The following is a 71,149-nucleotide window of genomic DNA, read 5'->3' on the forward strand; positions in this document are numbered from 1 at the left end:
GTGGTAGGATAAATTCTGTCGCCATCAAAAACACTAAGGGCCAGATTTTTAAAGGTGTTTATGCAGCTAAATACTTTCACAATTCTGGCCCTTAAGTCCAGTATTTTTAAACATGGGGACCTAAAGGTATACACCTAAAATCCATATCTAGACACATAAATTAGAACTCACTTCCACAATATAGTTAAACATGTGCCCAACTTTAAGCATGTGAGTTGTTCCACGTACTATAATGGGACTACTAACGTGCTAAAAGTTAGGTGCATGCTCCACAGTTGACTCAGGGACTGCAAGAGGATTTTCAGAGGGGCTGCCCACCTCTCAGACTCACCCTCTGACAATCAGGCCACTTTTATTGAGGTCTGTAAATATGGATTTCGATGCCAAAATTTACATACTCCCATTTGAATGTTTTGGCCTACAGAAAGAATTGCCTCTCTCGCTAGAAGAAGACTCCTAACCAATATTATATATGGGCCTCACTCTTTTCACTCAGACAGAGGGATCTGCATTCAGCACAACTCAACAATTAATATAAGGATCTGAGGACAGTGATTGTCCAAACATTTAGTACTGCTGCCAATTAACCTCAGAAAGAAATATAAACATAAGAGTAGCCTGTGCAATAGCTAGGACTAACGTGATCTAAGGGCTATCAGTCCTCCTGCTTCAAGATATAAGTGATCAGGAGGAAATTATGCTATTGACCAGGTAGGGGCATTGTGTGGCATTTTCATTAATGTCAGCGTGGTACTTTGGAGACAGAAAGTACTATACAAGTGCCAAGTATTATTTTATATCTACCTCTCAAGCATCTAGCAATGGGATTTATAAGAACCAGGACCCCTGACTAGATAGACCATTGCTTTATTTGGTATGACAAGAGGCAGGAGAGTAGGCTACAATCCATTCTGACAACCCCGAACAACACTGGGAGACTTGCCCACTCTGTACAAGGACTCCTCCTGACCCCAGATAGTCAGGCGTGCATGGGATGCCTTACGGGCACTTTTCTGTAATGAAGTTCTAACTTAAAACAAATTCCTTGCATCATAGTGAGAGCTCCCCTATGCCCTTTAGTGGCGGTTTGACATATTCATCCAGTTATTTCTTTTTAATTAAAATTTGAAGAGGCTGTGAGAGGTGCCGGATTGATGTCCCTTGGAGTCTCAAATCTTCCATCCTCAGAACGGGTGCAGAGCACCAGCTTTTCCCTTCTTCTGCTCTTTCCTTTTCACATGCCTCAGTTCTGCCAAGGAGAATACTACTCGAAGGATCAAGGGAACTCAGCCTCCATAGCCCATTTAGTCCCTCACCACTCTGTTGTGATTGCCAACAATGGGACCAGCTAGTATCAATGGTGGTTGTAGTTTTTTGGGCTGCTAGGCATTAGGCTGAGAAACTCTGACTCATTTTGTACGGGCTACCAAACATCCATCAAATGGGAGTAATTGGAGGCTCCTCTGTATTATATTGAAACTTTTTCCTCAGTGAATGCAGGTCACTCTTTGCGCTTAATCCCAGCCTGCAACACCAATCTCTTCCCGTATAATCTCCCAGAACAGCTGTGCCGTGATTGCACTGTGGATTATAAAACAGCTCAAAACAGCTGCCGGCTGGAAGGGAGAGCATTTAATAATCACAGGGTATTGGGGGGCTGGGTGGGGTTGGGAGGAGATGAAGGAGAAAGAGCTTTAGAATCAGTTTGTTTTCTTGAAAGATCTAGCTGGTAGATGCAGGAGAGAGCAAGGCAAAGAGTGAGTCCTACAGCTGTGCCATCCACAAAATAAACAACAGCACGTAAAAGACCCACCAGCAAGGTAACTTCTACTCTCCTTTATTTCAGAAGGTTAGCAGCAGAGGCTTTCCAGATGCCAGAAGCTGTCTGACCAGTTACTGGCAGTAAGTGCTTGGCTTTCATAGAAGGAAACTTTTCCGGGTGTGTTTGTCTAAGGAAGTTATTCAGGTTGCCTTCTCTTTCCTAACCAATGTCCTCCTCTCTCTCAGCTCTTCTACATCTTCCTGGCACCACCATTTTCTGCCCCTTCTTCTTCCCTTTGCCCCAGTCCTAAGGTATTTAGAAAATTATGCAGATTCTAAGATGCTGAGACAAATACAGCTGGACAGAATTTTTTTCTCATGGAAAATTTAGATGAAAATAAAAAAAATTGTTTTTGATAAAAATTTTAATAATAATGATTGATTCTAAATCCCTTTTTAGCAAGTGCCAACAGAATAATTTTGACCAAAAAAAATGCTGAAAAATGGAAAACTTGGTTTTCAGTGGAAAATTTTCAGTTTTCAGGTTTTCTGCTTCAGATGAAAACCTGGATATTTTTGAGGAAAGCAAACACTTTCTACAAAGAATCTGTTTTCTTGACAATCTTATCTTCATCAGAAAAAAGTGTTATTGGACATTTTTCCCCTCAGCCCTGGCCACAAACCCTTAACTAATACTGTGCAGGTGGCAATCATCTGCTTCCTGGACACTGGTAAGGTCAAACATGCCTTCAGATTAGAGACTGAATGAGTAACTCTGTAGTTGCGGCAACACCCTTCCCAGGGTCATTAAACAGGGAGGTTGCTGAGTAATTGTCCATGGAGTGGCTCACAGGAGGAAACAGAATCCTGAGCAATAGACTTTGAAGGGAGAGGGAAGGGCATTCTCAGTGGCTGGGTAGTTTCTTACCTTTGCTCAATTCATTCTGCTTGGGCACATTTGTGCCTCTGGCAGTGTTTTGAGGCTATGTCTACACTTCCGGTGGCATACAGAGTACGGACTTTGCAAACCTCCTACCACAGGTATACACAGCAGTGTAGATGGTGATGCACTGCTTAGGTGAGTAAAGACATGCCAGAACCATAGGGTATGTACTCCACACAGTCGCTCTCTGCCCAGGCAGTGCCTCCCATGTCTACACTGTAGTGTCCTGCTGCCTCAATGCAGCCCTTCCCCACCACAGGGAAAAACTCCGGCCCTGGGGAAAGGCTCTGGCAGGTGGGAGGCTCCTTGCTGCTGAAGCCTTTCCCCGCTGCCCCAATCCCACCAGGGTCTTTCATTGCCTTGTGTAGCTACATACTGCAGTGTGGTTGCAGCCTGATTTTCACTGCAGCCTGCATGCTGCCATCAGTGTAGACAAGGCCTTCTGTGTGGTGCAAGGCTAGTCAATCCTACTCCCACGCAAGAGGGAAAGTTGCTCCATCTCAGGCACTGTCCTTTACTGATCAGACTTAATGAGCCTTCTGGTTAACAGCGCAGGGGTTGTGGCCTCCTTGGGCCGTGTCCTTGTAAGTTATCACGAGTGAAGCCGCATTCCATCTCTCAGTATTATTTATTTTTGGTGTTTCCCAAACATTGAAAAGGGGGTGGTCCCTGCTTTGGGGAGCTCGCAGTGTAAAGGCAGACAAACAAGCAGACAGAGGTTAGGGGAAAGAAGGCAATTCATATACTATCACCTCTACCCATGGTGAGCAGCACAGCTGAAATAGGTCTTTAGGAGAATCTTAAATATGGAAAGGTAGGAGCCATGCCAATGAACTCAGCGAGGTTGTACCATGCGTCGGGGGTGCCCCATGGAAGAAGGCACATGAGAATCTGGCAGCTGGACAGATAACATTGAAATACTCTATGGAGTGTTTTGCTGGGAGACCTCAAGAGAAAACCCCAGCTTTCTGGGGGAAAGTGGTGTGGATTATTCAGCGGGGGTGCTCTTTCCTCAGAGTGAGAAGTGGCCCAGTGCCCTGACATACTAAGGTGCTGTTGGAGTTGCTGGCTTTCAAATGAATTGTAACATAGAGGCTTTTATTGTCATTTAAGATCTTCACTACACTTTTTGCAAGAGCAGGGGTGTTGCCATCCCAGTGCCCCACTCAAATTCTGATTTAAGGACTGGTAGCTTCCAGTGTGGGAAGTGCTGCCTAGTAGGGAGTTAGGTTGGGGAGTCAGGGTTCCTAGGTTCTCTTCCTGAGTCTCTGATCCGGCGTGTGACCTTGGTTAATTCATGCAACCTTTCTCTGCCTCAGTTTCCCTTTCTGCAAAATGACTACATGCATGTTTACCTCTCACAATGTTGGGCTAAATTAATTAACCATTATCTGAAAAAAAAAATGCTTTGCAGCCCTCCAATAAAATGTGTCCGGGCATTGCAAATGTGCATTGTCCTGGGGTACAATCATCTTCCTCGCTTCCTGCCCAAAGCTGATGCGTGGTGTTCCTGGGAGCTGTTTAACTGCTGCGGCATGCCACCTACCTCACAGGTGCTTGCATTTCATGGCCCTGATCGTTTCATCAGTTTTGTGCACACAGCTGTCGCTGAAGAGAGAAACTTCACTCACTTTGTCACGGAAGGAGTATTCCCTGAAGTCTATTCTCCAGTCCCTTTGTCCAGTCCAATTTTAAATGGCTGAAGCAACCACTTCCCTCGAGTGACTATTCCACAGTCGAAGGGGTCATGCTGTCAGGAAATGGTTTCTCATTCCTGAGTGAGGGAATAAGACGCCCTGAGGATGACAGAATGTTCTGTTTCTCCTCCCTGCCCTGACACACACACACACTTACACATTTTGGTGGGATACGACATAGGCCCAGCTCCTCAAAGGCATTTAGGTTCTGACTGCCAGTGAAATCAGTGGAAGTGAGGAGCCTACACACCGGTGAGGGTCTGGGCCATTGTGTGCGGGAAGGGAGATGCATGGCTGGTATGTGAGTCCTTCATGTTTGTTTGTTGCAGATGGAACTGCTGAAGATCCTGCCCTGGCATCGTGCTGTCTTGGCAGTTGTCCTGAATCTGCTGGCTCTCAGCCTCTCTACCACAGCCTTGCTTGGCAGCTACTGGTGTGTTGGGACCCAGAAGGTGCCCAAGCCTTTGTGTGGCAAGGGCAAAGCCACCGAATGCATCGGTGTGCACGTGTCCAGTGGCGGAGGTGCTAGCAATTCCTCATCCCAGGATGCAGTGCACTACAGCTGGGAGACCGGGGACGACCGCTTTGCCTTCCGATACTTCCACACTGGCATGTGGCTTTCCTGTGAGGAGAACATGGAAGGGCCAGGTAGCATCTCCATCAAGGCAGCCTCAGCCTCATTCTTATTACAGCAAAATGCCTTTAGTATCAATGATAGGTGCCAGGCTGACAACACTAGGGAAAGGTACCTTCTCCATATCCGCAGAATGGGTATAGCTGGGGCAGTGGCAGTGCCTGCCTTCCACCCAGACCCACAAACCACACCACCATACTTCATCCCTAGGTGAGGGGAATGATGCGGGGGGAGTTGAATGGGCCTTGGAGACAAGATGAGACTGTTAACAAAAAGGCACCTTGGCACTATTTGTGGTAGGCGGTGGTTTTGTAATGTCCACATCTGTCCCAGCATGAACTGGAGTAGCCTCCCTCCCCCAGTTCATGTCACGTTCAGTAGGGGACGGAGCCTATGTGGTGAGAGACAAGGTGATGGCTTTATGCAGGGCTGACCACTGTTATTGTTTTCATTGCAAGTACCATAACCGGAGGTGTTTTTCTTAAAGCCCCAGGCCCTGGAGTCCTGTGAATAAGAGAGAATTTCAACTGTCATTTAAAAAACACCCCCCCACCAAAGTTTCTCTCCCTCAGAGTTGTGGAGAAAAGCTTGCAAACCTGAACCCCAAAGGTGCAAAAGAGGGAGTATGAACAAGAGGCTTATCTTTAGAAGCTCATGGTTTGTGGGGGAGGTGGGGAGGACACAGTCATGCTTTTTGAATGCTTGGCATTGGCAATATGCTTCATGGCATCTTTGTGCCAACCAAATTCTGCCTGTGCTGGGGGGCTGGTGTGGCCCCCAGTGAAATTTAGACTGGTGGTGCTGGTCTAATTTATGGCAACCTTACCCAGGCTGCCTATGGACTGCTCCACAGCCGAGAGCCCTTTAAACATGCCTCCCATCACCCTGACTTGCTCCTGAAGGCTGCTGTGTTATACCTTGCATTTGCTTTTGTTTTGTTGCATAATTTTGTTTTTTCCTTTTTGGTGAGTCTTTGTAAGTGTTATGCAAATAAAATTCTTTTCTGCTTCAAAAAAAAAAAAAAAAAACTCTCCTGTAGCCATCTGGCCCGACCCTGTCACACTATGTTCACAGTAATATTTATTTTTCCTTACTCAGCCAGCCAGTGCAGTAGCTTGACTCATAGTTGTATCATTATCTGCAAACTTTATTTCTTTACTGCTTGTCATTAAAGTCTTAGGTATTTCACAGAAAAAAAAAAATCACCCTGACTTGCTCACCCCACCCCTGCCTCGCTCACCCCACCCCTGCCTCAACTCCTGTGCTGCGGGTTTTGTCAGCCCCAAGTCACACCTGCTCTGCGGGAATTCTCCCCAAGCCAATCTTTATGGCATATCAGGGTCAGAGCTAGCCCCAAAGGCAGCAAACAGCTAGGTTGAAATTAATAATACAGAAATGAAAGGTGTTTTAGCCCATCCCCATTCCTCTGTGCCAGCCAGCATTCCCCCTTCCTCAAAGGCACTCACAATGGAACTTGTCAGTTAAAGAAGGCATTCTGTGCACTATTTCTCCTTCTGTGATCTGCTGGGATCAGCGCTTGAAAACAGAGAGGTCACAAATTAAAAGCAGAACAACAATATTTAAAAAAGCTTCAGTCACTCTCAGGTCTTGCTGAGAGGACTGGTTTGTTCTGGGCATTGTCAGGAATGGTTCAGAACAGGGTGCACTTAGGTGGGAATGCTTAAAGCTGTGATTAATTTCCATGGCAATACCAGGGATGAGTTGGGAATGAGACTCCATCATTCGACTGAGTTCAAGGTGTTTTCAGAGCTTTAACAGGCCTCTTGGCAGTACTGGAATAACAGTGAGGCATGAAGGGAAGGAGATCTGATAGATTTGAATTTTACTAATGCATTTGGTACAATTTTTCATGAAATCAGACTCTCAACATTAATTCAGACTGGCTTGAATATAGCCCCTGTTATGATTGAAGGACCAGAAACAAAGGATTATTATCAGCTGCAAAGTATTGAGTTGGGGGAAGGTGTCTCGTGAGGCCACTGCACAGCTCAGCATTATGGCCAGTGTTGTTAATAACTTCATTAAAGTCTAGATGAGGTAGTGAACAGTGAGTTAATGAAATCTGCAGATGGTACTGTGCTGGAAGGAATCTTGAACACCGAGAGGAAAGATATAATATAAAGGGCTTACAGAGATTAGAATTGTAGGCAGAAAATAACAAGATGAGATTCAGCTGGAGAAAAAAGGCAAGCTAATATATATGGGGAAAATTATCTGTCCAGGGGCGATTCAGTGGGAAAGAGAACTCTGGCAAGCAGTTATGCTAAGAGGTTTTAGGGGTTATAATGGATGTGTGGATTAGACAAAACTTTGCACTGGGATATGGCAGCCAAAGCAATTTTGGATTGTATATGCCTAAGGGTGGGGAAGTGATAGTGATTTTGTATTGAGGGGAGAGTCAGAGTTTCCTTTGGAGAAGGGGTGTCCTGTTCTTAAGAAAAAGTACATCCTTCGTCGGGAAGGAGCTGTGAGCTACTTTCTGCGGGACGAGTGGCAAGTGAAAATTCCATGTCCTAAGTGGGAGCTGACTCTTCTAGTGCCTGTTATATGAGCTCCTTAGCAGAGGCTGGAATCAACCTGCTGAATGCAGCCCAGAGTATAGCTGGCATGAGGGCCCTGGTGGAGTTAAGCCTCCTTCATAGGTGCAGCAGAGACTAGATACAACTCTGGATATTTTTAAAATCTTGGCCAATTAATGAGAACATAATACATTCTACAGACAAGTCAATGCTCATCTTTCTGCCATTGTCAAGAAGCAATGGCTGAGCTTAGTTTGGTGCCTAGGGTATTCTGGCCTGTGTGTGTTGGGTGGATTGGATGGCAGTTGATAACTGGCCTGGAGCAATGTCTCTGACTCACATCAGAAAATTATATATGAAAATTATAATGGAGTTTCTAGTCTCTATATGACAGGTTTCAGAGTAGCAGCCGTGTTAGTCTGTATTCACAAAAAGAAAAGGAGTACTTGTGGCACCTTAGAGACTAACAAATTTATTTGAGCATAAGCTTTCGTGAGCTACAGCTCACTTCATCAGATGCATCTGATGAAGTGAGCTGTAGCTCACGAAAGCTTATGCTCAAATAAATCTGTTAGTCTCTAAGGTGCCACAAGTACTCCTAGGCTATATATGGAAAGTGGATGGGGTAGATTAGAGTTCCATGTCTCCTAGTGAAAAAAGGTAGATGGCCTGTCTATGGAGATTAGGATATATATTGTGGTTTTCTTAGCATAGTTGAAGTGGGACAAGAAGCACCTCTCTGGTTTGTTCATGGAGCGTAAGAGGAAAAGAGGTGGTGTGTTTGGCAAATAACAGGCAGGCAAATGGAGCATGGGCCATGTGATGAGTTTGAGGGTTTGTAGCTGATACTGGAAAATCATGAAATAGAAGAGTGGGACAGAAGTAAGTTTATGATCTCCGAGCTGAAGCTGGGAGGGGTGAAGTTATAAAGTTAAAGCAGCTTGTGGAACTTCTATGACAGCAAAGGAGCGTTTTCTCTCATCATAGCTTTCTTTTAGTGTTTCGAATTTATAGCTATTTACTTATACTCAACTGTACTTAATTTTTTTTGAATGTACACTAGCTTTCTCATAAGAGCCCCATCTGAACTAGACAGACCATTGTCCTTCCGTCCCCACCTTTCTGCACTGGACTCCTAAACCAGATCAAAGCAACCATCTCTTTGGTCAGAAAGACAGCAGACTCTAGGAGACCTTAAGATAGGTAGAGCCTGCAAGCTTGAGAAATCAAAGAGGCAACTAAGGTGGAATTTTTTCCCCTCCATCCTCCCCTACCATCTTTTGAGAATCCATATAATCTGAGCTTGATTGTGTTTGCATTTCAGATGAGAAATGTCGTAGCTTCATTGAGCTTTCACCCCCCGCAGAGAGAGGTAAGAATGAGTCTTTTCTTTTTCTCACTAGCGTTGCCCAATGCACCGTCTAGAGATTGGGGAACTTCTGCAGGTTGAGAGGGTGCTGTAGGCACCTAAAGGGTTGGGTAAAATCCTGGCCTATTGAAGTCAAAGTACTGAAGATTTCACCCCAAATGTCTACCCAAAAAGCTAGAAATCTAAACCTTCCTCACATAATTTCTGGTACTTCCTGCTGTCAGCCCAACTGGAAATGTGGCAAAGACAGCCTCTTTTGCTGTGTTTCAGCATGTCTAATCCTGGTCATAACCTAGAATGCACACAGGCAATCGGTGTACATGATAAATAGTAACAGAGCTGTACCATCGACTCGACATATGATCTTGGGCAAGTCACTTCTGTCAAAAATTTGAAACATGGCCACAATTTTGGGTGCTTTAATTTTTGGGTCCCAACCTGAGACACTCGAGTTCTGAATTTCAGTCATTCTGAGCATCCACTACTCCAGCTGAACAGGAGCAGTGGGTGATCAGAACATCTGTAAATTGGACCCTAAGGGTGAAATCCTACTCTCACTGAAGCCAATGGCAAAACTTCCATTGACTTCAAGGCCACTATTTTGGGGTACCCACTTTTGAAAATGTTGGTCCTACTTTCTCTTTAAAATCGTGATAATAATGCATACCCCACCTTTATAATGCACCTTGAAATCTACGGAAGAGAAACGGAATATGTAAGCAAAGAATTCTTAGTATTAACAACTTTCCCAGATGCATGCAAGAGACCTGCTTTCATTCTTAGTTTGAGTCAGAAATCTCTACTGTAGGTGTCAAAATATAAAACACATAGACAGGGCCTGTGGCCAGATTTCCATGGGCTGCTGTGCAGGGCCGAGTTTGCTGTGGGTTAGGATCTGTGCAAGGGAGGGGAGTTTTGTGTTTTATTGTAGAGGGATTGAGTTCTGGTGGCAGTCAGGGAGACAGTAAGTTGCTGTTTCGTTTTATCCTGTTACATTAATAAATATATACATCTACCCTGGTCTCCTTGGGAATAACAAATCTGTATTTTTACTGATGGCACTTGTTAGTTAAAAACTGACCTGTAGTCACAACGGAAGCTATTTCTACTGGGTAATTTAAATGTTTGTGCTTTGCCTATCCCCAACTATCTTTGCATGGATACATTATTCAAGCACAAGGTCATCTTCCTAGTCTTTCAGTATTAATTAGTTTTAACATGTGTTATCCATGATCCACTACTAGGCTCAATCCTTCCTCACAATAGGATTCCCTATAAAGGAACAGGCAGAAAGCTTGTTGTATTTAAATTACAGTTATTAATTATTCTAACAGGTAGAACTACAGGCTAAGTCAACTCTACAACAGATGGACCAAAACCAGGAGTGGGAATTACTTGTGAACTTACAGAATGGAAAATGATATCCAGAAACAATTATGCAAGAACTTAGTATAACTAGATGCTTCCTGCTCCTTATCAAAACCTGAACTGCAGAATAGGGAGACGAGTCTCCCAGCTCACCTTGGACTTCTCCTGCATTGGGTCTATATGGCTTATTTGGAGACAACCCAGTGATCACTTTTCCTTCACTGGAGTAGTATCAGGGAGGAGCTGGACAACTGGAGTCTTGAGCCCTCCTTAGCTCGAGGCTTACCAGGCAGCTCAGGCTTTCCCCATACAATCACTTTCCACCAGCTCCAGGGAGTTGGCACTCACGTTCTTGGCTCAAAGCCAGACTCCTGATGCATAAGAGCTCAGCTTCTGTGCTCAAAGGCAATCCTGTTCGAGCCTTGTTATTTAGCCAAGGCTGAAAAGAAGCTTCTGGAACTGGCATTCCTGGTCTCCCAGGTGACACTGTGATGTCACCTGTCATCTAAGATTCCAAACTCCATCACAGTCCAAACTAAGGCTTTTGCTAATTGCACAGGGGATGAAACAGGACTCCCAAATGTTTGATTTTCAAATGGTCTTGTACAGATCCTAATTAGTATCCATAATATTTTATATAATTGGAGTAGCTTAGAACATCCTGTAGGAGAGCAGAATAATGTCTATAGAAGTTAGGAGATACACTGTACGCTACACTATTTAATACAATATCCACATCTGTTATTATATAGTACAATATAAAATTAGAGATGGGGTGCCAAATCTTGGCTGCATTCCATCCCCTTTTCACTTCAGGAAAACAACTGGTCCTCCCCATCTGGAAATGGGGGAAGGGGACTCCTTGGGTGGCATAGGGCTGGCATAAGGGCTTTATGTTGCATTCTCCCCCTATAGCTCTTGGCATAGGGTCATGCCAGAGGTGGGTATGTTGGGAGAAGGAGGGAGTGTAGCTGACATTCACCGGCCTCTGGCTAATTTGAGCCATTGGTCAGTCCTAAAGCCACCTTCCCCCTCCCTTGCAGTGAAAGGTACAGCTCAATTTCAGGGCTAGAGTGTCTATTAGTAGTAATGGTGGTTAGAGCAGGGGACTGGGAGACAGTCGATCACAGTACAGAGATGTTACTGGACCCCTGTGTATAAGATCATCTCCTACTTTTCTGAGCTCTACTCAACTGCCCTAGATGTACCTGTGTAGAGGATTCACACAAGACCTATGCATATAATTTAAACCCTAATTTGAAGGCTTAAGTGGTATATACACATCCTTTTGAGGCCATCTGCACAGGGGTGAATGTCATCCCTGCAGAATGGCCACATTCTTTTTAGCCAGTGTTTGGCTATTCACTCCACATTGCTCAGCGGGATGTGGGGAATGTCTGGAGTCTTCCCTCTCTCCCCAGTTTATGGTGGGGATCCTTTGGGGGGTCAGGGTCGGGAGGGCTGTGGCAGGTCATGACCCCATTTTGTGCTGACTCCGAGAGGTCTCTTCTTTCCTCTGGTTTGTGGCAGGAATCCTGTGGCTGTCGTTGGGGTCAGAGATGGTCTACATCAGCTTGCTGCTCATTAGTTTCATCCTGCTGCTGATAGAAATGCTGTACTCTGGGAATCCAGTCTGCGGGCTGAAGCTCAATGCCTTTGCTGCTGTCTCCTCTGTGCTGTCTGGTTGGTGGTCCACTGCAGACATGGGGTCATGAAAGCAATCTGGGGTGGCAGCACAAGTGGCTCAGGGCAGGGAGTGAAACTCATCAAGGAAAGGATTCAAGAAGTCCTTCAGGGAAGAAAGTGCAGCCAAGACCTCACACATTCATTAGCCTCAGAGTGACAATGGGGGGCAGAAGGGGAAAGGGGCCATGGAGAGAATGTGGAAGTGAGAGAGAGAGAGAGAAGGAAATGGGCAGCGTTGAGGAGAATAATGAGGAATTAGAGGAGAGACAATGACACAGGTTGAGCGAACAGGGCCCAAGGGTGGAGATTACTTAGCTGCTGAACCTGCTGAGCGGAAGGATGGATTTGGTTCTAAGCCTTAGTTCCTAGACAGAAGAACAAATCAGTTGGCCCTGGCCTCCACTGTGACAATTGTGCCTTCCTGTCCTCTTGCTTTAGGCCTGCTGGGGATGGTGGCTCACATGATGTACTCACAAGTCTTCCAAGCAACTGTCAATCTGGGGCCAGAGGACTGGAGACCACACTCGTGGGACTATGGCTGGGCTTTCTAGTATGTGAACTGTGAGGCTCTCCACATCCTTATGGCTGTAGGCTTCAGTCACACTCCACCTCTACTTAGCCCCCTTGCCCCTGAAGACAGCTCCAATATGGCTTCCCCAGTGCTGCTTCTCTGTCATCCTTAGGTGTTTGCCTCAATCCTTGTCTCACACGGGTTAATGTAATAGATCTGGGATGGAGGAGAACCAGCTAGGTCACATCTGTCCACTCCCCTGACTCAGTGCAGGATTGCTCCCTGAAACATATATTCCCCAGAGTTTTTTGTCCAGTCCAATTTTAAATGAACCAGGATATGGAGCTTCCACCCCTTACCTTGAGAAACTATCCTACAGTTTAATAGACCTCCCTATTTCAGAAGCTCAGTCATGCCTCTGCTGCTGCTGAGAGTGCTGCTGTGGCTACACAGCTATTTATACTCATGCTAACTCAATGAGAGTTAGTGTGAGTATGTGTACACGAGCAGGGGAAATCACACCCCTCGTTCATAGTGCACACGTAGCCTAAACGCCAACTTCTCCAGCAGCACAGTGCCCCCTGACAGCATACTAGGGCACTGGCTTAGTACTGAGTCAGAGGGGCAAGCATCACCAAATTAAGTTCCCGATGTTCCCTGCTTAGTCCATGTAAATACCAACCAGGCTCAATCCGGCTGAGCTTGTGCAATCTGACGACCACCTAGAGCTGCGGGCTAGGGTAAGTGCCCTGACCTTCACTACCAGCCATTTCTCTAGAATTGGATTCATCCATCCTCTCCATTTCATCATGGTTTGCTCATAAAACTGACACACTCCCGCATTTGAATATAAACAGGGGCAAGCTTAGGGCTCAGCCTCCCATCACATCCCACATGGCCATCTGAACCCATCAATGTGGATGGTTTAGGTGTTATTTTGCATCTTGTCTATAAACTCGTGCCTAGAAACTACAGTGCCTGGCGCTCTGCTGAAATGATTCACCAGAATCCCTCCTTTCCTGTGGTTTCACAATCTGTCTCCATTGCCACCTTCTACGTGGGCCTCCTGTTGCTTGCATCAGTCAGTATAACACTTTTGCTGTAATTATGAATCTGCAGTCCTGACCATAGCCACCTTAATGCTAAATGCAACATACTTCTCCGTATACAGCATCATAACGGCACTACAAAGTTCCATCACCATTTATGCACAGTGCAAGATCCTCCTCATAAATGTAGCGAACATGCATTAAGGAAGCTGGTACTGGTGCATTCAAGATACTGAGCACAGTGTCTACTGCTCACTATTGTCCCTATACAGTCATAAGTCACAGGAACATTGTCTCTTCCACAGGATAACAGGAGCCACCTGTTTAAGAGGGAAAATAGGCATAGTGCCAGAGACCATGTAGTCCCGATAATGGTGTTTTGAGGGTATGGCTCAAAGAAGTGTTGGGAAACTCTGGGACTGAGGGACACAACCAGAACACAAGACTTGATCAGACTACTGATGCATTACATTTGGGATCCTTCTTCTAGCAGTGGCTAATACCTAGTGCTTTGGAGGAACACAGAACTCCAATAAAAGCATCTAGCCAACGGTGCTATCTTGCAGGGCTAGGAGGGAAGCAGGAAGGTTCTTTCCTGACCCAGACAGTGATCAGTTTATAGCTTGAAGCATGAGATTAGATTATCAGAACTACATTATTGGCCATAAAATGATCCAGACCTTATTAAATCTAGTTGCGATGTTTGGCTTTGGAACCTCTGGCTGCATTCTATTCCACTGACTGTCTGGTTACTGTGTAAAGTATTTTTTGCATTGGTTTTAAGTTTACTTGCCGTTAACTTCAAGGGACTTCAAATCAATTCCAGGTCAAAGTATGGGACAGTATAAAAAAGATGGCCTGATCAGTTTTCACTGTGCCCTTCTCAATCTCTTCTCTGAGAAGTCCCTCACTTCTGCCACTCTAAATAATCTTATTTACATATTTCATCTCTGCAAGCCTGGCTGCCCTGATGTGGAGCTTCTTAGTCTCAGCTCTGTCTCAAAATAATGTGATCAAAACTGAATACAAATGATTAACATTGTTCTGTCCATTATGACGTTTTCCAAAATGCCATTTTAACTGCAGTTGCATGCTGGGCAGTATCCTCAGTGATCTATGATGAGTCCTGAGTATTTATTCCTTGGAGTTTCAAACCTAGATACATATAAAAAGTTTTTTTATTCTTAGGGTTTGTTTTCCATGTACGTAATATTGGCTTACTTGAATGTGAAGGGTTATTTTCTTTCTGTAATGATCCTATGAAAAGACCGTATCAAAAACTATTTGAAAACAAGACAAAACAAAGTATCCAACAGGAGCCATAGAGCGTGGTTAATGTAAATGAGGACTGCAAAATGAACAAGATACTCAGGATCTCCCTGGCTGGCCTGTTACTCTAAGGGGTCTGCCTCGGGATCATGCTTTCCAGGTGCAGATTTTCCAGCATCCTCCTGTCATTTTCTCTCGCTGCATCCACTTTTTTCCTTACGGCATTTTCCCCCACCTCTTTCTCTACTGTATGTTATGGATGTAGCAACATTTTACTCCATTTTCTGGGGGAAGGGAAGGGTAACGGAGGCAGGATAAAGCTCAAGGGCTAGAATGGTTTGGGCCTGGGCTACAGCTCTGGTCTATTTAGTTGATGTCCATCTCCAGTGAGTGGCCTCTGCCTGGTGTTCCAGAAGAAGGCCATTAGCTCCTTGCAATGCATCTGGTTCATTTCTTGACTCCATCATGCTTCTCTGACAATGGAAGACTTTATTAAGGTCCTCATTGCATGTGCTGTTCTCCTTCCCCTCTCATAGCATGGCCTGGGCCTCCTTCACCTGCTGCATGGCCTCTGCTGTTACCACTCTCAACACTTACACCAAGACCGTGCTGGAGTTCAAGCGTAACCACATCAAAGGCTACGATGGGAGCGTCAAGGACCAGTCACAGCACCACCAGTGCTTCATGCAGCAGCCGCACCACAGGGAGCAGATGAGCAGCTACTACCAGCAGCGAGACAAGCTCCTCCACTCCGTCTCAGAGGGGGTCGACTTTTACTCCGAGCTGCAGCAGAAGGTGCTGCAGCAGGAACCTGAGCTAGACGAGGTCTTGGGACAGTCCATCGGGGAAGATCACTGTTAGGGAGCGGGGAGCAGGCTGTTTGGGAAGTGGTAGGGAGATTGAGATCTGAACCAAATACTAGTATCATTGTTAACAAGTTCCCTAGGGTTCTGGTTCCTTTCTTTAACGCTTCTGGGGGGCTGGGAGGAGGGGAAGGCATGTGGTCACCGCTATCGATGTCTCTGGGCAGCACTGCAGGGACACTCACAGGGACATTGTGGCTTGTGCTACTAGAGCTGGTCTGCTCTCTTGAGGGCAATGGTACCATGTGAGTCGGGAATGGTAAACGCACGGCCATTTCCACTGGAAACTGTTATGCCACCTGTATCCTGAGGCTCCCGCGCTGCCACAGGGGTGCTATGGGAGCCATTCCAATGCCAACAGTACCACAAAAATGGAAAGGGTACACCCAGGGGGACAGTACCAGCTGTCAGCAATTATAATGGTGAGAGTCTGGAACTTTCCTTTTGATCATGGCATTTTGACCTCCATGTTAATAAACCCCTGAGGCTTTGGGCTATGTATGCCCAGCTCTATTTGCCACATAACTTGAAATGGGTCCCATTTTTCGAAACACCCAGTTGGCTGGAGAATGTCATGTCTGGCCCTTTTGGATTTTACAGTCAAACTCCTTTTGAGTTAAACTGGCTCCAGACCCTCCCCAAGAACAGCCAGAGAAATCGCTTCAAACCAGGAGTTTCCCACTGGAACGGGGATAGAAAGAGGGTCTCATTCCGCACTTGCCTTCCAGTCACCTCTTCCCTCCTCCACCCACCAATCCCCCTTTTAAAGCACCCATCACCTGTGGTATCCATCACTCCCGGCCAAGTCCTGTCTGCTCCCGTCCCCGCTGAGGCGCCCTTCTACACACTGTGCACCCAACCTCCTTCTCTTTGGGGCTCCCGTCTATGCCCCTTGCTCCATTCTTTCCCTCTTCAGGACCCCTGTCCATTTCGTTCCCACACAATCCCCTCAGAGGTGCAATGGTGAGGTCCTGCTCGCTCTTCACTCCCCAAATGCCCTTGAGGGAGCCCCGCCCGTAACAAAAAGCAGTCTCCCTTCCAGGCTAAGGAAAACAACGGTCACACACAAAGGGGATGTTGTACATGACATTTATTTGTTTCACTGCAGTTCACAGTTCCCAACAATATACAGACAGAGTCTTTATTCACAGTGGGAATGCACGGGAGAAATTCACAGTATTGGGGAGCTAGCATCACTGGACATTGACTATCACGCCTAGGAGTTTAAGGAAGCACCTCAGGGGAATTACTCCTTCGGGTAGTGACCCACCAGCCTTTCCCAGCAAGATGGGGTGGCGGGGGAGGAGGAAGCACATCCCTGTTCCTAACTTGCCTACTGGTCCTTACATTCAGCCACTACCAGCCAGCCCGATTTACAAACCAACCAACACATATAAACACCACACCCAGCTAGAAGAGAATAGAGGCCGGGCAGGCACCAGGACCAGAGCCCCTTATTACAGTTGTGCTAATATTTACAAAGCTATTTACACACAAATACCATCAAACATATACAGACTGTTCAAAGGCTCTGGCATTAATAAGGAGAGGCCCAAGGCCCAGCCTCGGGGTTGCAGCTACCCCTGAAGAGACTGCACAGAAGCATTTCACTGGAAAGAGAGCAAGAGAAATAAGCAGTGGGGAGCTGGGCCAAGAGCCCAGGGTACAGAGCCAACCACACCCATAGCTCGTGCCCTTTCAAAAGGAGGTGCCAAACTGTGCCCTCTCCTCAGCACTAAGAAAAGAAGAACTGGAGGAAAACAAAGGGGACATACTAGCTGGAGGAGAGAAAAATGTACCAAGCAGCAGCCAATTGGCCACTTTAGGGCTACAGTTCCTTGGCTCTGCCAAATGTAAAGGGCCAGCCTGAGAGAGGCATGCTGGGAAACCAGTTCCTATAAGAGGGCACCCTGCAGCGGGGAAAGTTAGTAGGGGCCAGACATCACCAAGGAGGCATTGTCCCTATGTCACAGGAGGCTTTACGGACACACTCCAGAATTGGAGCACAGGCCGTCGCACACCCCGAGACACAGAGATTACATTTCACAGAATTAAAATATACTGGGGAAAGATCTGGCTTTTGCACTGCGAGGAAGTTTGGGGGGAAAGTGATAATATAAAGCCCATCTTAATCCTCTCCTGATTCTGGGGCAGCTGGGAGTAGCACAGGTCCCCACTGTTAAGTCAGAGCAGCCTTCTGGCTATTCTAACTTATGCTACCTGGTGATGGCCATAAAGGAACAAAACTGCAGCTTGGGATCAGTTCAGAAAAGGGTCTCCTGGCTCTACCCCCTGCCTCCAGCCCCTCCTCCTATGCAAGAAGCAAGCGGGTTCAGAAAAGCCTTTACACCATCTGAGGAACCACTTCACACTGCTGAGATATTCCTGGGGCCACATATCCAGGCTAAAGTCTGCCAGAGGCACGGCACAAAGTGGTTGCACTTCCCTGTTCCTGAGGATCTGGCCCACTTCAGTTAACAAATTTGCTTTGGGATCCAAATGGTGTGATGTTCTTGTGAATATTGGGCATGTTTCTATGGAGCTCTGGGCCCGCAAACAAAGCAAGGGGAAAGGGCGACCTAGGAATGGGGAGCCGCTCCACCAACTACTTCAACCTGGTTGGGAGGGACAATTGGAGTGGGGACGTGGAACCTTTCTCCTCTGGAGCACACATTCCCAACCTGCCAAGGGCAGAGAGGGCTGGACGGTTCAGGAGACTGGGAACTGGACATGGAAAAGGGGAGTGCCCTGGTGACTGTAAAATAAAGAGGTAGGACAGCTGGTGGAGCCTCCGTGACCAGCCCTGCCACATATGAGCCAGGCAGAGGCTCCACTACAAAAATAAAGAGATTAGAGAAGAATGGCAGGAAATGCTGGATGGATACAAATGGGAGCTTCCTGGAACCAGTTCATAAATTAAACATACAAAAATATACATGTATCTATTCACAGCTCTACTGCTCTGCCTTCTCATTGCCATGTTACCTGGAAGGAAGCATGCAGGCAGGGTGTGGGGGGCAAGGGGTCACACACAGTTGCTCCCAGTGATGGCATCTGGCAATGGCAAACCCGGCCCTGCCATTCCACAGCAAGCGGGGGGTGGGGACAGAGAGAGTGCTCAGTCCCCACTCCCTGGGCACAGCGGACATCCTGAGGAATCGCCGAGCAGCTCCCCGTGCCCCACCCAGACCACACGTCCACCTGGCTATTGAAACCTGATGGGCCAACATGCTAGAACTGGAGAAAGAGAGAAAAGTCATCAGCCAGGCAGAGAAACGGGCTCATGGCCAGGACTCTACTAGCCCCAAGTCCAGGCAGGGGACCCCTGCCTTCCCCATGTTCCCCACTGCCCTTTGTCCCCTCCCCAGCTACCATCCCCTGTCCTTGTCCTGCTCCCAAGACTCCTCCAGTCCAACTGTCACGTCCTAACTTCCAAAGCATCTGCTGGCCCTGACAATCCACTCAATTTACGCTCGAAGGGATAGCATCCTGCAAATGCCAGCGCAGAAAGATCCCGACCCTTGCCCATGAGGGGAGGGGCACTGCCCAGTCTGACCCCTGTGACTTAGCAAAGATTCCCTCTGAGTTGTCTCACCTTGTGAGGAAAATTAATAAACTTCAGCCTAGAGAGGAATCTCCTCACTTCCCCACGGCTGATTTTTGGGGTGGTCTCCATCAGCGGCACCGTTCGGCTCTGAGTGAGCATGGCCCACCGCAGGCTCAGCTTACTGACCAACAGCAGGCCCGGCTGGTTTTCGGAGGTAGGGCTCGTTGTCACGGTGATGTAAAACGCATCTTTTTGGAGATCATTAATTCCAACTGATTGATAAGAAAGGGAGAGAAAATACTGGTGAACACTGAGGAAATTACACCCTTCAGGCAAAAGCTTATAGTCTTCACTCAGCCAAGATTCCCACTGACTTCAGTGGGAATCATGTCTGGGTGAGGGTCTGTTTACACCGCAGTCAGAGATGTGACTGCAGCATATGTAGACATACCTGAGCTAGCTCTGATCTAATTGGCTCCACTAACAACAGCAGTGGTAGCACAGGCTAGCCGCTTGAGTACATACTCAGGGCCCCAAACCGGGCTCTTTAGCTTGTGCTGCCATAGTTGCATTGCTACTGGTGCTGGAGCTAGCTGGATCAGAGCTAGCTCGGGTATGTCTACATGTGCTGCAGTCACACCCCTGACGGCAGTGTAGACAGACCCTGCGTAAGGACTGTGGATCTTTAGTCACATATAAATTTGGATCATTCTGTTCAAAAATCTCGAAGGTGGAAATAAATTGCAATGCAGATCAGAATAGGAAGTTTGCAACTCAACTGGCATTTGAGAGTCTCATGCTGGCAGCTACACGTACTTGCATAAAGTAATACATTCTGAAGAGCCTCTCATTCCCAAATCTTAAGGCACCTTACAAACATTAATCCTCTGTACTCCTATAAGTAGGCATTTTAGAGAGACACGGCGGGTGAGGTAGTATCTTTTATTGTACCAGCTTCTGCTGGTGAGAGAGACAAACTTTCAAGCTTACACGGAGCTCTTCTGCAGGTCAGTCGGCATTTTATTCATTTTACAGACAGGGAAATGGGCACCAAGGCAGGGAGGGTAACAGACTTGTCCAAAGCCCCATAATGAATAGAATAATCTGAACAAAACCCAGGAACTACCATCTCCAATTCCCTGCTCTAACAACAAATTTACACTTACTTTCAAGGCGGCCATTTATTTCAACAGTGCTATGAATATTAAAACCATTATGCCCCAGCAGATTTGTTTGTGGCATATCTAGAATTGGGCCCCAGCTCCTGGCACACTAGATTCAATGCCAGTTCATCTAATCCCGTATCTTGCCTCCTGCCACACCAGCCAGGCCATTATTGGTGCAACTGGTCTGGTATGCTCCCGTGGGTGTCCAGCTGATGCTCTTAGGAGGTAGTTTAAACTCCCATATTCCACTTCCCTGATTGTGTAATTTTGTATGGAGGCAAATCCAGGTTTAACCATCCAAGGAAAAACGAATATTTAAACAAAGTATTTAATTTAAATCACCTCTTCAAACGAATGAGGAGGAAGCAGAGCAGGTTCTACCACATAGCGCGAGGGTGACCAGATGTCCTGATTTTATAGAGACAGTCCCAATTTTGGGGGCTTTTTCTTATATAGGCACCTATTACCTCCCACCACCGTCTCGATTTTTCACACTTGCTGTCTGGTCACCCTGCATAGCGCAGAATAGGTGACTTTCTCAGGCACACTACTGGGGCAGCAAGATGATTGGATCTGATTCCTCTTGAACTGAAGTAAATACCGAAGAACTCCACTGAAATCAATGGATCTACTCCAAAGTAAAACCAATGTGAGACCAGAATCAGGCCCTTAGTGTTTATCATATGTTAAGAGTGATTTGGTGAGTTTTCTACTTGCCAACCTATAGACCTGGTGTTGGGCAAGAGAGGAGGAGTGGGAGTTGAACCTTGGTGGCGGTTTTCACTGATTTTCTGTGGCTGGCCTATACTTGGTGGACACCAAGGTCCTGCTTAATCTGAAGCACAGCAAAACCTCATACCATGTCACAGCCAACTTTTCCTTCAGAACAGGGAAGGGTTTTTAACATCCATTTGGCTTTCTTCAGTTTCCCTTTGAGACAAGACTAAGCAGCACCCCATGCCCTTGTATACTTACTGGCTGAAGCAGTCACTGTGTCTGTTACATTGGTGAGGTCCAAAAGGATGGTAGGAAAGGTAGGGTGCAGGAGGTAGAGGTGGTGTAGCCCTGGACGCTTGTTTCTTGGGCCAGGCTCCTATTGGAAAGAAAGGCAGAAAAGGGATGGCTACATCCACAACAATCCCTGCTTTGGAAGAAGCCTCCATTTGCTGAGAACCCCCATCTTACACTGACTGGCATGAGCTACAGTAATCATCCTTGACTTGCTGCTATGAAAAGCTCGGTTCTTCTCCAGGATGGACTCTCCTGCTCCTGAGAGAACCATTCACACACGAGGTCTCTCCCACAATGCTTTATCTCAGCCAGTCTCCCCTTTGATTGCACAGCTCTTCCACAGCAGCTGTCCCCAAAGCTCTTTCTCAGTATGAAAAGGAGCCCCTGGAGGATGTCTAGAATAACGTGTGAGCCCAAGCAGCTTCTCTATGGACTCATGCTGAGGGAGGAGATAGGCAAAAGAAAGAAACATTCTGAGAACCCATCTCTCCGCCAGCCAGGGAAAGCTGGTGAACTAGCTTAGGGGACTGGGACCACCACTGTGAGGCAAGAGGGCGGCAGGTGAGACTTTTGCAAATGCAACAGAAGCTATAGGAACTGGCACAACCATCCAGTAGGCAGGGACCACTGTAAGCCCAGCTACCAGGAGAACAAGTCACTAGAACAAACAAGAATCCCTTCCTCAGAGAGCAAGTTGTCCTGCCCTGACAGACGGCTCTGTAGAAGCCATAAAGCAGCAGTTATCAATTTTCTTTAGCTAGAACTCCTTTTGTGAGGCACTCCTCCTCCCATCCCTATGTCCCTTCACGCCACACCCTGGCACATTTCTCGTTCCTTTCCCTCACTCTCTCTGTTCTTTTTTCCCCTTTCTTGTCTTCCGTCTATTTTTTGCTTTATATTTTTAAAGTTCTTTTTGCTCTTGTTCTTTTCCTCCCTTGCCACCCTCCATCTGGAAAGCTACATTCTCTTGGGTGTTGCCCTCCATTGGTGGCTTCATAGTGCCAGGCTGCGCCTGCTCTTGCAAGCATGCTGAATAGCAGAAAAGGGAGGCTGGGCTTGGCAGGCTGCTGTCTGAGCTCGTTCATGTGAGCTTTTCATGGGGCTGTCTCCATTAAGAACTGTCACAGGTGCAAGTGACGGCTGTGGTTTTGATCCAAGATCATGCAGCTTTTTTTGACTCAGCTAGTTCTCCCTTCCTCACTGCTCTCCCCTCTCCTGGACCAGTCTAGAGGCCTGCCCACTGAGCTGTGGAATGCTAGTTGAAATGATTATGGAAGCTAAGCCCTGGAGTTCCTGGAAAACACATGTTTAGCTGAACGTTCGCACAACACCACCCCCCCCCCACTTCCATATAAAAGAGTTCTGGGCTTAGGAACACTATATTCTTAGGAGGGGGCACACTGTCCCAGTGACACTTGGGCTAGGAAAGGCTTCTGCAGCATCCTACAGAGCTCTCTCACTGCTTTCTCCCCTAGACATACAGCAAGCACTGCAGCCATTAGCTACAACCACGAGGGGTGAGACTCAACTGCTATTGACAATCACTGCAGAATTTAGACAGAGCCGGCTTGAAGTCCTTGTACACTTATTCTCTCCCTTCACTCAGATACCATGGTGATGGTTGACTTTACCAGACCTGAGACAGGTGGAAGATTTCATTATGTTATTCCTCCTCGTGTAGATGTGGGTGTGCATAATGCCACCTAAAATGCATTTCCTTCCCTTCTGTTCTCCCTCTTGGCCTACATACAATTTATTCTCACCTTGTCTCCCATGACAAAAACTAATACGTGCGGGGTCTTGATTGCGTTCCACATCATTACCAATGACAGAATGGATCTGAACTGCTGAACAGGTACAGGGGAGCTCACATTTATGTGGCGCCTATAAAAATGGCAGCTATTTAAGGAAAAATATTAATAATCTAGTAGTAGATTTAAAAGCAGACTGTGTGTGTGTGTGTGTGTGTGTGTACATGCTCAGTTCAGAATTTAGAACCAAGAGACCACCCCATCTCACCACACATCCCAGATGGAAGGTTTTAAGTTCGGTAACATTGTAACTGAAGAAGAAATAAGAAAAGGGGGAGAGACTGAATACTCCTCAGGCAGAAAGCTTCCAAGTGGGAACAGGGCTCTTGCTTACCAAGTTTTGTAATGCAGGCTGCATTTCGTCAGCCCAGAAGAGAAAAACAGATTTCCTCTCCAAAGTCATCACTGACAGTGCATCAGATTCTTGCATGTGACACGGGAGATCATAGCTCCAAACAGGGAGGCCTGATTTACCATCCACCACCAGCATCTGAAAACAGGGAGGGGGACACAACGTGAGCACCATCAGCCATCGAAATGGGAAGATACAGATGATTATGGCAGAGACTTGGGACCTTACCGCTAGCACATACCCTGCCCGCTCTTCTGTCCCACTACAGTCCTCCCCAAGTGTTCGCTTTCCTAGGATTTACCTTTTTCACATTGTTGTTGCTCTGCGCCTGCACCATGAAGTCCAGGGTTTGGTCAGCATTGAAGTAGCCAGGGGCAGGCTGGCTGTGAATATTGAGAAAGTAACAGTGACCGGAATAGCACGGAATATCGAGCGAGACAGTGCACCTGCTTTTAGGTAATCTTCCCCTGATGGACACTCATCCCACTTCTATTTACACAGGATTTGCCAAACCAGATCAGGCCTTTAATCCACCAGGCATAGTCCTTGACCGGCAGCAACCATTCACGGATACATCAGAGGAGGGAAAAATAACCACAATGCTCCTAAGCAATTCTTCAGTGCCATAAACACAGGGGGAAATTCCTGGCTGAGTCATATGGTAATCAATCAGTTTATCATAATGCAGCCTGACATTTTATTACCCTTTCCTTAGCATGCACAACTACTCATTTGTATTAGCAGTCATAAAATTATCGAGACCTTCTAAAATCCATCAATAGTTTTTGACTGTCTGACCGCCTGCAGCAGTAAGTTTTACAGACTGATTATATGATGTGTGAGGCAGCAGAGGTTATAAATATACCTACCGTTATTTTTATCACATTACTCCTTGTTCCTTTATTGTGGGCCAGTGTGAGAAAGAGTCACTGGCCAGTTTTTACTAAACCCTTCTTAACCTTTAATAGTTCAGCTCAAGTCCCCTCTCACTCTTCTCCTTCTAGGCTATATAATCCTAGATTTGGATCTCTTGCATCATATGTAAACTCCTGAGTTTTCTAACCATCTAGCTTGCCTCTCTGACTTTTTGACTCTGAGTTCTATCTTTCTTAAAGTGGACAGATCTGGACACAATGCTCCAAATAAGAGGAGACAGTTCTTCAATACAATATCCCCACAGTGTGTTCTGTATTTGCTCATCCCCTTTGTAGTGCACCAAGCATGCCACTTCCTTTTTCACTGCCTCTGAACCCGATGGCAGATATCTTTAAACTAGCATCAATGTTTCCCAAGTCGTTTACCTTGGAGAATCCTGTATCTTGGCATAAACAAGAAGTGGAGGCTACTTTGTGCCTGTGAATGTTACCTTACATTTTTTTAAGGTGAATTTCCTCTACCATCAAGATTCCTGATTCCCCTGTGGGTTTGAATTCATCTGGAATTTTCCCCAAACTGAAAACATACTTTAGGTGCTGTCCATCAATCGACATCAACTTCCTCTTCAAAATCAGCGGTGTAACAAACCAATTCTGCCACCACACTAATTACTGGGATAGCCTGCTATTAAACCTTCTCTCCTCTGCAAATCACCCATTTACAACATGATTTTCGATTGCTTAATCAATTGCTAGTCCACCAAACTTTGTCCCTTAGCTTCTGGCTACTCATTCTCCTTTCTGGTCTTAAAGGATCTTATCAAAAGCTGTTTGAAAATCCAATAAAATTATATCGACCAGGACACCTTTATCAATGATTGTATTTTGTTACCTTTTCCCAAAAGGGCAAGATTTCCCCTAACAGAAGCTGTATGGGTTTGACTCTACTGAGTGACACTTATCCAAGTGTTTTACTATTCTATCCTTAGGCCTTGTCTATGCTGGGAGGTTGTGCGGATTCCAGCCCCCAATGTAGCTGCACAGGTACAAAAACCCTGGTGTAAATGGGAAAAGCACTATAAACTGTGGAGCTTGTCCCTGACTGAACCTGGGATGTGTAAGCTGCACATTTGGAAACTGCAACTTAGCCTGTCTCCCCGATGTGTCTGTGCTGGTATGGCTATACTCGCGGCTGTAATTGGAGCCAATCTCCAATGAAGACAAGACTTGAGAATTGCCCTCACTATCCCCATTAGTGAAGTGAGGCTTCCCAGTCTGTTACCCCCAGAATCTTCCTTTGCTCCCCTTTCCAAAATTCTTCAGCCTTCAGGAATAGTTGCTGGGTTTAGACATTGTATGTTTGACACACCATCCCTCCCGCTGTTTCATGTGTGACACTTCCTGGCAGAGTTTGTACTTCATGCTGTGTTGTTTAAGCAGGGTTTTCATTTATTAAATGATATTCTTTTAGCCCTAATAAACTCATCCCCTTCTCTACTGTACTATGAATGCTTTATCCCCCTTTTTACTCTTTGTATCTACCCACTGAGAAAAAACAGCCAATCTGGGCAGTTAGCACAGTAGTCCTGTACAGGCTGCAGAATGATTCCATGATCTAACCATGTTTCCACCTTTATATTTCACTTCCTCTTCACCATTTTCCTGCATAAGTTTTGCAATCTGCCCTTTTCAAGTAATCACTGTGTCCTCGTAGGCGTATTAGGACATCACACCCAATTGTACAGTGATCATTACTGGTTAATGAAGATTCTACACTCACCTTCTCTATAAATTCCTACCTGTTAGTTAACACTAAGTTCACAGTTGTATCCACCTTTGTAGGTACCAAAACAAGTTTTTGGTTTATGCTGTCAACAAATTATTTCTGCCAACTACGCCCAGGTGTATATTCAACCAGTTAATGCTGCGGTTGCTGGGGAAATCATTTGTTGTTATTGTCCCAGGGGATTCTGCAACTTCCTTAAGCTCTTTGAGTGAAATATACCCTTGTGCAAGGGCCAGCACAGAGCATATGCAGTCATCTCGATGTGCTTAAGTGCTGCATAGACCACATGCTGGCTGCCTGCACAGGGATGAATTTCTTCCTTTCAGCATACTAAGATGGATGTCACTCTTTGAATCTAGTATGTTGGCTATTCAGTCCGTCCCTTTAATTCGTTCCTTCCCCCTCCCATTCTCCCCTCCCCACAGCACTAACATACCGACACACACATGACTCCAGCTCCCTGGTATCTCTGCAAGCTTGGGGAATAATTCCAGATGATTCCCACAGGTGTGTGTGTGCCTGGAGGAGAGAAAGAGAAAAAGGAGAGACAGAAAAAACAAAAGTGTAACTAACCTGTGAATGTCCTGCAGCTCCAGGTTCCAGCGGGGCTCCAGGTCCTCTCCTCGCAGCAGAGTCAGGCTGTGTTTTGTGGTGATGAGGAGGTCGCTGCAGTTGGTATCTGAAGCCGTCACCATCTGCAGGAACTCAACGCCCCCGCTGGGAGAGGCAGAAAGCCGACATGAGGCAATTGGGCTTCACAGGTTTTATTTACTTATTGAAATAAAAGCAGACAATGCCAAGCTCTAAACCTTTGAATATGTGAGAGTCTAATCCAGGTTTTTTCCTGTGACTGAATCCCCACTTCACGGCTTCATACAAACTGGGGCCTGCTGCTTTCTCCTTGTTCCCAGCCACACTAAAGGATTTCCCAGGCTCTGCTGGGCATTGAATCACTGTGTGGAGAATAAGGGACACCCAGGAGCTACACGACCCTGGCCCACTCTGCTGTGCACAGACAGCGCTGCTAACTTGGACTCTTAATTATTTAAAAACACACCTTTTTTCCTCTGTGCGGGCATATTCAAATGCACGTGTGGCTGTAAGGGGGGAACAAGGGCTCAGAGGAACAAGAGGTTCTCTTTATAACACATGGCATTCGCCCACTGCAATCACTGGAACAGGGAGGGAATTGGAGTTCTTGATAACACAGGCATTGCCTAGGCGACTCTGATGAACAGAGATATTCAAGTGGAAGGGGCACCCTCAACAGTGCCCAGGCAGAACTACAGCTTAGCCCGAATGGTGAGACCACAACCCACCTGTAAATGTCAATGAGCTCCGATAAGTTGACAGATCTGCGCTTCTCCCACTCCGGCTCCTCCTGCTGCAGCACAGGAGGGAAGCTGTCACGGTTTCTGGCTTGGGCAAAGAGATCCCTCAGGGCAACTGCTTGGACATTACCTAGCAGATACATGACAGGGAGAGCAAAGATTGAGATTCTCACTTGTTGGATGACAGTCCTCAGAGCACAAGAGGCTGGGACCACTTGCAGGTGGAAAGTGATCAAACAAAAGCAGGAGGAGAGTCTCGGCCTCTCCCAGCAGGACATAATGTAGGAAGAGGTGTAGGAGGATCAGTGGCTTTGGGGAGCTCCAAGCCACTCTAGTCCTAGGAGCTGCAAGCAGGTATCACTGTTCCTGTGCCATTTCCTACACTGGTGTGGTGAGCTCCCATCTTCTCCAAATCTGAGCCTCCACCAGTGGAAGGCATGGTAGGAACATCCTGGCAGAGCTCACAGCAATCCCAGCTTTAAAGTGCCTTAGAAAAGAGGTCAAATGGAAGTGGCAGAGGCCCGTGGCCCATCTTACCAAAGCCAAACAGGATATAGATGGCTCCTCGGCTGGTAATGTGGGCTTGTGGGCCGATCAGTTTTCCTTCTCCATTGATGCTGTACTTCACGGGCCCACCCAGAGGGTTTCCAGTCTTACCCGATACCAGGATAAAGCACAGGTCTGGCTGCAAAGGTGAGAGAGATGCAGGGAATTCTGGGAGTTGACTCACACACAGTAGGCAGCCTCTCTTCCCCAGAATGAAAAGCTCTGCCATTCCCTCCCCACACAGCAGCATGTATCAAGTGACAAACCATTTGGAATCTTTTTCCTTCCCGCCCACTTCCTCTGTTTGTTTCCTGTGAGAGCTAGCAATCTTGGTCTAGTTCCTTCTGTTACGATGTCCTTGTCACAACCCCCCCAACATGCTAGGCACCCTTGTCAGCAGCAGAGGTGCCAGTGAATGAATGGACGTTGGAGCCTGAACTCCCTCATCAACCTTAAAGGCAGTACCTTCTAAGTCATTGTGCACGGAGCAGCACAGGGGAAGTTTGCACCATGATTGCCAGGCAGGGACGTCTCTTCTGTAGCTAAACAGAGCACATCACTGGGCTGTTAAATTGTCAGCTTTCACTAGTGCTACAAAAACACTTTAAAAACAAAAGCAGTAACTGCTAAAGGGGGAAGCACAGGAGAAAGAGAGTGATTCTCACGTCTCAGCCGGTGGGCAATGATTAATTACTTCAACAATGACGTTCATTTGTCAGCTGATAAAAGATAGAGACAATGTCATTACTACTTGATCCTGTTCTTCAGAGCAAGAGAAGGAAGCCAGGTTTGTACCTAAGGGGAATCTGCGGTAAGGAAACTACTTGGATGAAGGAATTTGTACCATTCCCCCACTATACTCTCTTTAGACCATGGCCCTGCTCCCCCTCCAAAGATTCAGGCCCATTCAGAGCTCTGGTGGGGATGTATCATACCTGGGTCTCTCCAATGGCCAGAACCACCAGATCTCCAACCTTATCCCCATCCAAATCTGGCAGCATGACGGCTGGTGCAGCCAGGGTCCCGCTTGGCAGGTGGGCTGGGTTCAGTGTCCAGATGGTTTTCCCTATAGGAGGAGAGAACATCTGAGCGCTGCAGCACTTCAAGAAAGCAGAATTCATGAGAATCCCCAGGGAGTCCAACTAAACCTTCCTGAAGGAGGAAGGGGGAGAAGGCACTGTCGCCCAACAGCATGAGTAACAAGCCCAACCTAGAACCGGTGGCTGTGGAATTCACACACAGTGGAAAGTGGAATTCTTCCCTCCCCACTGCTGTGAACTGCTCTTGAGTCTCACCCTGCCAATGCTTTGCTTTATTTGCGTTCTGACATCTCTATCAGGGTCTGATTCTGAAACTGCAACTCTTCTGGGGCTCAACTGCCAGGAACAGATCCTAAATAAGAGAGAGGCTTTGCAGGACACCAGCTGTCCTAACTGGCCAGTGGTAAAGTGTGATTGTTGATGTCACAGCTATGCAGACACTCCCAGGGAACGGAACAGATGGGAACACATAGTTGGAGGGACAGATTTTGGAAATGGAAATCTGTGTCTCAGTTAAATTTCCAACCAGAAAGAGCCCCTGTTGCATCTTTATCTTCTCCACATGGGGGGATAAAGGCATGTAAGCAGAAGTGATTTTAAACACTGTTTGTCAGTGGGGACCCGCGTAGGGGCCCAGTAAAAGAGGATTCGCAATTTTTTTAACCAAATTAAAAAACAAGTTCAAAGTAATTCCAGATGCTCTCCCTGCCCTCTGAGTCCCTCTGCCAATTACTATACTTTTACAATCACATTTTAACATTCTTTTCTCCCGCTTCTGCTGTGGGAAAGCCCCCTCACCCCTCCAAAGTACAGAACAAAGTTAGGGCCAGATCCTGCAAATGCTTATGCACACACGTAACTGTACTCACACCAGCGAGACTACCCTGACCCTGCAAACACTTATGCATGTAAACAGTCTCACCGGATTAATTCATAACAACCGTTTGAAAGTCAAGCTGTGTTGGTTATTTTTCACTGGGCACAGAAGTCATGCAACATTTCTATGTTCCCAACTGCATGAGTAAAACTCTTAGACCCAGGGTTCCACTGCAAATACTCATTCAAGCTCCAAGAATATTCTCCAACATTTGCCTAAAATTCACTGTCCCCATGAACATTTCTGCTAGCAAATTCAGTTGCTAGGATGTCCATTAAGAGTAAACATAAAAAGAGTGTCAACATAATCAAAATGACTAAAAATGCAATATTCACTCAGATCTAGTAAATACTTTTATCCACCTAAATTCTCCTGAAGATGTAACTGGCTACAGCATACTTCCTCACCTCTTTCTCTAGATATAATGTTTAGTGCATCTGTGTTGTTGTGAAACAGCTGCTGCATTCCACTCAAGAGGTGGCTACATTTCAATGGTAGGTGAAATGACTCCTATATCCTTTATCTATATCACAGGGATGTTATAGGGCTACATTAATGAAGTGCAAAAGATTACATTACATATTATTCCTTGTAATTCAATATTTGTTAATGAGTAGATCAGGGGTTCTCAAACTATATGGCACTGTGAACCCCTTCTGACAACAAAAATTACTACACAACCCCAGGAGAGGGGACTGAAGCCCTAGCCCACCCAAGCCCCTCTGCTGCAGGTGGGAGGGTGGGGAGGCAAAACCAAAGCCAGAGCCGCACCGTCCCTGGTGGAGAGGGGGACAAAGCCAAAGCCCAAAGGATTGTGCCCCAGGCAGGGGGTTTATAACCTATGCCCCACTGCCCAAGGCTTGGACTTTGGTCTTAGGCGGTGAGGCTCTTGCTTTGGTTTTAGCCCCAGACCTCAGCAAGTCTAAGTCAGCCCTGGCAACTCCATTAAAATGGGGTCGCGACCCACTTTCGGGTCCTGACCCACAGTTTGAGAACCCCTGGATTAGATCATCTTCTGTATTACTCTGCAGTTTTCTTTTAGCTATGGACTTGTTCCTCTGTTGTTACCATGGTGCTGAATTATTCCAGGTGATCAGTTCATCCACACATTCATGCCTGGAACTACCTGAGGAGGCATGGAGAAGGCTGAGGAATTTGGATGTTCCAGTCACAAGGCAGACAGGCTCAGCTGGGGCGGTGAGAATCAGTCCTTTACACTGCACACTCCGAGTCTCTTCTGGAATGTGGCTGGACCACAGGGTGCTGCCGTTCATACCAGAAAGGGCCATGACAGTTACCGATGGCCTAGAAACACCTGCAGACACACAAGAGGGGCAGTGAGGTCCCTTGCAATCAAAGGAGAGAGAGGAAAAAGGCAGAGTGATCTCAGGGGGACACGCCGTTCAATTATGCTGCTACTCTGTGCTGCCCCCAAGTGGACAAGCTTAAAGTGGTTTCAGAGTAGCAGCCGTATTAGTCTGTATCCGCAAAAAGAACAGGAGGACTTGTGGCACTTTAGAGACTAACAAATTTATTTGAGCATAAGCTTTTGTGGGCTACAGCCCACTTCATCGGATGCATAGAATGGAACATCTAGTAAGAAGATATCTATATACATATACAGAGAACATGAAAAAGTGGAGTAAGAGGCTAATTAATTAAGATGATATTGAATCTATTTCCCTAAAGTTAAGTATCCTCACACCTTCTTGTCAACTGTTTAAATGGGCCATCTTGATTATCACTACACAAGTTTTTTTTCTCCTGCTGATGATAGCTCATCTTAATTAATTAGCCTCTTACTCCACTTTTTCATGTTCTCTGTATGTATATATATCTATCTTCTTACTAGATGTTCCATTCTATGCATCCGATGAAGTGGGCTGTAGCCCACGAAAGCTTATGCTCAAATAAATTCGTTAGTCTCTAAGGTGCCACAAGATTAAAGTGGTAACATTCACAAGAATCCCATGAGTTTGGTTATTTCAGCCCCTTGTTAGCTCACAGGAATAGGACTGGCAGTAACTGTCCATAGAAACACCTGAAGTTACATTTCTGTTCTTGGTTGGCAAAGGAACATAATATTTGCCCTACCCGAGCAACTATTGGTCCATTCAATTCATCACCCTAACTGCTGTCACACCAGACTAGACTATTGTTCTTTTTAATGCTTATTCTTCTGCTGGCCAGTGGTTAATGCTTGGAAGTTGCAACTACCCTTCTATTTTCTATTAGGAACCTGGCTAGTTATGCACAGGGTCCTGTATGTTCTGTGATTCTGTGGCAGCAGAATTTTGCTCCACAATCTAGGTTTTTTATTTTTCAGTAACCCCCCCCCCCCATGTTTCTAGCCTTCATTGTTGTGAAAAACACCTTGAAAGCATGCAATCAGTGTCAAACAGTGTTGTCTGCCTGAGTCTGCAGACAGCACAAAATAATAGCTAAATGGAGTATGAAGTACCCCAATATGTTTTAATCAAATGTTGACTTTAATACCTAATGATGATAAGTTTAATGTCAGCCTAACATCAGACATACTGTTGATCATTTTAGCAGAAACATCCAGCTAATGTGCTTATTAGTCTCCACATCTTCCAAGGTGCTAAGAGCCCCACATGGGTCTTATCCAGATGGCAAAACTTCCAGCTTCTCCCTAACAGCATCTACAGTGCAGTTAATGTGAGGCCAGTACAAAAATCTGCTTCATGCTGAAAACTGAAAATGTGAGAACAGTGTAAAATAAAGAACACGGGGAATACCACACAGGCTGAATGATTCATTTTCATATTTAATTCAGTACAATCACAATTTTTTAATTGAAATGAACCTGCCATTGGATTTTCTATCTGCTGCACCAGAATTCCTTGGACTCCAGGGACCCTGCTGTGGAATTTACATCTCACTTGTAATGGAGTACATGGGGCCTTACTTATGGAGCACTCTGCCATGAGGGAGGGAAAATTTCCTTCCTATCTGTATTTGTATCACACCAATCATTGCAATTAGGCACCAGATATTGCCAATACATTCCAGCATAATGGAGCCTTGCTTCTTGACTGTTTCTCTGGGAGATGCAGGACAATGGCAGCTGGGAAGCTCCAGAAACGGGAAGCTTGGAGCAGTGGGAAACCAGCAGCACTCAGTGACAAGCTAAATTATTTCTAGACTTCTGATGGGTTATCCCATGTGTTCCGATGCAAATGTTAGCAGAGAAATGAAAAGCAGCCTGCTGAGGGGGAGTGGGCTGTTTAACATTAAACAGCCAGGTGCAGTAACATTACTACTGTCAATCAATATATCAGCTGGGACTTTCACAGCAGAAGTGAGCTGTTTTAAGGAGAGGTCTGAAGGAGGACAACGTGGCAGCTCCGCAGATGGTTAGGGGAACTCCTCCCATGAAGGCTCACAGGGAGAAAAATAAGAAAAAAAACACTAGACAACCCAACAAAAGAGCCATCAAGGCTGGCATCCCTGGCGAAGCAAAGTCGGCAGATAACACCTTACCCAATACGCTAGCATTCATCAGGGCTGTGAAGGAGAGCAGGATGTCCGGGAGCCCATCACCATTCACATCGGAGAGCTCCAGTGGGAACAGCACTCCACCTGTGACAGTCAAAGCAAATCAGGAGCTGCTATCAGAATGGCTGCCAAACCCACTCTGTACAATGGGGATGAGGACAAGCCTGAATGAAAAGGGGTCTGAATAACCAGCCATCATGGAATCCACAGGAGACCACCAAAGCAGCGCTGTTCCCCCAGCTGTTATGTCCCTCCCCACACAGCACAGCTCCAGCACCAGCACCAGGCTCAGCCAGAGATCCAGCAGGGGCCTACAGGAGCCAGCAGAGATGAGTTATCTGCACCCACTGCAGTGATCTGGCACCACATCTGACTGGCTTCTCAGAGCTCACAAATGGGAGGAGGAAAGAAGGAAAAGGAATAGCATCACATCAGGGCCTAACAGAATCACGTCACCGATCATTGCTGTCTCAATGGAGATATCAAGAGGGGAAGCACTTTAGAAAATACCACAGATTAGCTAGCTATTCTATGACTGTTTGAGGAGAGACAAAGACCTCAGAACATTTAAATTATTGATTTATAGATTTAACAGGGAGAGAAATATCCAGAGGAAATAACATTAGTTAAGCCAATTTGCAGACTCAAAGGAAAATCCATTCCTCCCCACCCCAGGCGACGCGTCATATCCCCCCACCCAGATTTGCTGCTTGGCTTGTACTGAGCATGCTCATTAACACTGCTGAAGCCAGCTGACCTCACTCTGCCCCCCCACTATTGGCAGGCTCGGGTTGTCTCTGCCTCCCCCCACCGCACGTGAATGGAGGAGCTTGTGGAGTGCAATCTCTGGATAAGGAAGTGATGGGGACCAAAGTGGACTAGCCCATCTATATCTGGGACAAATTCCAAAATGGGTAACGCCATCCAGGCAGAGGGGTGACATGGGAGGAGAGTCAGAAGAACCCTGCTATGTTTTTGGCACTGGAGAAAGTAAGACCTTATTGGACAACAGATTTATCTCCGACTGGCCTGAGACATGTACCATATTTAATAGGGATCAGAGGAAGGCTGGGTGCATCAGCCATATGCCTGTTTATGGCCTCAGAGCACCTGCAGTGGTGAAGAGGATCAAGTTGCTGCTCCTCTGCTCTAAACAAACTCTCCCAGGTGGGTCTTTCCCCCACATCCACCCTGTGAGCTACCCCCTACCCAATCTCACACAGCTGCTGTTCCTGATGGTCTCTCACCTGCTTCCTGGCCAAGGTTGCGGTTCCAGGTGTTATGCAAGTCTCTAGGAGGACAAGGAATGAGAAAGGCGCACACCAGCACCAGAATCATGGAGATAACCATGGTAAGCAAAAAGACTGCTGTGCGCAGGTAAGGCATCAGGGAGGAGGTTGCCTTCTGCTCCAGGCTGCCAGTGGCCTCTGCAGGGTACCCATCTGGGACACTCTCTGACAGCCGCTGCTTTGTCACCTCGACCTCCACTTCTGAGTCTGGGTCCAGCACCTCCTCCAGGGTGCTCTTCCCGTTCTTGACTCCCCCATTCTTCTGCAAGTTGAGCACAAGGTCATCTTCACTCTCATCACTGTCAGCCTGAGTGAGGGGGTCATACTCCCCTAGGTCCGGGCTCTTTTTTCCTGAGGAGAGAAGCAGGGAGAGAGAATCAAGCATGGCTGGTGGAAAGGAAATAAAGAACAAGCTCTCTGCACTTTTGGGTCCCAAAGGGAGGAGAGTGCGAGAGAGAAGACAGGATGTCTGTATTTTGTGTCTACTCAGATGATGGGCATGGTTGGAGGGGATGAGGTGTAAGGGAGAAGGTGGGGTCCATGCACATCCACCAGGCCTCAGAGTGGGGGCTACAGGAAAACGAACAGTTTAGTTCCCCAAGGCAAAAAACAATTCAGGATTTGCTTAATTTCCTCTAATGCTTTCTGGGTCTGTAATGAGAAACAGTTCCATGGAGCTATCATACTATATCTTTAGGCTTGGAAAGATTAGAATCTCATTTGTATACGTTGATAAGCGCTGATTTCATCGTACACACACAAACCCATGAAAAAATATTTCCATCGATAACAGCTGAAATTTACAGAGAGGCACAGTAAGAAAAATGCTACTTGTGAGCTTATTAGAGTTTGGATTTAAAGATATTTATCTTGTGTATTTTGACATGTGACGTTGACAATTTGTGTTTGAGCGGTTATAAAACTTTAACTTTTTCAATCTTAACATCTAGTGTCATTAAACAATTATTGGTGGACCCCCACTAATGTCGGATCCCCCCCCATAATTTTCCACACCTGTGAAAATGTAAATTGATAAGAATAAAAAAATGCTTAAAAATAAACATCGATAATATCTGTCAAAAAATTTTTTTAAAAAATTGAATTCTGCCAACCCTACATATCTTCATGCTTAATGCTCTGCATACCTAAGTCCCAGACTCTCCTCAGCAATCTCCTAATTCAAAGCTCTAATCATGAAAGAGCCCCTCCTCACTTGGTAGCCTTTATAGTGTATCCATGGCAGGGTCCTCTCTCTATATCTCATTTTTCATCTGTTCCTCCTCCTTGATCCACTCAGTGATGTCACAATCTAAACTTCTGTCACATCATAGCTGCTTCCACAGGAACGAGCTATGATGCCAGATGCTAAACTGTGCCTCCAGGTGTTTAAAGGAACACTTTGCAAGACATAAATAATATATACATGGTAATTGCAAAAACGTGTATTGTATTCACCCTCCGATACTGTGATGAATGGGAACGATCCAAAGAAGAGAAATCAGAAAGTTTTAGGTTCTCATGGTAAAGTTAATTCAACCATACTGCTCAGAAGTAATTTTTCCTATTTCTGTTTTTCTCTTTAAATGCACAGCTTAGTACGTAACTGTCATGTTGTTAAAAGTATATAATATGCAGTCTGTGCTACACAGCAGAGTTGACATTGCAGCAGCCATCCTTAAATTCTTCAGTTTGGAAAGATTCTATCAGTGTTAGCAGCCAAACCAGTAATATCTCTCCAACCAGTAGAAATGTTGGAAGTGCACCCAGTCTACCATAAAAGAACCTTCGCTTTTTCCTTTATGTCTGAAATTGTAACTTTAATGTAAACTATAGGATTTTTTTTAATGTAAAAGCCAATCAAATAACACTGTTAAGTCACAGTAAATCCTTAACTGCCTCACTCTAAATAGAAGCAGCCTTAGCTAAGGCAACATTATAGTGACATGGAAGCGCTGTTATAGTTAAAGCTGTGTCACAACTTCTGTTTAAAGGTTGATCTTTCTAAGTCTCTAAAATCTACATGTTTAATCAGATTCCTTTGAAATTTTGTGTGCCTCAGGACAGTGCAGAGTAGGGTTAGTGACCCAAATTTTGGATCATTTGATGAACGGATTCCTGCCTTACAGGCTCCTCTGGAAACCCAGTTTCCTTCTGCTGCCTTGTACTGTTAAACTGAGAGGTATTAATGACTGGATGAATCACAGACCTCATTGAGACTCACGGCTGTGAACTCATCCTTCAATTAACATACTGAAGGATAAATTAATCACAAGCCCCCACCTAAAACCAAAGGAGTTTTGGACTGAGTGACCAGAGATTGCTGCAATTTGTGAGTCATGGATGGCAATTTTATTCTGGAAGAAATGTAATCAAGGTTTTTGAGGGGAAAAATAGACATATGAATGCTTTCAGGGAGGGGAGAGGAAGTGGGAGAAAGGGATTTGGGGCTGCAGTGAAGAAGGGGGGGGTTATAGGAAGGGAGCCAAATGAGGACAGGTGGTAAGGGAGAGTGGAGAGAGGTTGGGGGCTCAAGCGAGGGAGAAATGGAGGTTGGGGGAGTGGAGGGGTGGGATACTGGGAAGGCGGATGTTTGGGGGAGGGGTAGAGGAGTGGGGTGAAATAGGGCACCTGTCAGCCCCACATTCTCCCCTCCCATGTGTGCGCCCAGATTGGGGTGGCAGGGGATGGACTCTTGCACCACTAAGGCAGTCTGAGCCCCCCATATAAGCTGGGATATGGGAGGTCTTGCCTCTCTGCGGTCAGTATGCAAATTGCAGGACATGATATGGACAACTGCCTAAATGACTCCTAACTCCAATCTCCAGCATATCTTTTCCTGTTCAAAAAACTAGGAAATTCAATGACAAAAATCTGTCCTGAGGCAGAGTTAAGGTTGCTTGGTGGGATGTTGTCCCCTTGCAGAACACTGAGTTGAACAAAACTGAAAACTTCTGAAACCCAGGAAATGCACTGTTAAGGTTGTGGCTTTGGAGAAGGTGACGTAAGCAAACCTTGGATTGGTGGTTTGAGAAAAATCTGTATTTTACTAGACACTGGGGAGGGGAGCAAGTGGCTACTTCCTGATCTCAGGGCAGATTAATGTGCTGCTTCCAAAGGCACAAAGGTTCAGAACTGACAGCACAGGTACCTTGACTCACAGGCGCCGGCTTCCTCCTTTCTACAGGGGTGCTCAACTCCCACTCTGCCCCAGGCCCTGCCCCCACTCCACCCCCGGCCCTGCCCCCACTCCACCCCCGTCCTGCCTCTTCCTGCCCCTGCTCTGCCTCTTCCCACCCAGTTCCGCCCTCTCCCCTGAGCAGGTCCCGTCCCCGCTCCTCTCCCTACCCCCAGCACCTCCTGCATGCTGCAGAGCAGCTGATTGTGGCGGGCGGGAGGCGCTGGGTGGGAGAGGGGGAGCTGGCTGCTGGTGGATGCTAAACATCCACTAATTTTTTTCCATGGGTGTTCCAGCCCTGGAGCATCCCCGGAGTTGGCACCTATGCCTTGACTGCTGAGGGAAAAGAAAGATGTGTGGATTCTGGGTGATTCCTGGATTATGAGACTGCATTAGTTTGTGGGAGAGCAAGGAGTACACCATGACATGGGGACTGCTGAGTACAGACTGAGTTGTATGGAGAGAGGTGGCCTGCACTGGGCACCTTATTTTGCCCTCTCTGCAGTGTCTAACAACCGGTTACTTAAGAATCGCTGCAGTGTCTAACAGGCGATTTAAGAGATGATCTACTGGACTTTGTGGAGATTCACTCAGGCAGAATCTGGGTATGAGAGCAGATTTAAACTGCATCAGAGATCTATATCCAGGATCTTTGATAGTTTTCTCTGATTTGGCTGAGCGCCTGAATAATTGCTATATATAATATGAAAGCTATGAATAAGTGCTGGAATAACATTAACTGGGAAACTGAAGGGTTCATAGCTGCCTGGGAAAAGGGTATTGTATGACACAGAAACATTACAGACTCTGACATCTCACAGTTTCTTGGCAATGGGATACATTTATTGGACAGGGGTCAGAGGATCTTTCTCTCAAACATAAAACTGTCAGTACCTTGGAACAGAAACACTGTCTGTGATTTCTCTCTCCAGTCCTGCCACAAACTCCACCCTCCAACCACTCTGAAACATGAACAGGAATACCATTCCACTGTAACATAGTTGTCCTTCGCTCCAGGCACTGCATGTGAGTTGAGTTATAGGAGGGGAGGAAGTAAAGCAATAGAAGTGTTCCTATACCAGGGAGCTAAGACGTCAGGAAGATGTGTTCCTTGCTTGTGGTGGGAGGTCCTGGGTACAGTAGTGGATGGAGAGCCAGGTTGGAATGGGGAATGCAGTGAACGGGTCAGGGGCATGGCTGGCGAGGTCTGGACTGGTGGGGTCCAGCTGATATGCGTGCGTGGAGGCAAGCTGACTCAGTATGCAAATTGCAGGACATGATATGGTCAACTGCCTAAATGACTCCTAACTCCTATCACCAGCATACCTTTTCCTGTTCAAAAAACTAGAAAATTCAAAGGGAAAAATGTACTTTAAGGGAGAGTTAAGGTTGCTTGGTAGGATATTGTCCCCTTGCAGAACGCTGAGATGAGCAAAACTCAAAACTTCTGAAACCCAGGAAATGCAGTGTTAAGGTTGCCTAAGCAACCTTAACTCTGCCCTTTTTCAACAATGTCCCAATATGCCGTTAATACACATACCTTTACTCTGCCAACCCCCATAGTTGCTGAAATATACAAGCTCTTCACCTCCTTTGACAACCCATTCATGTTCACCCACAGAATTCCATCTTACACTATTAAAGGACAAAAAAGGTTGCCCATGTAATCTTCCTTCTGTTCCCTTGGAGCTGACAGTAGCCAATGGGAATTATTTGCATACACCGAAAGTGCAGTCAGTGTGTTACATATACCTTCCCTAAATGGTGGAGACAGTAGTTGGGGCTGCTTGGTAAAAGTGTATTTGTGATAGGAGGACATGGATTACTTTGAGGTGTGTGGCAGACTTGTAGTTATAATATAACGAAATCTATGTTTTGCATCTTCCAGTATACGTGAGAGCAAAGGGAAGAGCTACATGTATAACTTCAGGATCCAGTATGCACCATTTCAATGCAGAATTGTGTACATTCTATCATTAGCAGGGCACAGGGTTCTTATTACAAAGGGTATTATCAATAGCAAGTTGGAATATGACTACAGTCTAAGCATTTATTATCTGCATGCATTCCAGGTAACGTGTGTGTCAGGTGTAGCTGTACTGAATGGTGGAGGCAGTAGTTAGCTCTGCTTGGTAAAGGTGTGTTTGTGAGATCTGTGGATTACTTTGAGGAGTGTGACATAGCAGTGACTGTGATATGAGAAGTTCCATGTTTTGCACCCTCTCATGTGTGTGAGGAAAGGGAAGAGGTGCATGTGTACCTTCAGGATGAAGTATGCACCACTTCTATGCAGAAGTGTGTAGGTTTTGTCAGTAGCAGGGCACAGAGCTTTTATTACAAAGGATATCAGCAGTGAAATGGAATAGGAGGGGATTCTAATGCTTTAATGATGGTTAAGTGAAAGTGTAGGTTGAGATGGTATCCTGTGAGTACTCTTTCTGGGAAGTTGGCTAAGGGTGTGAGTGTGTCAGGATCTGCAACCTCCTGAATCTTATAATGCCAAGGCTCAGTATATGTGCATATTTAGATGTTGCTGAAAGAGGCTAGAGGAAAGTGGCATGGACAACCCTTTCCCACTCCCAGCAAGTGTTAGTTGGAATCCTGTGGGTTAGAGTGAATGGGTTGTACAAGAGTTTCACCTACTTTTACATTTCAGCAACTGTGGGATTGGCAGAGTAAAGGTATGTATATTAATGGGGCACAGTGGTGCATTGCAGAAAGAGGGCTCAGTTAAGGTTGGACGGGCAACCTTAACTGTGCATTTCCTGATTTTCAAATGTTTTGAGTTTTGCTCAACTCAATGTTCTGCAACAAGATGACATGCCACCAAGCAACACTGCCTCTACCTTAATTTAGTTTTTTTGCCATTGCATTAGGTGACGTATTCTTACCAAAAGAGATAAGTGTCACATTTAGCTAAGGTCAGTTATCTAAACTGACTTCTAAAGCCACTTCTATTGTGATCTGGGCAGGTCCACACACAGACTTGCACCAAACTAAACCAGTTTTCATTCACACCTGTGGACATTTGGGTACAAGCCTGTGTACAGACTAACTCTTACTTCCCCGTGCCGCACTGGCATCAGCATGGAGCCTCATTGACTGCCATGGAGCTCGGTGCATGGAAAGCAGTCTGCCCAGAGAGATCACAATGCAAAACAGGAACATATACTTCCACAAATATAAATCTCTCTCTCCTGTTGTGCCTGCACGCTATGCTTCACCCAGTGGCACTTTAATTTAGAGAATTCAGGGCTGATAAAAGGTTTCATATTGTCCACTCTGGAGACTGAAATCTATCGAGCAGTTACAACATTGACAGTGTAAGATTCCTCCATTCAATCACCCCTGTCCTGGAAGGGTCACCTCCAGGGAAGAGAGAAGAGCTCAGATTCCATAACTAAATCAGTCCATGAGCTCCCTGTTGGGAGCACTCACAGAGATGCAAACTGTGGTGCAGGTTCTGTGACGAGGACACCTTTCCTGCTATGAACTGGTCTGACGTCCCCAACTCATTTGACACAAGCTAATGGATGCAATAATGGATTTTAGCTGTTAATGACCTAGGTAAAAATGAACCAGTGACTTATAGGTTAGATGTTCCATATTATATTCTTAATCCTTTGAGCCATCTACTATCTCCCTTGACCACAGTCCAGTCTGAAACTGACAACCTAAAGGTGAAAGGCTCTATTTTCCATTACCGATTAAATGTGATTCTCTACAAAGTCAAAGCCCTAATTCTAATTTTATTGTCACAATCTGTCAGTAGTTTTGCTCTTCTTGCAGCAGACATGTCAGTGCCGCTCCAAGGGCTGGACCAAATTTTCATAGAGATGTGCCCGAGTTTTACATTCAGGCAAGATCATTTGTGCAGCTACATTTTCAACTCACCATACTTAAAAGATGCAAAGCCCACTAGTTGACCAAACAAGCATGAAAATAAGTGGGTAAGCCATGCTTTCAAACCATCTATTTAAGCCCCAATTGAATTGTAAGCAGAGAGAAATAAATAGCACTAAGATTTGTATAAGTCAAAGCATTCACCCATTTAAGGAATTACGATTTACTGAGAAGCTCTCCAGAGATCAAACTATTTGCTTTCTGATTACTGGTCCTGGACCAGCGCTTGGAGAAGTTGACTGGTCTTCAAAAGAATATCCAGCACTGTCTGGTTCTGATTTATCAGTGATCAGAAAATCCAATACCTTGTGTGGTATCAGATACAAAAATGGTTTTCAGCTTTCCAATGATATAAAGCATAGGTTCCCAAACTGTGGTCCATAGACCAATTGTAGGTCGTCTGTGGCCAAGATACTTAACACATGCTACTGGGCTTTTTGTTTCCAGACACTGAAAATCTCCCCCTTAGTATTTGATATTTTTAAAGGCAGAAGGTGGAGTTAGGAGCTCAACTCTTGCTGACTTTCAATGGGAGTTGGGCACCTAACAGCCCTTTGTGCCTTTAAAAATCTCCTACTTTCCTAATATTACTTTTCTATGTAAGCTACTGCTGTGGTTGTCATAGGGGTGTTGTGTGATCTCACATGAGAGAAAAGGTGCTCCATTCATGCAATTATAAATAGGAGGCGAGGCATCCAGTAAGGCCTGTATTAAAACTACATCAACATTATGAAAAGTTTAAAGGTTTGCCGGTTTGAGAGATACCAAGCTATCACTGGTCTCTTGGTCAATAGCTATGCTCTTTTTTAGCACTAGTTTTAGAGTGAAGAGAGCAAATCCTGAACTTTAGACCAGTGTAATTTTCAATGCCTATTTTTCTTGATGATTAAAAAACAGGAATCTGCTTCCAATAGTCTTTGAACCCTCTTTGGTGCCATACTTTGTTTTCTATTTTTTGCTGTTAGGAGTTGGCTGATGCCTCTCCGGGCACTCCACATATATCTATCTAAACCCTTAGGGAGATAAGATAGCACATATTTGCAAAATTAATGAAAAGTGAAAGAAAAAGCAGCTATAGGAAAAACAGTTCAGACTTTTCGTGGCTGTTGAAAGCTACATTTTGACTATGTTTTAGTCATACAAGTAGTGTCTTAGCTGTACAAATTAATTTGAGCACAGATAGAAGGATTATTTTTGTAAGTGCACTTGAAAGGCCTTCGTTCAACTAAAAATAGCTTACTTTGTGTACCCAAATTAATGCCGTCCAGTTGCAGGTGGATACACATTATTAGTTAAGTCAAGAAATTTAGGAAGAAGTTTGTCTTTGCAGTTGCAAAATGCTCCTTTTTCTCACATATTTATAACTCTCCCATTTTGTACTTTTATTTTTTCCAAGTAAACAGCTTTGAACAACTGTTCCATTCTCTTTAATCAAACAAACAAATTGTTCTGTAAATGAAAAAAAGCACTAGAGCCAAGCTTCAGTTTGGTAGAAGACCTTGCCCTGGATTGATTAATGCTCGAGGTGGGGCCTTATAGGTGCCATCACAGTCGGTTCTCATGGGCCAGTGGAAATGCTTCACGAATTTGCGTGTCATCCTTGCGCAGAGGCCATGCTAATCTTCTCTGTATCATTCCAATTTTAGTATATGTGCTGCTGAAGAGGAAGGCCATGTCAACTGCCTACTGAATTCCACTTCAAAGCCATGGGAGCACTAAGAAGCTGGTGAGACCCAGCAGGAGGGAGGAGCCCCAGCAGCAGGTGTACTAGTTCTGTTCCAGTTTTCCTGAGTGCAAGCAATAGACATGAAGGTTGATGGGGCACTTTCCCATTGGTTTAATATTGGCACCTGTATTGGCTCCACCCGTTCTGTAGCAAAACGTTGGCAGCCTGTTCTACAGTAAAATACAGACATTCAAGATGTGTTTTCAGCATAAGTGCCTTTGAATGTTCTCACAGAAATGTACAGTTGGCTGTATCTATGCCTCCGAAAATACGTGCTTCTCTAAACTAACAGTCCCTTTTCTTGAATATCCTATTACCAGGGTGTAGATATCATTTGTATTAAAAATGGGAGAAAAGAAATATAACATAGAGATTACTGGAAATTATACAGACAAATTTGGCAGGGTTTTCATATTTACCCAGATAAATGCGGAGACAGAACTTTAATTTGGAGCCTGGTTTCCAAGAGTAGGTTATTTATAGGAATGACACATACTAGCAGACGAGACAAAGACAAACATTTCTTTATATTTTTTAGGTGTTCATTCTCCGTCATTTATTTATTTTTTTACACGCTGCATCAGTTTACCGCAAAAGGTATTTAAAAGGCAGCAATTTAAACATTGTTCTAAATCTGTTCAAAATCAAATATGTTCCACAATAATATGAGCTGTAGGAAATGGAGAGCAAAGTATTGCAAAGAGTATGCAAAAATGTATTGTTACTTAATCTCAGAATATAGCACTATAAGAGTGCATGACAGGGTGCAGAGAGACTAAGATATTCAACAGAAACAGTGTCAGGGGCATCCGATGAGCAAATGGACCACCTCTCCCATCTGTTTCCAACTCAGGTCCTACTCCCCCCCGCTCCAGGAGCAGTGACCCCCCTCTCTCTCCCCCCCCCTCCAGGAGCAGTGACCCCCCTCTCTCTCCCCCCCCCTCCAGGAGCAGTGACCCCCCTCTCTCCCTTTCTTCCCCCCCCCCCCCCAGGAGCAGTGACCGCCCCTCTCCTTTCTCCCCCCACCCTCAGGGGCAGTGACCCCCCCGTCCTTTCTCCCCACCTCAGGGCACGGACACTGACCCCCACCCAAGCTGCCCGAACCAGGATGTCCCTGGGGGGGTCTCTCCCTCCCCGCAGAAAGACCCGGATGTTTTTGGCCCCCGAGGGACGCGCGGGTCGGTCCCGGCCCCCCTGCGCGCAGGGTCCCGCCGAGCTGTCCCTGCCTTGCCCCGCCCTCCCCCCCCGGCCTGTCCCTGCGGAGCCCGCTCCCTACCTGGCAGCTTCAGCGCGCGGGACAGCACCGTGGCCATGCTGAAAGCTCACGGTGCGCATGCGCGGTGACCCGCGGCTTGCTGGGAAGTGTAGTTCTCTAGCCGAGTGGCCACACAGGGCTCACGCAGCGCACAGGAGGCGCGGGGCGGAGCGGGGCGGGGCAGAGACCCCTGCCTGGCCCAGGGGGCGTCGCGTCATGTTCCCCTCGCTCCTCGTAGTTGCTATTGTTCTATTTCTCTTTCATTGTTATTTTAAAGTTAAAGCTCTATTATAAAATAAAACGATGGGGGGGGGGGGTGTGAGGGAGACAAGAACCACCAGTCACATTTAAGGTGGGACTCCCCTGGGCGAGACCGGGCTCCCCGCTGTACAAGGTGCAAAGGCAGAACTGCTGATCTCTGCCCTATACAGAGAGACAGGGATCAAACGTCAGCCACACTGAAAGGCCACCAGGATCGTGCTAACTGACCGCAGCAGTTTTTTTTCCCATCAGTCAGCAGCACCAGATCCAAGTGTTCAAAAATCATGAGATTGTGCTTTAAATAATGGGAAATATGGGGTTCTTTGTATTTGCCTTCTGGTTTTTGAGCCTTAGTGTTCACATTTTCCAGGTTTTTTTCACAACCATGAGGCTAGAAATTTACTTTAAAAACGAACAAACATAGATTCTCACATAATCAAATCATTCCGGCAGCTGGATCTTTTAGTAAATCACTACAGCATACAAGACTCGGTAGTGTTGTTGAGTGGTGGCAGCATTTTACTGCTGCAGATGAGGTTTTTGTGGGGCTGCAGACGCTAGTGAGTTTGTGAGGCCCAATCCTGTAAACATTTACACATATGTTTAACTTAGTCACAGGAGTAGTGATCCCCACCCCCATATTCACTCACTGTACCCAGCATACTGAACATAGCCGTTGTGTGGATAACTTACCCCATATCTCGATGTCTGTACTCTGACCGGTTAAACTTTCCCCCCAGTCGGGGAGATTGCAGATTATTATGTGATCCTTGTTCCACCAGCTCCTAAATCGCATTTTGTACCCCTTGATAATCTGTACCTTATCCCCTGACAACTAGAAACTTCTATGCTTGAACTCTGTACCGTTGCTTATTTCAACATTATCTTAATAAAATGATTAAACTTGAAATCAGGAGGACTCCCATGTAGGTAATGTTAAAAACCCGTGACAGTTTTGTGACTATGTAAGCCTTTTAGAATCATAGAAATGTAGGGCTTTGTTGAAGAGAATCCGACAGCGTCAGTCTTACACCCGTTAAGGAAACTTGTGATAGAGGAGGTCAAATGCTGTCCCGCAGAGAAGTACTTTCTAAGAACCAGCTTCTGGAACAGATTAGAGCTGAAAGCAAGAGTGCAAGCAGAAGGCAGACAGATAGAGGTGTCGGAGAATCTGGACTTTTCATTTCTGTGTTCCGGACATCTGGCTCCCATGCCCTGAGCAATCCCGTGGTTTACAGTACTTGTCAATTTGTCCCGCAGCATCCCAAAGTTTAAATAAATGCAAAAAAGTCTCTTACTCCAACTTCAGAGTTAGGCAGGGGTGCTATGTGAGGTCAAATTCCAGCAAGAGCAAATAGTTTGTGCTGCAAATTCATGCAATTTGATGCATGGATGGCAGAGCATAGTGTTCGGGATTTTAGTGATGTACCAAGCATGAAAAATGAAATTTACCTACTTTTCATTGTGAATGTGAGCTAGTGATATGCACTGATTTACATATAAATTGGACCCATCTAATTTACTAAGCCCAAGCAACAAACTTTGCTAAAATAACACTAAGGTTGCAAACAGACCATTAATTTACAACAATATTAATGTCATTCAAAAAAAAAGTTTGAAAGTCAAGAAATGTGCAGTTAAGCTTGAAGAGTTAAAAGTTTCAATGTCAGGAGTTTAGAAGGCCATTCATAAAACTAAAGTGCCAGAAAGTCTGGAAATATTTGCTCAAGTTCCACCACCAATGCTCACTCTGCAGCCTTACCCTTTATTATTCTCTTCTGCCTAGAGGGAAGACCCTATTTACTGCACATGAAAGAAATTGAGTCTGTCCTGACAACTGAGTTTGGTTTTGGGGGGCAGATTCTGTGCCTTTTGAAATCACTCCAAACCCATTTCCAACAAGGAGATGCCATTTTTGCCTTTGTTTCTCTCCAGGGACACAGAGACGCCTGCTTGCTGACTTCAACTGCTTGCGGCAGCCCATAGCTCCTGTGTTTGGAACCTGGAAAATCCGGCTAGCTCCACACTCCCTCCTCTGGGGCCAGCCTCCAGAGATAAGAATGGGTCATTAACCCATATGTCCCATGTGTCCCCGCTGACAACTCATGAGGTAGTGACCTGAATTGAATCCATACTGCCTGTGGTTTCTCCCTGGAGGAGTACTTCAACAACCCATAACAAGTGAGCTATTACATATCTCTTTCATAACAGACGGTCCAACACTCAAATGTTTAGGATCATGACCAAAAAGTTGATCTCTGGGCTGTAGCTAAAGTTTGAAGTCCCTGACCAATACTGGGAAGGTAAATAGGGTTGAGTGAGGTTTTCTCCCTACAACAGAACGATGAATAAGGTCTGTACCATGTGTGAAGGGTTATATAGGAGAAGCTGAGCTGGTCGAAACAAGGTTAGTAGATTTCATGGAAAAACTGAACAGTGAAAATGTTTCACTTTATTCAAAAAATTCAGTTGGTCAAAAAATTATTTTTCAATAAAAAAATTAAAATAAAAAATTCCCATTCCCCCCCGCCAAAAAAAGTGTGTTTTGTTTCAGTGCATAATAAACCATTTTCTCACTCATTTTTTACTCCCCCTCCTGGAAAAAGGGGGAGGAGGAAGTGAAAGTGTGAGAAAGTATTTATTTCTCTCGAGAATCAAAACACAAGTGTTTTTGTGTGTATGTGTGTGTGTGTGTGTGTGTTTTGGGGGGGGGGAAGAGACAGCAGGTGGAATTTTTCATTTCAAATATTTTCACTGAAAAATGAAAAAAATCAAAATTATTTTTTTCATTAAATTTTTATTTTGGTCAAAAAGGCATTTTTCATTAAAAAAAGTGTCTTTTTTTTTTTAGTAGCTCTAGTGAGAAGTTTGTATTCTCTGACCCATACCATGAGGGTAGGGCAGGGTCATGTCTTCAGCCCATAGTTAGTGGGTACGATTCAGTTTCCAAGTAGGTATATATGGCCTTATTCTCCTCTCCCATACACCAACTGTACTCCAGTATAACCCCATGGGGTCAGTTCAGTGTTGCCCTTCCTCATGTATAGTCATTTATTCCAGTATAAGGTGAGTGCTACGTGCATGTAAAATGCTGTCATTCTGGTATGGTAACATTTGACACCCACTTTGCACTGGGGTAAATTACTATATAAGATACAGGGCAACATGGAATTGAGCCCTTTGACTTCAATGGTTTAACTCCAACTTTCCTCCCGAGTACATGAGAGGTGAATCAGTCCCATGCAGTTTTATCTAGGGAAAGAGGATGGGAGAAGTGGTTGTGAAGGACGCATGTATGGAGCTCAGTGCTTAAAGACATTAGACAGAAATTGGACATTTTTGACAGATTTTATATAACATTGATGTAGGTGGCTTTGCTACAATTTAGAGCAGAGAGGGTGGGACTCCTGAGGAGATTATAAACTCATTGGGAGTCCCTGGGACATTTCTAAAGACTTCAGTAGACTTTGAGGTTCATATAAACAACAAAGGAATCTTTGTGGAACTTATCAATTCTGTAAAAAGAAAAGGAGTACTTGTGGCACCTTAGAGACTAACAAATTTATTTGAGCGTAAGCTTTCGTGAGCTACAGCTCACTTCATCGGATGCATTCAGTGGAAAATACAGTGTGGAGATTTTATATACACAGAGAACATGAAACAATGGGTGTTACCATACACAGTAACGAGAGTGATCAGGTAAGGTGAGCTATTACCAGCAGGAGAGAGAGAAAAAAAACCCTTTTGTTGTGATAATCAAGGTGGGCCATTTCTAGCAGTTGACAAGAACGTGTGAGGAACAGTATGGGGGGAAAATAAACACGGGGAAATAGTTTTACTTTGTATAATGACACATCCACTCCCAGTCTTTATTCAAACTTAATTTAATGGTGTCCAGTTTGCAAATTAATTCCAATTCAGCAGTCTCTCATTGGAGTCTGTTTTTGAAGTTTTTTTCTTGAAGAATTGCCACTTTTAGGTCTGTAAGCGAGTGACCAGAGAGATTGAAGTGTTCTCCAACTGGTTTTTGAATGTTATAATTCTTGATGTCTGATTTGTGTCCATTTATTCTTTTACACAGAGACTGTCCAGTTTGGCCAATGTACATGGCAGAGGGGCATTGCTGGCACATGATGGCATATATCACATTGCAGGTGAACGAGCCTCCGAAAGTGTGGCTGATACGATTAGGCCCTATGATGGTGTCCCCTGAATAGATATGTGGGCACAGTTGGCAACGGGCTTTGTTGCAAGGATAGGTTCCTGGGTTAGTGGTTTTGTTCTATGGTTGCTGGAGAGTATTTGCTTCAGGTTGGGGGGCTGTCTGTAAGCAAGGACTGTGCCTGTCTCCCAAGATCTGTGAGCGTGATGGGTCGTCCTTCAGGATAAGTTGTAGATCCTTGATGATGCGCTGGAGAGGTTTTAGTTGGGGGCTGAAGGTGATGGCTAGTGGCGTTCTGTTATTTTCTTTGTTGGGCCTGTCCTGTAGTAGGTAACTTCTCGGTACTCTTCTGGCTCTGTCAATTTGTTTCTTCACTTCAGCAGGTGGGTATTGTAGTTGTAAGAATGCTTGATAGAGATCTTGTAGGTGTTTGTCTCTGTCTCAGGGTTTGGAGCAAATGCAGTTGTATCGTAGAGCTTGGCTGTAGACAATGGATCGTGTGGTGTGGTCTGGATGAAAGCTGGAGGCATGTAAGTAAGTATAGCAGTCAGTAAGTTTCCGGTATAGGGAGGTATTTATGTGACCATCGCTTATTAGCACCGTAGTGTCCAGGAAGTGGATCTCTTGTGTGGACTGGTCCAGGCTGAGGTTGATGGTGGGCTGGAAATAGCTGAAATCATGGTGGACTTCCTCAAGAGCTTCTTTTCCATGGGTCCAGACGATGAAGATGTCATCAATGTAGCGCAAGTAGAGTAGAGGCATTAGGGGACAAGAGCTGAGGAAGCGTTGTTCTAAGTCAGCCATAAAAATGTTGGCATACTGTGGGGCCATGCGGGTACCCATAGCAGTGCCGCTGATTTGAAGGTATACATTGTCCTCAAATGTACGATAGTTATGGGCACTGCTATGGGTACCTGCATGGCCCCACAGTATGCCAACTTTTTTTTTACTAACTTAGAACAACGCTTCCTCAGCTCTCGTCACCTAATGCCTCTACTCTACTTGTGCTACATTGATGACATCTTCAGACTACAGACTAACACAGCTGCTACTCTGAAACCTATCAATTCTGTAAACATCCTTGGTGACTCATGAGTGGACTTTTAAGGAGAGTCCAAGCCTGTGGCTGTAGACATCTTTAAACCTGACTCCCCTCTTGGTTCATGTGGGGTTTTAAGAGGTACACAGCCTGTAACTGCAGACAGTTCTGTCTCATATTATGCAGTTAGTATTGTTTAATATTTATATTACAGAGTGCCTGGAGGCTCCATTCAGAATTTGGGCCCCCGTTGTGCTAAGCGCTTCACAAACACATACAAAGACACTGGTCCTGCCCTGAAGAGTTCACAGTCTAAAAACTCTCCCGAGTTCTCATAGATTGTGGGAAAAAACCCACATAAACTAACTTTAAACTTAAGCCACAAAGGCTTATGAAAACAGCCAGCTCCCACTCCTCACTGAGGAGAATAGAACAAAACATCTGCAGTTGCTGTGCAGCACCATTTTTGAGATGTGGCAAAAAAACATAATGGAGAATGTTAAAAAAGATCCTTGACCTCTCTGCTCAGACAGTTTATGATTGATGCTTATTACAGTGTCATTTTAGTGATGTATAACACAGGACAACAGAGCAGAGGATTTTTGTAATATGGACCCCCATCTGCTAAGAACTGGACTGAGGCCAGGTCTACACTGCAAAGGCTTACTGGCACAGCTGTGTTGGTCAGGGGTGTGAAAAAACCACACACGCCCCAGACTGACATAAGTATTTCAGCAACCACCCCCCCATGTAGACACAGCTAGAGAGTCCGTTTGCTGGTATAGCTTATGTTGTTCAGGGAGATGGTTTAACTATATCCTTTTGCATCTCCACTAGAGGGGCTCTGCTGGTATAGCTATACAGATATCTGTACAGCTGTATCTGCAGAGCCTTTGAAGTGTAGACCAAGTGGTTCTCAAGCAAGGGTTCCCATACCGCTGAGTGTGCACAGAGGTCTTCAACAGGGTACATCAACTCATCTAGATATTTGCCTAGTTTTACAAGAGGCTACATAAAAAGGACTAGCGAAGTCAGTACAAACTAAAATGTCATACAGACAATGACTTGTTTATACTGTTCTATATACTATACATTGAAATGTAAGTACAATATTCCTATTCCAATTGATTTATTTTATAATTCTGTGGTAAAAATGAGAAAGTCAGCAATTTTTCAGTAATAGTGTGGCTGTGGCACTTTTGTATTTTTGTCTCTGATTTTGTAAGCAAGTAGTTTTTAAGTGAGGTGAAACTTGGGGATACTCAATACAAATCAGACTCCTGAAAGGCAACAGTAGTGTGGAAAGGTTGAGAGCCACTGGTGAAGACTAGCCAAGAGACTAACAACTAATTGCACAAGGCCAGAAGGACCAACAGATAACTCTGATTCACTAACAAAACAGGCTGCATTTGAACTGGTAATTTAGAGGCTGAAGTCCTGCACACTGAAGTCAATGGAAGTTTTGCCATTGACTCTGCTGGGAGCCTGACTGGGCCTGAAAGACACTATTTACTATGAAAAATAGTGATCAGGATTTGGGTAGATCATCAGAGCTTTGCAGGGACCCTTTCCCAATCTACTGCACCATCAAGTGCCCGTGCCCTGAGCTTTCAAGTGGTGAGTCCTTCCAGGAGTTTGTTTCTTCTTCTTTCCATTGAACTGTCGTGTCAGCACATCTGGACTGTGCTATTCCCTTCTCAAATGGGAACAGCTGTGAGAAATCCATGTGATGTAGATCAGTGTTAGGGTTATAGTTGTATAATTTTTGTTTGTTTTTATCCCTGACAACATGGGTTGCTAACATTTCTGGGAGCTGTATGAGTAGTTTTAATATTTCCGATTGTGGGTTGCTTTATGTAATTGGTGTTGTATAACTCCGTAAGTAAGTGTCCCACTGTTTCAGTGCTATGGACAATAACATTGACATAGAAACCTCACTCGCCGTGCAGGCACTTTTTTTTAAGAGATGGAGTGAAGGAAATGTTGGCACCATGTGTCTCTGATACTGTCTAGCTCTGGAGAGCCAGTCCTCTGTAATCACAATCCTCTCTCTGTCAGGGCACCTCTCCATTGGAGATTAGCACGTTTGAACTGCTGACTAAATAATGGTAATAATAATGACTGACATCTCTAGTGTCTTCACCCAGAAGGAGCCAAAGCACTTTACTGATTTACAAACCATGGGTTAGATGCTCAGCTGGTGTAAATCAACATAACTACATTAAAGTCAGTCTAGGAGCTCTGCTGATTTACACCAGCTGAGGATCTGGCCCTATATACTGCGTGTGCATGCACGCGCACACACTGCTTTTGGTCTTGAGCAATCGTAAAGTGCTTCACTCTATGCAAGGGGATTATTGTACCTACCACTGAAATGCAGCTGCAGCAGGGGTGGAACATGCAGTTATCTAAGAGAACACAGCAAAATCATCAAACGGTTTAGAAAAGGAAGTGAAAAAAGCACTGCAGCCAATTGACACTATAGGAGTAATATCAGGCAGACTTCAAATTTGGCCAGGGAACTAGCAAATCATGCCATGGATATGGTAATGATCACAGGAAGCCAGAACACAGTACTAAAGTTTTATCCAAAGGATAGCACCTGCAGTAGTTCAGCACATCCTAAGACAGTACTTGTTCAATTCTTACTCACAGGGAGGGACAAGGTCACCCTCTACTAAGTCACCAACATCACTTACTGTGACACCTGATGTTTCTTTGGAGGTCTCTAAGTCAAGTACTGTCCAAGCCCGAGTCCGTTTGGCTTGGCAGCCAAGTAACTTGGGAGCAGAGAAAAACACTGCAGACAATATATCCTCCGTGTTTACTCTGACCAAAATAGATCTGGCACAATGGCTCAGGAATGAACTAATCGGCAGAGAATTAATTGGCATGTTTGTTCAAAGGCAGAAACAACTTGAGGAACAAATCCCAGGCTGGATGGCTCCAGGGGGCTCAAGCTGCCAGAAAGGAACACGGCATAGTGGAAACTATGGATGGTAAGAGAGGTTGCACAGCCGTGCTGGATGCCAAAGAGTTGTGTGCTGTGCAACGGGGAACCAAGGTCACGGATGAGAGGAGACTCCTCAAGAGAGGTTCCACTTTAAAAAGGAACTCCACTGATCGATGTTTTCACTTCCGTAAGGCTCCCATGTGTCTGGGGAGATGTTCAGCTTGAATGGACAGGCGGGGAGGGCAAGAAAGAGCAGCTAGAAGAGGTTCCAAAGAAAGATTGGGGAAATGTGTGAAGCAGAGATATGAAGAGGAACACGTCACACACTACAAGCTGAAATCCAAAGGGGGCGGTGAGGAGAGAAGAAAAAGAGAGAGAGATACATTGAAGCCTCATCACAGGATTGCCCTCTGGAGTCCAGGTAAAGTTTATTTACAATTTTCTTCTCTCCTTACCAGGAAGAAGTTGTGCCTTCTTCATGAGGAGACACAGCTGAGCTTCTAAAAAGCCTGGTCAGTAGAAGGGAGTGAATGAACCTGCAAGAAGATGCAGGAAGAGGAGAGAAAATCTGTCTCAACACCTGTGTCCTTTGTTGGACTGGCTTAGACCTGAAGGCTGTATGAGTGCTACTGGATTGCATTGGAGGGGAGAGGGTACTAGTGTGCAGAATGAAAGGAGGAAGAAAAGAAAGAATGTGCAAGTCCCAAAGACAGGGAGAAATAGACTGCAAGTTCTGAAGGAGTCTGCGTGTGTATGTTCTGAGACCTAAAAGAGAGGGGGAATGTGTTCTGAAGGAGAGAGAGAATATGCACTCTGAAAAAGTGTGTGTACATTCTGAAGAAAGGGCAGAAACTGTGTACACATCCTCAGGACAGGAAGGACCAACAATATTTTCACTGCTGCTCTGCTTTGCAGCAATACCTTTATTGGTACCAGCGTAGTATCACTCCTTTCAGTCAGTATGCCTATCTGTCTGAAGCAGGGGTGGGCAAACTACGGCCCAGGGGCCACATCTAGCCCTCCAGCCGGTTTAAACCGGCCCTCAAGCTCCTGCTGGGGAGCGGGTCAGAGGCTGCTCTGCAAGCGTGTGCCGAGGCTCCTGGAAGCAGCAGCATGTCTCTGCTCCGGCTCCTACATTTAGGGGCAGCCTGGGGGCTCCCTGCTCTGCCCCCGCCCCATGCGCCACCCCGCAGCTCCCATTGGCAGGGAACTGCGGCTAATGAGAGCTGCAGGGGTGGTGTCTGCGGACAGGGAAGTGCGCAGAACCATCTGGCTGCACCTCCGCATAGGAGCCGGAGGAGAGACATGCCACTGCTTCCAGGAGCTGCTTCAGGTAAGCACCACCCGGAACCTGGACCCCTAACCTCCTCCCGCACCCCAACCCCCTGCCCCAGCCCAGAGCCTACTCCCGCACCCTGAACTCCTTTCTGGCCCCACTCCAGAGCCCACCAGCCCAGCCAGAGCCCTCACCTCCTCCTGCACCCCAACCCCAATTTCGTGAGCATTCATGGCCCACCATAAAATTTCCATACCAAGATGTGGCCCTCAGACCAAAAAGTTTGCCCACCCCGGTCTAAAGCATCAGTTTCTGTAGCTGCCAGCCTGCAGGTCTTCCATTAAGGTCAGAGGATCTGTCTGGTTATCAGGATGGTCAGTCTATTTGCAAGATCAGTCAGGTCTGCTTTCAAATGACCATATGCAAAATGAACAAATTTGCTTATAATTACATGCAAAACACCACTAGTGTCAATGGGGCGTTAATGCGGAAATGGCAAGCCCTTAAAAGTCAGGAAATTCCAAAAGTTAATGTTACTCCCACCTAGGGTGACCAGATGTCCCGAATTTATAGGGACAGTCCAGATTTTGGGGTCTTTTTCTTATATAGGCTCCTATTACCCCCTCACCCCTATCCCGATTTTTCACATTTGATGTCTGGTCACCCTACTCCTACCTGAACTCAATAAGGTATTCCATTCTCTCTCTCTTTCTCTCTCTCAGTATATATATTTGTTATTTTATATATATATATAACAAATGATACAAATTATAATTAACATTTAACAAGGAATAGAAATAGAAAACACAGCAGAGATACAAAGTGCTGAGTTAATATTGTGGGATTTTTTCGGACATTTCTGTGGTATTTCAACTATAAATAATTAAGTTTATATTTATATTTCCCTGCTTTTTACTTGGGGAGCTTATAAACAGAATCATTTTTTAAGTGAAGCTTGTAAACTCTTTGATTGTGGGCTTATGTTAAAGACCTCCCAGCCTGGCAGTTTTCTCTCCTGTGGAACTGTCAGTATTTTCAACATCCTGGCTCTCACAGTTCTAATGGAACTGTCCTTAACTGATGTGTTCTTTACTCACCTTGTATGCTCCCAGATATGGAGCTATTTGGCTGGAGGACTTTAAAAGCTCATTTGGCTTTACCTGTGGAATAAGACGGCGTTAGCTGGGTGTCCAATAAGAAATGCATCCTCAAAATATTGCACATTAAAAAACAAAAAATAGAAAAGGGCTAGAAGAATGTGCAGAAATTACATATTGAACATTTTAAATTATTTTTTTTAAAAGCAAATTTGTCTTGCTGCATAAGTGTCCATTAAATCTACAAAATGAGCCTAGCTTGATTTTTCTAACTTCTGGTGGTTCTGATTTACTCAAGCACAACATTTCTGATAAGACTATGTGTATTTTATTCCTGTGCAAATAACACAAAAGGATTCATTCGCTATTGTTGACATTTTTCAAGAAAATTGAACTTTGGGCGAAAAATAAACAGAGAAAATGTCAGCCTTAAAAGGAATTTGAGAAAGTCATGAGCAACTGAAAACAAAGGGAAAGGAGTTTCACATAGAAGGCACAAGCCTAATTCACTGTTGCCCTTCATTTTCTGCAGTGAAATCAGAATGGGAACATTTTACACCTACTTTGCATTCACTTGTTTTGGTGTAAATGACAGTGGGGGCATAGGCCCCACATTTTAGACATAACTATAATAATTGCTACTTCTAGTCACTGAAATCCTGATCTCAAACTGAATCGAGGGTCGAGCCAGTATCAACCACCCCAGCATGCTCAGAAGTAGAATCAGAAGACAATATGCATATAGCAGCAGGTGGAAAGGCAGTTAACAATTTCAGCCCATCTTGTTATAAGGCAATCTCAGAGTCCTGATCCAATGTAATGAGTACAGTATGTACTCATCAGGCTTCCGAAGGCGTTGGCCTCTTTGAAATGGAGGCTGTATTTGGCACTGGGACTGCATAACCTAGAAAATTCCCAGCTGCACTAGCAGAAAACAGTAGTTGTGTACAGTACTGAACTGAGTGGTTGAATGTTTTCTCTCTGTGGGATTCAGGGCAGACACAAGGGAAATCTCCCTAGCTATATCTTTGTCTCTGCTTACCTGATATTTATAGGGATTAGAACACATCAGCAAGGCCCTTTGTTTTCAGTTTTTAATGAAAAATTCCTGGGTTTTGCAAAAGTTATTTTTAATTTTTTACCCATTTTCATGCGAATTTTGGACCACTCAGGTACAAGAATATACCGATTACATTAAGAAAATCCAATCCATTCCATTAGGTGCATGTGTTCATGTTAGTAATGAATTAGTCTAGGTGTAAATGCGAGGCTGTCTGTCAAAGCAAGGCAATGCATTGGAAGACACACACACGTGTACGTCAGTGCTCAACTTCTAAAAAATGAAGTGCCAGAACGCTCTGGACCTGGCTCCTTGCTCGGGAAGGAGAGAGGGTGACTTTGTAACTTGGACAGCCCAGGAAACCGAGCTCCTGTTATTCCTCGGGGGTGCTGCGCTGCGGGAGCCATGTGGGCTGCCGCCTGGCCCTGAGCATGAGCCTTGTTGTTGCTGCTGCTCCCCTGGCCCTGGGGCTCCCGCTGCTGCCTGGTGGGTCCCCGGCTGCTCTGCTGGGCCTGGGCTGCGTCCTGCTGCTCTCCCCACGAGTACCCACCACCCTGCCCGCAGCCAGCCCCTGCCTCCAGCCACCCCCGCACTCCCTGCTTGCAGCCAGCCCCTGCTGCACCCCCTGCCCTGCCTCCAGCGACCCCCACACCCCCTGCCTGCAGCCAGCCCCCGTCTCCAGCCACCCCCTGCCCTGCCTCCAGCCAGCCCCTGCCACACCCCCTGCCCTGCCCGCAGCCAGCCCCTGCCTCCAGCCACCCCCGCACCCCCTGCCCACAGCCAGCCTCTGCCACACCCCCTGCCCTGCCCGCACCAGCCCCTGCTGCACTCCCTGCCCTGCCTGCAGCCAGCCCCTGTCTCCAGCCAGCCCCACACCCGCTTGCCTCCAGCCAACCCTGCACCCTCCTGTCTCCAGCCAGCTCCGCACCCCCTGCCCTGCCCGCAGCCAGCCCTACACCCCCTTCCTCCAGCTAGCCCTGCCCCACGCCCCTGTCTGCAGCTGGCCCCATGTCCACTGGTGCCCTGCAGTTCCCAGGGCAGTAACCCTGCACACCTGCTTCAAGGAGGGGGGCAGGGGGCAGCTGGGACCCACACATGTGCACACCCTAGGGTGACCAGACAGCAAGTGTGAAAAATCAGGACAGGGAGTGCGGGGTAATAGGAGCCTATATAAGAAAAAGACCCCAAAATCGGGACTGTCCCTATAAAATTGGGACATCTGGTCACCCTAGCACACCCCCAGGGAGTGGTGGGGACCCGCACATGTGAAACGGAGCTCATTTCTAGTTCAGGCCCATCTTTTTAAAAAAGAACTTTAGGCAGGGTTAACATACATCCGTATTTTCCCAAACAGGTCAGGCTTTTTGGTTCTTAAATCGCCGTCCGGGAGGAAAATATGGACATATGGTAACCCTATTGGTACAAAAAAATACATACTGGGGCACATCCCTTAAATCAGAACTTTTTATAGGGAACCGGTTGTTAAGATTTTGGCAGCTCATCACTGATCACATCACTTCCCGGCCGAAGCCCATCAAAGCCTCAGCACCCCCTGCAGGGAAGCGGGTTAACAACCAGTTCTAAAACTGCTTCAAAATTTAACAACCGGTTCACGCAAACCGGGGCAAACCGGCTCCAGCTCACCACTGCTCCTGTCTCTCCTTCCAGAATGGGCCCAGAAGTGGAAGAGATGGAGGAGGCAGCATGAGGACATGGCACTCTCACCTCCTCAACCTCTTCCACTTCTGGACCTGCTCTGGAAGGAGAGATGGTGGCTCAGAAACCTGCCCAGTTTACTGAGTTGCCATTTCTCCTTCCAGAGTGGGGAGCAGGGTCAGAAACACTCTCACTTTTCTCTATTTGTTGCTTTTTTTCTGTCCTTCCATGCCCCAGTATTAGCCTCAATATTTACCAGAAAACTGATATTAATTTTTTGCACCGATTTTCATCTGATTTTTATGTTTTTATAATAAACACCGATACATTCCTGGGAAATTTTAAACAAAATAAAACCCCAAAACACAGGGCCTTGCACATTGGAAATACAGTATCTCGGGGACAAATGTTTAACGCAAACAAGAGAGGGTGAATTGGCAGGGAACATGGGGCTGGAAACTGAAATGCTTGCAGCATTAATTTATTATAGAGCATGGATTCAAGGAGACTTGGAAAGCGCAAGTGTTGATCCTGGAAGCGCTGCTCTTGAGGTAGTGAGCTCACACAGCTCTCTTATTATGTGGGAGTGCGGAATTAGCAGGCCGAAGGGGGGAGACTATTACAGTTTAATATTTAGTAGGGCTGTTAAGCAATTAAAAAAATTAATCGCAATTAATCGTGCGATTAATTGCACTGTTAAACAATATTTATTTAAATATTTTTTATGTTTTCTACATTTTCAAATATATTGATTTCAGTTACAACACAGAACACAAAATGTACAGTGCTCACTTTATTTTTTATTACAATATTTGTGCTGTAAAAACAAAAAAATTAGTATTTTTCAATTCACCTCATACAAGTACTGAAATGCAATCTCTTTATCATGAAAGTTGAACTTACAAATGGGGAATCGTGTACAAAAAATAACTGCATTCAAAAATAAAACAATGTAAAACTTTAGAGCCTACAAGTTCACTCAGTCCTACTTCTTGTTCAGCCAGTCACTCAGACAAACAAGTTTGTTTACATTTGCAGGAGATAATGCTGCCCGCTTCTTGTTTACAATGTCACCTGAAAGTGAGAACAGACATTCGCATGGCACTTTTGTAGCTGGCGTTGCAAGATATTTACATGCCAGATGCCCTAAAGATTCGTATGTCCCTTCATGCTTCAACCACCATTCCAGAGGACATGCCTCCATGCTGATGACAGGTTCTGTTCAATAATGATCCAAAGCAGAGCGGGCCAACATGTTCATTTTCATCATTTGAGTTAGATGCCACCAGCAGAAGGTTGATTTTCTTTTTTGGTGGTTCGGGTTCTGTAGTTTCTGCGTCAGAGTGTTGCTCTTTTAAGACTTCTGAAATCACGCTCCGCACCTCTTCCCTCTCAATTTTGGAAGGCACTTCAGATTCTTAAACCTTGGGTCGAGTGATGTAGCTATCTTTAGAAATCTCACATTGGTACCTTCTTTGCGTTTTGTCAAATCTGCAGTGAAAGTGTTCTTAAAATGAACAACATGTGCTGGGTCATCATCTTAGAGTGCTATAACATGAAATATATGACAGAATGCAGGAAAAACAGAGCAGGAGACATACAATTCTCCCCCAAGGAGTTCAGACAAAAATGTAATTAACACATTATTTTTTTAACGAGTGTCATCAGCATGGAAGCATGTCCTCTGGCATGGTGGCCGAAGCTTGAAGAGGCATACGAATGTTTAGCATATCTGGCACGTAAATACCTTGCAATGCCAACTACAAAAGTGCCATGCAAATACCTGTTCTCACTTTCAGGTGACATTGTAATTAAGAAGCAGACAGCATTATCTCCTGTAAATGTAAACAAACTTGTTTGACTTAGCGATTGGCTGAACAAGAAGTAGGACTGAGTGGACTTGAAGGCTCTAAAGTTTTACATTGTTTTGTTTTTGAGTGCAGTTATGTAACAAAAAAAATCTGCATTTGTAAATTTCACTTACATGTTAAAGAGATTGAACTACAGTGCTTGTATGAGACGAACTGAAAAATACTATTTCTTTTGTTTATCATTTTTACAGTGCAAATATTTGTAATGAAAATAATATAAAGTGAGCACTGTACACTTTGTATTCTATGTTGTAATTGAAATCAATATATTTGAAAATGTAGAAAAACATCCAAAATATTTAATAAATTTCAATTGGTATTCTATCGTATACAGTGCAATTAAAACTGCGATTAATCGCGATTAATTTTTTTTCAGTTAACTGTGTGATCTAACTGCGATTAATTGACAGCCCTAATATTTAGGCAAAATTGTCTAATCTTCAGACACTGATCACATCAGGGTATGTCTACACTGTACCTAAACATCCACAACTGGCCTGTGTCAGCTGACTCAGGCTCATGGGGCTCAGGCTGCGGGGCTGTAAGACTGCAGTGTAGACGTGTAGACATTTGGGCTCAGCTGGAGCCCAAGCTCTGGGACCCCTTGAGGGGGAGGATCCCATACCTCAGGCTCCAGCCCAAACACCTCCAAGGCAATTTTACAGCCCCACAACCCAAGCCCTGCGAGCCCGAGTCAGCTGGCACACACCGGAGACTGCAACATTTAACATCTTGCCCTTCGTTTACAGTCCATCAACCCTCCCCCTTCTTCATCTGCCATCTCATTGTGGGCCAGACAGCTCAGGCTACCTTCCACATCCTCCCTTTCTGCACAGGCTGGAAAACCCACAGTACCCGCCCCTGGCCACCCTCCTGACAGAGGTTGGGGAGCATGCCCTTCAGATACAGAGAGCTCTCTTTGACCTGTCCATTTTACACATACTGGCTGCAGACCTTAGAGTATCCCATGCACTCAAATGGGGGCTTTACTTCTGCCACTTCTCTGGAAGGGAGAGTGGAGCTGGCGAGTGTGTCCTAAAGCTGCTTGGCAGCCTCCTTGCGTCTCAGGCAGCATGTGACTGACAATGTCCATCTATCCCACCTCCATTCTCTCAGTCAATCACCACATCAAACAGAGTAACCTGAGTGTGATTGAGACACAACCCGTTTCTCTTGTCTTTCAATCTATGCCCTCCAAGTGGCACTGGCAGCAGGCCATCAGCAATCCGTTTTGTACTAAGGTACCTGCTAAGAAATCAAGGGGGCCTTTCCAGTACAGAGTTCAAATTTCCAGGCTGGCAAGGTCTGTCCTTAATTCACTCTGACTCCCAGGTGAAACATTGCAGACAATGTCCCAGACCTGGTGTAGGCTGAAGGGTTATATCATCACACACACAGAAAAAGTACTGGGGACCTCACACACCATGCTACACAGGGTAGACTTGGCAACTGGTCAGGGCCTCCAGCCTATAAATGGAAAGTGGGGAGGATGAAGGCTAAGGCTGGAGTTGGAATCTTACAGCAAATTTTCTGAATTTCTAGCATTTAGGATTTTTTTTATTACAAATATAACAGTCTACTAGCATTGTTTTAAACTGCAACAATAGACCTTCGGAATATAATGCCTGATCCAAAGCCCATGTCTTCAAAGTTCTTTAGTTCAGTCCTATAAAGAATATGATCCTGCAAGCTCGTACTTGTGTGAGTAGTCCTTACTAGTGAATTGATTTCCATGGGACTACCTAAGGGAGTAAAAATTATTTACATGGGTAAGGGTCCGAGATATGGGACCTTAAATCAATTATTATTATGCAATAATACTTATAGGATAATAAATAATACTGTAGTTGACTCTCAAGAATTCAAGGAACCGGGCAGAAGGGGAACTGGTCTAAGGGGCCCTGGAAATAAAACATCTGGGTCTTTTATTTTATTTGAACATTTGATGTTTCAAAGAGCCTGAGATCAAATAGGTTGGGTTTTCAATACCAGATGTGGGGAGGTTTTATTATCACCTTTTATTTCATACATCTAGACTGATCAAAGTAAGCCGGTACTGAAATAGGCAGAGTCTGGGGATAAGGATTGTGGTGGATGATTTTCTTTTTTTAAATGAGTTGAAAAGCAACCCAGCCTCCCTGATCTGAGCTGCACTGTAAGACAGTTTGAAATTAGAAGCCCCAGAGTTTAGTAAACTCTTTCCTATTGGGAAAGCTTAGAAAGAGATTTTCTTATGTAGACAATAAACAAAATGAGCCCAATAGGCTAGGGCTCATTTATTCAGAAAGGAGAAGAGAAAGGGGAGCCATGGTTCCAACAATGAATAGTACAGAGAAGGTCAGTGAAGGTGTTTTTACCACAGGCCACAGTGATGCATTTCTGGTAAAAATCAAACTTTTTAAAAAGAGTTCTGCATTTTGGCAGCCTTTGGTGAGAATAGCTCTGTGCATGCATGTGGGTGGGTGGGTGTTACGGGAAGGACAATTCCCTTTTTTCCATTTAAAAAATGATTAAGAGGGTGAATTTTGATCACAAATCCCCGATATGTGAAATGCATTAATTTTTAAATAGTGTGTCATTTTAATATTAATATCGCTGTATTTATATTGCTAATGTGACCATGAATAAAAATAAGCATGATGTAAAATAAAAAATAATTAGTTATTTAAATATAATGAAATAAAATGGTGCACTCAGATTCCTCCTTATTTGTCTCAATTTCTGCTATACATTGAGAATGCTAAATGGTTGGACTGAAACTTCTCCCAGGCTACTAGGAGACGAAGGTCATGTGTCACTGGAAAGGTAATTTAATTTCCTCAAAGTTTGCAGTAAGGTCTTCGATTTGACGTATGACCTGAATGTCACAGTAATTTGGGCTTTCTAAATGTGCCCACTTCTGAAATGGCACCTCCATGACTATGATTAATAACTAGAATATAAATCACTGCTAATAATCCTGAATGGTAACATGAATTTGGCAATGTACTATTGCATCAATGGAACAGATTTCTATTTATACACAGTATGTGCAGAATTGGTGTTTCTAGTCAGTTCCTAGATGGACAGCTGTCCATGTTACAAAAACTATTGGCATCACCAGCTGGGATTACCTGACTCCTGTGTTGGCAGTCTTAACAAAGGGGCAGAAAGAAAAGGTCACAGACACTGATTTGTCCTCTTACATTTATACATAATCCCTACACAGTAAATCCTATAGGCTAGGGATGAATTAAATTATACTGGGAAAGATCCTGGAGTAGAAGGAATGTGAGGAGCTTTCCCCTCTGATCTATATGTTATATACATCCTGGAGATAAACTGAGGACTTTGGTTTGCAGGGGTAGTCATCTTAGTACCTTTCACCCAGCACCAAATTATGCTTAAAAAATTAACTCTTCATAGTTCAGATAGTCTGCAGGAAGGAAGGACAATATAGAAGGTAAGACACAAGCGAGGGAATGCAGGGCTTGATCCAGCATCCAATGACATTAATGGAAAACCCTACCCATTGACTTCATTGGACACTGAATTAGTCCCTAAAAGATGTGATTTGCATTCTTGCCTCTACCATAATCTTCTAAAGCTTGACAAATCAATTCACCAATTCATACCTTAATCTTTGTAACTGTAAAATGGGGATATGTTTCCTTACCTCATGGTGGTCTAGTAAGACTTACTTTGCTAGTATTTGTAAAGTGCCTTGAGGTCCTTGGGTGGAAGGTGTTATCAAACTGCAAAGAATTATTAAGAAAAAATATTGTATTAGTTACTTCATATTTATGGGAGCCCTGTACCCCTCAATTGTTTGAGAAAAACATTGCAGGGAATTGCAGGATAGGCCCCATTGCTTATATAGAAGTTGAATTGACCTCAGCATTCTCTTAAATGGATTTGCCATCAGAGGGATAGAAAGAGAAGAGAGAAGGAAGGATTAAAGGGATGAATGATATTATCTGTCTCACTGCAGAAGTAAGGAGCTGAAGGTCCAGCTAACCTCCATCATGGGTGTTCTCCCAGTTCTCCTCTTCTTCCTCCTCCTGCTCAACTGTGGTTGTCAGAAGGACTTTCTGAATCAGCTTCAGAGGTGGAACTACAGAGAAGGAGGTAAGAGACACAGACAGGGGGAATCAGAGAGAGTATGGAGAAGATTATCTTCAAGTGGCTGACAAAGGTTTAGGTTAGTTCTTATTTTATCCCTAGTAAAACCTGCAATCCTCAATCTGGACTGCTCGTTTTAGGGTCCTACTGACAGAACAAGGTGTGGGGTAGGAGCGGAGTTACCATCCATTGTTTAGGAACAGGAGAGAGGTGGTCAGGATAAAAATATGAACCGATATAATTCTTCACTCAAAACACAACCAGCACCCCCTCACTCCATGCCCAGCACAACCATTGTGTGGTTTTCTCTCCATTTCCTGGTTCTGGCTGTTCTAGCAGCTGGGAATAGCCATGGCATACGAATGCCTCTCAACTACATCTATATCCTCCAGGGAACATCCACAGAAAATACTCTAGGCTCCACTGACTCCAAACCTGTCCGGTACTCCCCTTATATAAAAAGAAATCTCCAGGGGACTGATGCTTTACAAACCCCTTACATTGTGAGAGAGAGCATAAAAGGTCTGTGAGGCAAGGATAAATTGGGGCCTCTTTGTCTGGGAGGATGGGTCAGTTTGATGCAGGGGTTTTGAGAGAGGCAAGTAGCCCTGAGCGCACTACCCTATTTTCAAGCAGATAATACAGAGAAACCTACAGCTGAGAAAGAGGTGTATTGTTCTCCATGTGTGAGGAAAACAAGAGAGTTCCTGCATCCAGGAGGAGGGCTGGGTAGAGTACATGTTTAGGAGATAGGAACCCAGTGAGATTGGTGAAGAATTTTTGTCCAGAAGTAGTAGGAGGACCCTGGCAACTGGGAGTCAGGTTGAGAGGTTCTTATCTTAGTCAGTGCAGTGGGGCTTGGGAAGAGGGGTGTCCGGTGAAGTAGGAGGGTAAAGCAGTGGGAGGCGGTGGAAGGTATTTGCTGGGGAAGCGTTAGCTCTCATACATAGTCTCTCAAGAGGAGTATATCAATGCAATTTACTGAGAATGAGCATATGGTTCTCATCCAGGGTGCCCTCTGAGTTAAGTGGGGAAATGTGAAGGTCCGTCCTACCAAATGAGATAAATGGCTAATGAGTTTCTTTGTTCCCTCAAATCTCCTTTCCCATGGCATTCTGCTAACACAGCAGACAAAGTCAACATCCACGGCATTAACAGTGTCACTCGTATGCTGGAGAAATGGGGGAACAGCATCTTCTGGCAAATGAAACACTCCTTACTGAGTCACCCTAACACTCTGCTGCCTGAGTTCTCCAGGTAACTCCCATCAGCTAACGGCAGGATTCAGTGTTCAGATCAGTGTCCTCTCTCTGTGTATGTTGCATCATTCCACTGTTCGCATCCTCCTACTCATCCCAAAGCAGGAGGAAATAGCACGTACTATGAAATGCTCCCTGAACGATTTTTGAATAGCTGAATATCCTGTAGGTTAAATATTGCTAAATATTTCCTAATAACCATTATTAGACTGTGGAAAAATTATCTCAAAGGAAGAGCAGGAAGCCCCATTATGTGAGATATAGAAAGCTTGGCTGGACAAAGTAGTTGAGCTGGGAATACGCTGCAAGGAAAATCTAGAATTGGCCAGGGGGCAGTGAAGGGGAGACCTGGAATCTCTATGATTTTAGTCTATGGAACTTCTCTAGTTACACAAAACTGCTCTCTAGTTCCTCAACTCACATTTTCCCAGCTCGTATTTCAGAAATTACTAACCACTATGAGTTTAACACAGTCCTTGTATGTTGCTGTAGTCCCAGGCTACTGACAGATAGTGAAGCATGAGTCTAACCATAGGGAAGAGAGAAAGAGGAAAGGAAATAAAACAATGTATAAAAAGTCGAATCTCACTCAGAGCAATGCTACTGAATGCTGCCATTGCAGAACAAGTAGTTCTCATTCATAACACAGGCTTTTCTCTAACGAGAAACAGCTGTCTAGGAAATGCTAGAATCAGAGGGAAATGCCAGAATTGAAAGGGGGGGGGGCAGGGATTTGCAAAAAGGTTTCTCCCTGCTTTGTTTTGTTTCAAAAATTTCAAGTTAGAAAAAAAAATGGACAAGCTCTATAGCTGGTCCAAAAAAAAAAAAAAAAAAAGGAAACATTGTTGCAAAAATATCATCTCTATCTTTCCCGTTTATTTTCTGACTTTCAACCCAGCTCTAGGTATCAGGGTGAAGTTCACTTGTGCAGAAGGCCTGTACAATGTCTATTCAAATTAAGGTTTAAGTGGGATTTAGTTGGTAGTTAGGTCATGTGTGGGCTCTTCAAAAAGGGCATGAATTTCCATCTAAATACTGGTATCAATATAGTTTGTTCCCCGTCCAATTTTATAGCATAGTATTACAGTTCTTAGATTGTAAATTCTTCAGGGCAGGGACTGTGACTTAAATACCTGGGAGGGGGGAATCTTAACACATGATGGCTGCTACTGGATTAATAATAACAATAATAACAAACAGTTGAGACTCTAAAGTTATCAGATCTCCGCAGTTAGGCAGGGTTGAGACTTGGATGGAAGATCTCCAAAAGAAACTAGACGCTGGTATAGCTAGCAGCGTTAGTGATTCAGGGCAGCTCTCTTCCCTCTAACTTTGTACTGAGCCAGATGGTCCAGCATGGTGCTAAGGGGTGTGCTGTCTTTCAGACAGGATGTAAGACTTTGGTCCGGGACATTTGTGCCCATTAAAGATCCCCTGACACTTTCACAAGACTAGGGATGCTAGCCTGGTTATCTTGGCAAGTTTCAGCTTGGATAATTCCATTCTGCCCACTCAAATTACTCTGGTAATTTCAGTAGAAAATGCTATTCTTCACTTCGTGCCCTAAAAGGCTGTGAAGTGGTCTACATAGCCCAGTATTTGGAGATATATATCCCTTTGCTCACCACTGGTCTAAATTTTCAACAGTAACTAGTGATTTTGGAAGCCTAACTTGTGACACCTTAAAGGAGGCCGATTTTCAGAAAATGCTGAGCACTTGTCCTCTAAAAATCAGGCCCCTTTAAGGTGTCTCAAGTTGGGCACCCAAAAACTGAAGGACTCTAGATCACTGGTCCCTTCTGAAAATTTAGAGCCCATTTTATATATCACTTGGGAATCTGCCAGGATGAAAGACACTATAAAAGTGTGAGATATTAGTTGTTTTACTTTCTGTCTTAAGTAGTGGTTCTGGTCTGTGGTCATTCTACCTGTGCTGTCCCCTCTTTTTACAGCCTCCATCCCATCTCCGAGGCACTTGATGACCTTCTGAAGGAAGTACGGTCAATGAAGAAGAGGCTGGAAGAGCTGAACGAACGACTCAGTGTAATGAGCAGGGCCTTCTTTCCTACCCGATTCAATGCCCTGAGGGGCCAGAGGCTCAGCAGTATGCCGCTGAGAAGACTCCCTTTTCAGAGGAGGAGGATGTATATCCGCAGGAGAGTTCAGCGGAATTAGCTCTCTTCCAAAAAAACAACAACAAACATTTCTATCTTTCTCTTTTCTGCAAGTCTTTATCAATGAGAGACTATTAGACTGAATAAAGTAACACATGTATGAGTGAGGGTCTGGATGCCTGAGGAGACTGGCAATTATGGGTTATGGAGCTGCCTTGCAAATCTAGGTCATTGGGTCAAATCCCGTGCAGCTCTGTGATGATGGCTGTGTGGTGACCCATGTGTGATGAGTTGTTGATCTCAATCCAGTTAAGTGTTAGTATATTTCCCCTATACAGTCGTTCCCACATTTCCTTTGGATTGCCAACTATATCCCTTCTATACAGATCAGATGCCTTTTTCTCCTTATCCTACTTCACAGAGAACTATGGACTCAGGGGTTGGGGGATCACGTATACAGATGGACACTTAGGCCAAAATTTTCAAATGTTAGGCACCTAACTTCACATTTAGGTACCAAAATAAAAGTGATTTGATTTTCAATGTGCTAAGCATTTGACTTCAGGGAGAATTGTGCTTGCTTAGCTCCACTGAAAACAAACCAGACCACTTTTATTTAGATGCGAAACATTAAGCAGCTACATTTTAAAATTTTGGCCTCAATCTATAAACTGTACATATAAAGCATGTTCTGTTGATAAGCAGGTGTTTTTAAAGAGTGTGAGGGAGGAGGGCCTTCACAAGGCATTGGATAACAGGGAACAGTGCCTAAATTTTCAAACATTGCTAGTGGTTTAGGGTGCCTCAGTTTTGGGGGGCCCACTTTAAGACACTGTATGGGGCTTGTTTTTTTGATAAAGTGCAGAGCACCCACCTTCTGAAAATCAGGTCCCTTTTAGGCATCTATTTAGGGGTGCAAAAATCACTAATCACTTTTGCAATGTAGGCCCTGATCTTGACAGCAGTCTTTAAAACACTGCACTGCCAACCAAGCCACTTGGGCCCAGATCCTCAAATGTATGTAGGCACCTCACGCACACTGATTTCAGTGGGATTTAGGCTCCTAAATACAGTTGAGGATCTGGGCCTTGGAGACCAGGAGCCAGATTTTCAGAAGCATTTAGGCTCCTAAAGATGCAGATAGGTGCCTAGTTGGATTCTCAGAAGTGCCTCCGTAGGTTAGGTGCCGAACTCACCAGGTTCCAGTCTGTCCCCAGATGATTAACCAAGGAATTCTGAGAGGAGCTTTCCTGGTTCAGTTCTAGCACAGATCTATCACTCAGTGAGCATATGATACATACCCTTGTAACCACTATATTCAGTTTTGTTTGATTTAAATGTGGATTTCTGGACCAGTCAGATAGTTAGCATGCTTAGCTGTTATGAGAGAGATGCTGGTTTGATTCAGGAGAAAATGGAAGATTTTCTTTCCAGTAAACCTCTGTGAAGTACTTCTCCTCTTAAGGCCTTACATCTCAGGAGTTTCCTTGACTCACAGGACTTCCCTTTTGAAGTTCATCAGTGAAACTCCATTTGAATAGCAGAAGGAAGTTGTAGGAAAATTATGCACTCTCTCCTTCCCTAGTCACCCTCCCTGCAGTGTTTCTGCTCTTGCTAGCTTTGGGAAGAAAGTGATCTCTGGTCTACACTAGGAGTTGAGGTCGAATTTAGCAGCGTTAAATTGATTTAACCCTGCACCCGTCCACACGATGAAGGCCTTTTTTCCGACTTAAAGGGCTCTTAAAATCAATTTCCTTACTCCACCCCCGACAAGGGGATTAGCGCTTAAATCGGCCTTGCCGGGTCGAATTTGGGGTACTGTGGACGCAATTAGATGGTATTGGCCTCCGGGAGCTATCCCAAAGTGCTCCATTGTGACCGCTCTGGACAGCACTCTCAACTCAGATGCACTGGCCAGGTAAACAGGAAAAGGCCCACAAACTTTTGAATTTCAATTTCCTGTCTGCATGGTCACCTGCAGCTTGCCACGCTGGCCAGAACTGATCAGCAGAGGTGACCATGCAGAACTCAACACCATGATGGAGTCCCAGAATCGCGAAAGAGCTCCAGCATGGACCGAGCGGGAGGTACGGTATCTGATCGCTGTATGGGGAGAGGAATCCGTGCTATCAGAACTCCGTTCCAGTTTTCGAAATGCCAAAACCTTTGTCAAAATCTCCCAGGGCATGAAGGACAGAGGCCATAACAGGGACCCGAAGCAGTGCCGCATGAAACTTAAGGAGCTGAGGCAAGCCTACCAGAAAACCAGAGAGGCGAACGGCCGCTCCGGGTCAGAGCCCCAAACATGCCGCTTCTATGATGAGCTGCATGCCATTTTAGGGGGTTCAGCCACCACTACCCCAGCTGTGTAGTTTGATTCCTTCCATGGAGATGGAGGCAACACGGAAGCAGGTTTTGGGGACGAAGAAGATGATGATGAGGAGGAGGTTGTAGATAGCTCACAGCAAGCTAGCGGAGAAACCGCTTTTCCCGACAGCCAGGAACTGTTTCTCACCCTGGACCTGGAGCCAGTACCCCCCGAACCCACCCAAGGCTGCCTCCCGAACCCGCCAGGCGGAGAAGGGACCTCTGGTGAGTGTACCTTTTAAAATACTATACATGGTTTAAAAGCGAGCATGTTTAATGATTAATTTGCCCTGGCATTTGCGGCTTTCCTGGATGTACTCCCAAAGCCTTTGCAAAAGGTTTCTGGGGAGGGCAGCCTGATTCCGTCCACCATGGTAGGACACTTTACCACACCAGGCCAGTAGCACATACTCGGGAATCATTGTAGAACAAAGTGTTGCAGTGTGTGTTTGCTGGCATTCAAACAACATCCGTTCTTTAACTCTCTGTGTTATCCTCAGGAGAGTGATATCATTCATGGTCACCTGGTTGAAATAGGGTGCTTTTCTTAAGGGGACATTCGGAGGTGCCCATTCCTGCTGGGCTGTTTGCCTGTGGCTGAACAGAAATGTTCCCTGCTGTTAGCCATGGGGAGGGGTGAGGGGCTAGCCACGCGATGGGGGGAGGCAAAATGCGACCTTGGAACGAAAGCACGTGTGCTGTATATGTAATGTTAACAGCAAGGTTTACCGTGAAAGAGTGTACCCATTGTTCTATAAAATATGTCTTTTTAAATACCACTGTCCCTTTTTTTTTCCTCCACCAGCTGCATGTGTTTCAAGGATCACAGGATCTTCTCCTTCCCAGAGGCTAATGAAGATTACAAGGTGAAAAAAAAGCACTCGTGATGAAATGTTCTCTGAGCTCATGCTGTCCTCCCACACTGACAGAGCACAGACGAATGCGTGGAGGCAAATAATGTCAGAGTGCAGGAAAGCACAAAATGACCGGGAGGAGAGGTGGCGGGCTGAAGAGAGTAAGTGGCGGGCAGAAGA

General features: G+C 45.2%; 2 protein-coding genes, 1 long non-coding RNA gene and 1 other non-coding gene across 6 annotated transcripts; 2 read left to right on the forward strand and 2 right to left on the reverse strand.

Annotated features, from left to right (window-relative positions):
- The first annotated feature begins 4,730 nt into the window (after positions 1-4,730).
- GSG1 (germ cell associated 1) lies at positions 4,731-16,770 on the forward strand. The gene is made up of 5 exons (XM_007064087.3): positions 4,731-5,049; positions 8,900-8,947; positions 11,843-11,995; positions 12,437-12,548; positions 15,364-16,770. Exons 1-5 carry the CDS (start codon positions 4,731-4,733, stop codon positions 15,686-15,688), a joined length of 957 nt encoding a protein of 318 aa, XP_007064149.1. The 3' UTR covers positions 15,689-16,770.
- FAM234B (family with sequence similarity 234 member B) lies at positions 16,766-45,124 on the reverse strand. 2 transcript variants are annotated; one of them, XM_007064086.4, is made up of 13 exons: positions 44,921-45,124; positions 34,799-35,191; positions 33,537-33,635; positions 31,159-31,347; positions 29,051-29,181; positions 28,107-28,254; positions 27,558-27,699; positions 26,812-26,955; positions 23,879-23,960; positions 23,560-23,715; positions 21,379-21,496; positions 19,286-19,509; positions 16,766-18,927 (listed from the first exon to the last, which is right to left on the reverse strand). In XM_007064086.4, the coding sequence occupies exons 1-13, from the start codon at positions 44,955-44,957 to the stop codon at positions 18,922-18,924; spliced, it is 1,869 nt and encodes a 622-aa protein (XP_007064148.1). In that variant the 5' UTR covers positions 44,958-45,124; the 3' UTR covers positions 16,766-18,921. The 2 variants fall into 2 exon arrangements, with proteins under 2 accessions (XP_007064148.1, XP_043400643.1); XM_043544708.1 differs by lacking the exon at positions 44,921-45,124 and adding an exon at positions 38,910-41,102.
- LOC114020433 lies at positions 43,482-43,586 on the reverse strand. Its single transcript, XR_003565254.2, has one exon. It is a non-coding gene; the product is annotated as a U6 spliceosomal RNA (small nuclear RNA).
- An 8,164-nt stretch (positions 45,125-53,288) lies between the features above and the next one.
- Positions 53,289-68,340, forward strand: LOC114020424. Of its 2 annotated transcripts, none has more exons than XR_005223893.2 (4): positions 53,289-53,735; positions 64,245-64,381; positions 65,503-65,632; positions 67,587-68,340. It is a non-coding gene; the product is annotated as an uncharacterized LOC114020424 (long non-coding RNA). The 2 variants fall into 2 exon arrangements; XR_006290213.1 differs by lacking the exon at positions 53,289-53,735 and adding an exon at positions 54,527-54,647.
- Positions 68,341-71,149: the final 2,809 nt, after the last annotated feature.

This window comes from Chelonia mydas, chromosome 1, assembly GCF_015237465.2.
Source record: "Chelonia mydas isolate rCheMyd1 chromosome 1, rCheMyd1.pri.v2, whole genome shotgun sequence".
NCBI lineage: Eukaryota > Metazoa > Chordata > Testudines > Cheloniidae > Chelonia > Chelonia mydas.

Excerpts from the sequence above, each read along its gene's own strand:
- GSG1 (XM_007064087.3), top strand. The coding sequence starts at position 4,731 with ATGGAACTGCTGAAGATCCTGCCCTGGCATCGTGCTGTCTTGGCAGTT. Across the intron at positions 5,050-8,899 it reads GGAGAACATGGAAGGGCCAG|ATGAGAAATGTCGTAGCTTC; the intron begins GTAGCATCTCCA and ends TTTGCATTTCAG. Across the intron at positions 12,549-15,363 it reads GACTATGGCTGGGCTTTCTA|CATGGCCTGGGCCTCCTTCA; the intron begins GTATGTGAACTG and ends CCCCTCTCATAG.
- FAM234B (XM_007064086.4), bottom strand. The coding sequence starts at position 44,957 with ATGGCCACGGTGCTGTCCCGCGCGCTGAAGCTGCCAG. Across the intron at positions 27,700-28,106 it reads CTATATCCTGTTTGGCTTTG|GTAATGTCCAAGCAGTTGCC; the intron begins GTAAGATGGGCC and ends TGTATCTGCTAG. Across the intron at positions 23,716-23,878 it reads GCAACAACAATGTGAAAAAG|ATGCTGGTGGTGGATGGTAA; the intron begins GTAAATCCTAGG and ends CCCTGTTTTCAG.